We start from the raw sequence: 72,089 nt of genomic DNA on the forward strand, positions 1-72,089 counted from the left end.
ACCAATCTTACCTTATAGGTCTCTATCTTACCATCAGCATCTATTTTTCTTTTGTAGATCCATTTATACCCAATGAGAATAATTTTCTCAGGTAAATCTACTAAGATTTATATCTGGTTCGAGTGCATTGAGTCAATTTCTGACTTTATTGTTTCTAACCATTTCTCAGAATCGATGTCAGATATCATCTCATCAAAAGTACTAGGATCATCACCATAATCTTCATCTCCCATAAGGAACGCTTTCTCTACATCCTCTTTTAGCATACCCATATATCTTTTAGAAGGATGGAAGATTCTACCTGATCTATGAGATGAAGGTAAAACATTAACTACTGGCTCATTATGGATAGATTTTTGAGGATCTATAGCTTGTTGTTCTTTAAAGATATTCTCATCGAGCTCAACAAACCTGCCACTGTCGTCATCCTAGATAAATTATTTTTCTAAGAATATGGCATTATGACTTACAATCATATTGTGATCATGTAGAAAGTAAAAGTAGTATCCCATGAATTCTTTGAGATATCCTGTAAACTGAGCTACAATAAATCTATCCTTTAACTTGTCAGCTTCTATCTCTTGACATAGGCTGAACATCTCCAAATCTTAAGGTAACTTAGACTCAGCTTCTTACCATGCCATATCTCATATGGTATGGTAGAAATAGATTTGGAAAAAGTTTTATTTAAAATATGCATCGTGGTAAGTAAGATGTATCTTTAAATAAATATGGATAAATCAGTGAAGCTCATCATGGATCGAACCATATCTAATAGGATCCTATTTCTTCTTTCAAATATCCTATTGAGTTGAGGTATGCCGAAAGAAGTTTATTAAGAGACTATGCCATTCTTCTTAAGATATCTCAGAAATTCAACACTTAGATATTCCCCTCCTTGATCAGATCGAAGGACTTTGATTGGTTTATCTGTTTGCTTCTTTACCTCATGCCTGAATTCTCTGAACCTTTCAAAGACTTTAGATTTGTATTTCATGAGAAACACATACCCATACCATAATAGATCATCAATAAAAGTGATGAAGTAGTTATAACCATCTTTGGCCTGTACATCAAATAGACCACACATGTCGGTGTGTATCAGGGCTAATAACTCAGTGGTCTTTTCTCCTTGTCCTATAAAGGGTAACCTAGTCATTTTTTCTCGAAGGCATGATTCACAAGCCAAAATTGACTCAGATTTAACCAAATCTAGGATCCTATCCTTTTTCAGTTTGTTTATCCTATCCTTTCTAATATGGCCAAACCTATGATGCCACAAGTACTTATGATTAAACTCATCTCTGAATCTCTTTTGGCTTAGGATACTTATTACTTGCTTATTTAGGTTCACATTAGCATCAACATGCAAGTGATAAAGACTGTCAACCAAAAGACCAGATGCAATCAATTTATTTCATAAATAAATAGAATAATAGTCTTTATTAAATTAAAAAATAAATCCATCCTGTGCTGGTATAGAAACTGAAATCAATTTTTGACTAGCTATAAGAATAAAATAATAATCTTTTAAATCTAATTTAAAGTCTGACAGTAATCAAAGAGGGTAGGTTCCAATGATTTTTGCAGCAATCTTTGCTCCATTGTCAATCTGAAGGATCATATCACCTTGCCTCAACCTCTTACTTCCTATTAGATGCTACATTGAAGTACATATATGAGCACTAGAACTAGAGTCTAATATCCAACTAGAAGTAGAAGAAATTATTAGGTTAGATTCTATTATGAGCATACCTTCAGAAGGTTGTTCACTCTTTTTCATCTTCAGGCTCTCCAGGTAAGATAGATAGTTTCTATTCTAATGGCCATTGGAGTTACAGTGGAAACACTTTCCCTCTCCATAGATTTTTTCGGAGTGTTCTTCTTAGATTTTCTTTCTTTCTTTTATTTCTTTACAGGTTTATTCTTTTTTTTCTCTTGAGACTTTCTTTTGGAAGGTGCCCGCTCAAAAGTAAGAACAGTATCCCTTGAACTTTTTAAGATACCTTCAGCAGTGACCATCATATTGATCAACTCGGATAAGTTGCAGTCTAATTTGTTCATATGGTAGTTCATGATAAATTATCCAAACAAACTAGTCAGAGATTGGAGGATCAAATCCATCTTTAACTCCCTCGCATTGTTAGCCCGAGATTCTCAAGCTCTTTAAGGTCCTTGATCATTATTATACAGTGATCGTGGACTGACTGCCCCTCGTGCATCTCATATTGAACAATCGCTTAGATAATTGAAAACATGTGGTCTGACTCTGCTCACCGTATAACTCTTGTAGGTGAGTAATCATGGCACGGATAGTGGGCATGTGCTCATACTGGCTTTACAACTTATTTAACATAGAAGCTAGTACATAACACTTCACTCTAAGGTCATCATCCATCCACTTGTCCAGAGCAGCTCTTTGCTCTATCGTAGGATGGATTGATAAAGCTGGAATGTCCTAGTTGAGTACATATCCAATCTTCTAAGATGTTAGAACTATCCTAAGGTTTCTGAGCTAGTCCTTAAAATTTGTACCAGTCAGACGGTTGGTTTCAAGGATGCGGGCTAGTGGGTTAGAGGTCGATATTGTTTATCTGCAAGAATAGAGATTTTAGTTAGATATTTATATTTAAATTTATATTTACTCTAAAAATTTTTAGATGCAAATAGACTCCCACTATTTTTTTTGGATTCCGACACTTTTCGGATGGAAAGCAAAAATCCGATACAACCAATATAAAGTTTTTAATGGGTGCTGTGATTTCACTGATGCCGTGTACTTCACCTAACAGTTATTGATGATACGCACATCGATGCAAGGTAACTCTTTACCCAAATGCTTCTTTAAGTCTATTGCAATGATTTGATCTCTAAGTCATGAGAGCTCAGATAACACATATTGTCATACTTCTTAGTTAAGCCGGACCTCTCATTCACAAGCAAGTGTGAAGCCATCATTGAGTCTCTCAGATAAAACATATTGGGTCCAACCTTATCTTCATCTTAGAGCAACTCTTTGTTAGTAGAGTGGTTGCGTGTTTCTGATGCAACTGAACCACTATAACCAGCCGAGTGCAGTCAAGCGAGTATCACGCCCGTACTTCTACAACTGTAGAAGACCATAAGGCTTAATATTGATTAGGAAGGTTTAGGTCAGATCTCATCTAATCAGTTATCATATGATCGATTTAACTGGCATGGGCTAAACCAGAGCACCTTAGCAACTAATGAACCCAATCATCTAATTGATCAGATAAGTGAGATCGATAGAAAGGTACGTCATTAACTCATCATAGATATAATTATCTAGGTGAGTAGCCTCTCAATTAAAACCATTGATCGAGACTTGTCTTAGATACCAAATGATTTATTAGTTTCAATTAGTCAGCTTAGGTGAATCAGGTTCAAGCCATAAAGTCGAATTAGGCCCTTAGGTTGACTTGATTTTATATATGGGGTTTGATCTACTCAATTTACAATACTTATAGAATTATAAGCTCAATTGATCTAATCTAAATCAACACTTGATTTGGTTTAATCAATAGCTACATCAATTTCGATCCAATATAATTTAATCATAACCTAAGATGCAATTCAATTACATGACCTAATGCAAAACTATCCATGCCTAATGATTCATGCATATACTAATTTTAGATCATAAAAATAATTTTTAGATCTAAATTTATTGCATAAAAAGTAAGTTTTTAGTTCTTAAAATAATTTTAGAATATGCATGCAATCATATATTATATATATAAAAAATTTTAAATTTTTAAAAATTAATTTCAGATCTAAATATATCATTATATATCGTATATCCAAAAAATTCGGATCGTTGAAATTTAATTTCTAACCTACGCATGCTTTCATATATTGCATATATGAATAAAAATTAGAATTAAAATACTTTTTAGATCTAAACATAAATACATACATCGTATGTACGAACTAAAATCAAAATTTTAAAAATAGTTTTCAAAACTTTTATGCTACTTTCATACAAATGAACATGTAGCTCTGATACCACTATTGGATTTTCTACAAGTGCTAGTGCATATAGATTTCAAAATTTTTTTAAATAAAAAATATAGCAAAAAAATTAGATTAAAGTACTTTTAATCTAAACATGTGTTTATCATATGAAAGCATCTATGGATAGTTCATATACTGAAATTATCATAAACTGATGTTAGGATGAATGAATAAAACCTGTAATCAATTCACATACTTGAATCACTTTTTCTTTTGCCTCAAACCTATAACTGGGGTTGAATCCAATTTAATTTTTGGATCTGGGGTTGATTAGGCTTTGAATCAGTAGCACAAGCATCCTGCCTCTATGGATATCCACAGGACCGACTTAGAATAGATCCTCTTGACTCTTGCTTGCTTAAATCGAAAGCCTGAATAGGCTTAAACCAAGCCTAGATAGGGATTAACTCATGAATCTTTTTGATCTTTCTTTCTTAATTCTTGAAGAAGCCAAGAATCTTTTTTAATCTCTCAACTAATCAAGAAGAACAACAAACAAGAAGTGGTTGTAACAACTCTCAACAACTAGAGAGGAAGAGGAAGAAACCAAGATCAACTTAGTGCCAACCCTTGACACTAAGAAAGAATGCTGCCCATTTCTCTCTAAGATCAAAAAAGAGGGATGCCTAGAGAGAGAGGAAATGGGCTAGAGAGAGAGAGGAGAGGAGGTGTGGGCACAGTAATAGGTGGCAGTAAGGATGGAAGATCATGAGATAATCAGAGAGGTAAGGCTAGGGTCTTTTAAATAGATATCATAAGGGTATCCTAATCAGATTAAGATCCCTCCTAATCATATTAAAAATTCTAGTCATAATATATTTGGATCAAGTAAATGGGGCACCACCCATTATTGACCCACGCCCACACCTAGTGTTAGGCATCCCATCATATGGGATCCAATTAAATATTTATAAATCAGTCCACATGATTTCATAAATTTACTTCAAGGATTCTTAATCAAATCAAGATGAATAAAATCAAAAAAAAAAATTTGATTTAATCCAAGCTATAAATTAAGCATCCAACCATTGGAGGCCATTGAATTAAATTCAATTAGGTTTAAATCAAGTGTAAGAATTGGTTAATGCTTATCATATAAGTAAACCAACAACAAGAGAAATTAGGTTCACTTAAGTGCTGGCAAAGTTAACATGAATTCAATAAGATTTTTTTAAATCCATATAAATTGGTACTTCATAAGTCTAATTATAACTAATCTATATTTTCTTTCTTTATATGTGACCCCATAAGTTCAATTCTATCTGGTAGTGAGACATATCATGATCTCTATCATAGGTATCACTGAAATTTTTTTCAATAGATCGAAACAGTTTCACTCTAACTCGATAAGGATCATTGATCTAAAATGATCCTATTGAGCTCTCACAATCCACCAGTAATATCTAGTAATATATAGTGGTAACCTAGTAGAATTGAAATAGAACCTCTAAGTGTAGTTAATGTATGATATAGTCCATCTATCGTGAGTCCTAACTAGATGGCAGGTCATGGATAAATCATCAAATCTCATCATCAATCATATGATAGATCTGATTAGCTCAAATTCAATAATGATTTTAAATAAAAAATTTTTTCATCAATCAACTACTATGGCCATAGACTTATAGACTCAACTTTTCATATCTCATAAGACTACTCTCTATCAAGATTGATAGATCTCATCTAAATGTACATATTGCTCCCATAACTCAACCGACTGAAGTCAATATCTATTATAAAAACTCATAATTGAGTCAATACTTATGTGTAGTCAAACTATAGTAGTCTTATTGTGAGCAACTGTGACACCGCAGATCAAAGAACCAGTCACATAACTATAGCATCGAGATGATCACTGACGATTGGATAGAAATTTATGTGATTTCTCATATGGCCACACTCAGCACTAATTGTTCTCTAATAACTATCCATACTTATCGCTCAATGTCTCTACATCATAGACTAGAGACTCATCTATCTTGAAGGAAGTAAATCATATGTCGGTCTATCTGGATCGATCCCTATCCCCATGACTATCCTATGATCGAGAGTAATTTAGAAATCGATCATGCATAGCTCTAATTCTCAACACTTAAGAATATATATCATAACATCAATTTCAAGGATGATTCAAGGATACATAACACTTGAATGGAAAAAGAAAACTTATCCTTTGATTAAATCAATAGTTTAAGTATAAATTTATGTCATAAAATAATAAATATGTCAGTCGATAATTGACTTCTAGGACATACATCTAACACAGTAGACCATGGATAAGGTGCAAGTGATTAGAGAATGATTTCACACAACTTAGAGTAAGTACAAAAGTTATACTAACAATAGAAGAAGAGAGCTAGAACTTCAAGTGGGTGATCATATTTTTTTGAGAATATTTCCTACTAAGGGTGTAATGAGGTCCAGGGTTTGTGGCAAATTGAGCTCTAAATAGTCAGTCCATTTGCAATTCTATACTGCATCATAGAGAATTGTGTATCGCTTAGCTTTACCACCAACTCTATCTAGTATGTATAATGTATTTCATTTGTCGATGTTAAGAAAATATAGTCCAGATTTGAGTCATATTGTGTGCTATGAGCCATTAAATCTTTATGAGGATTTGACCTATGAGGAGTTTTCGATACGGATTGTTGATAGGAAGGATCAAGTATTACGGCATGAACCATACTTAATGTAAAGATATAGTAATCATAGTGACAAAGATGCTATTTGGAAACTCAAAGTAGATATGGTAGTCAAATATCCACAGTTCTTCAAAACTTCAGGTATATTAATTTCAAGAATGAAATTATTTAAAGAGGGAAGAATATAATGGCCCAGCCCTTTGGGCTTTTGGGCTGGTTTGAATTGAACCAGGCCCAATCCTAAACAAACCACACCCTTGGCACGTGAGAGGAGGGGAGGAAAAGAACTCCACTTAGGAGTCTTCTTCTCTCCCGATTCCATCAAAGATCAGGACTATGCCAACCAGTTTTGGATTAGGAAAAGCCCTAAGAAATGTCTACAAGTAGTGATCTCCTCTTCTTTGGATTTTCACCACAAATTTTTTGAAAAATCACCGCCAATTTTGAGCCTTTATTCAAGTCCTTTCCTTGGGTTTTCACCAAAGCAATTGCCAATTTCCCTTGTTTAGCCTCACCAGACCTAGGTAAGATATTAAGCCTTTAATTTTTGTTCTTTCCTAGGCCAATTGCTATTGATTGGGGTCAGTGAACCACCAATTTTAGGCAAAAATAGAGTTTTTCTTGTTTTGAGCCTTCTTTGTTTTACTGACCACTGATGCTATGGTTGCTGTTGAGGTCTGTTAGATGTATGCCCTAGAAGCCAATATGGCTGACATATTGTAATAAATCTAGGACATAATTTTGTACTAAATATATTGATATGATCAATAAAAGGATAAGTTCTTTTTCATTCAAATATAATGTATCCTTGAATCGTCCATAAAATTAGTTTCGATACATATTCTCAAGATATTGAGAATTAGAGATATTATTTAATTTTTAAATACTTTCGATCATAGAATTATTATGAGGATAGTGATAGATCTGGATAGACTGGTGCACAAATTACTTCCTTCGGGATAGATAAGTTTCTGATCTACTGTGTAGAGACACAGAGCAACGAGTGCAGATAGTTGTTAAAGAATAACTAGTATTGAGCGTGGCCAAATGAGAGATCACTTGGATTTCTATTCGATCGTCAGTGATTATCTCGATGCTATAGTTGTGTGATTGATCTTTTGACTTAATATGGTACTGCTACTCGCAATGAGACTGCTGGAGTTTGACTAACATATAAATATAGGTCTCAATGAGCCCTTGTAGTAAATATTGGCGATAGTTGGTCCACTGTAGGGGTAGGGTGCGCATCAAGATAGGATATATCGATCTTGATAGAGAAGAGTAGTCCTATGAGATTTGAGAGGTTAAGTTCAAGAGTCTATGACCACAGTAGTGTGATTGATGGAAAAGAGTTTCTATAGAAGTCACAATTAGACTTGAGCTAATCGAATCTATCATATAACTGATGATGAGATTTGACGATTTATCCATGACCTACCATCTAGTCGGGACTCATGATAGAGGGATTAAATCACACGTTAACTACATTTAAAGTTTTATTTCAGTTCTACTGAATTGCCACTACATATTGTTAGGTGTCACTAGTGGATTGTGAGAGTTCACTAGGATTGTTCTGGATCGACAATCCTTGCTGAGTTAAAGTAAAATTATTCCGATCCATTGAAAAGAATTTCAATGATATAATGATAGAGATCATTGTATATCTCACTACCAAATAGAATTGAATCTATGAGGTCACATAACAAAGAGATTAGGTCTGGAATAAGCAATTGAGCTTATGAAATATCAATTGGATTTAGAAAAATTCATTGGGTTCATGGTAACCTTGCTAGCATATGGTTGGATCCAATTTCTCTTTTCGTTAGGATTACTTATTTAATAAGATAATTCTAACTTAATTATCTGCTAATAACTTACATAAATAAGATTCATGAGACTCCAATTATTGGGTGTCTAAGGTTATGGATCATATAAATTAAGAGTGCAAGTCTCTAATTAATTTTTTTGATAGTTATTCTTGGACGCCACCTTGATTTGATCAAGTTAGGCATGTCCATTGATTAGAGAGCTTTTAGTTCTCCTATGGGGCTTCTTTTGGATATATTTTGGGATGTCTAATTATAGGTACAAAGGCTCCAATTGTTGGCGCCTAAAGGGTCTCCTAAAGTAAATTGGATAACTTAAGTTAATAGAAAATTCTATACAAGTAGGACTTGTATTATGAGATTGAATAAGATTCAATCTTTATGTCTATTTAAAGGAATCTCCCCTAAGATCCCTAGAGCATCAAAACCAGCAATCCCACATGCCAAAGAGAAGTCCCACACCCTCTCTTCCTCTCCCTTTTTCTTCCCTTGGGCATCCCACACCCCCTTTCTCTTGGGATGCGCGTCCCAAGGAGTCTCACGCCCAAAAGCTTTTGGGTGCCTCTTCTTTGTTGATTTCTAGTATCTAGTAGTAGTACATAGCAAGGAGAGAAACTCTAGAGAAGAGAAGAAGAAGAAAATCAAAGAAAAAGTCAAGCATTGATTGCGATCCAGGCTTCGTTCAGATTCAGCAAGTTGAATTTTTGCAGAACAAAATTTAGATTAAAGAGGGCTATTCCAGACTGATCCTGAGTGGATACTCATAGAGATCAGATATTTATGTGGCTAAGAGAGAGAACTTCTTCTCTTTCAGATCCAAATTTAAAGAAAAAGATTGCGAAACAGGTGTAATTTGATCACAATCTGAATTTCAGCATACATCAATTTTAGTATATGAAATAGATCCATGTGGTTTTATATTTTCATACATACATAATTCAGATTAAAAAGATTTTAATCTTGTTCTCTACTATAATATTTAGAAAATAAAATTTTGAAACACATATGCATGCACCAAATCTCAAATTCCAACAATGGTACCAGAGCCATAGATTTTCATATGCTGAATTTTGATATACATATTTTTGAAAAGATTTCTAAATCAAATTTTTTCTTGATACATGAGATGTATAGATGGATATTCTAATCTAAAATTTGATTTTAGATTTAATTTTAGAATATATAGTTGATATGTAATTGCATGCATAGATCTGAATTTTGATCTAGAAAGAGTTCTAGTTCATGTTCATGTGATACATAGATGCATGCATGAAACCTAAAATTTTTATATGATCTGATTTTTGATTCATATATGCGATATATGATTACATATTTAGATCATAAATTTACTTTTAATCCGATCTATGATTAGTATATGAGACATATGATATCATGCTTAGATCTGAAATTTTGTTTAGATCTGATTTTACATGCATATATATGATATATATTTGTATATTAAAATTTAAAAATTATTTTTATATTTAAAAATTTACTTTCATACAATAAATTTTGATCTGAAATAGATTTTAGAATCTAAAATTTATGTTTGTGCATGAGAATTTTAGTCATGGGAAAATCATTAATTAGGTCATATAATAGGTTTGTATTTAAGATTATTGATTTGAGTCATATGGGTCTAATTCGATTAAATAATTGATTAAATCAAATCAAGTATTGATTAAGATCAGATCAATTAAGTTAATGATTATACAATTATTGTTGATCAAATCGATTGAATCTCATATGTAGAATCGATTAACCTAAGGATCTAATTTGGCTCGTTGGTTTGTGCCTGATTTGCTAGAGCTAATCAATTCTGATCAATCGACCTATTAGTGTCTAAGGTAAGTTAATGAGATATGATTATTTAATTGATTCTGTTAGCTGATCTGATCAATTTATTAGTGTTTTAGGAAGGCAACGGGGGGATCCCCACCGATCTTCACTTACCTGATCAATTTGGAAGATTGAGTCTTGAATTAGGTTACTTAGCGGCTTGGTTTAACCCATGCCAATTAGATCGATCATATGATGACTGATTAGATGAAATCTAAACATAAAATCTCTTCATAAATATTAAGTCCATAGGTCTTCCACCATTGTAGATGTGCAGGCGTACTATCGGTGTTGATTGTTCTCGATCGATTACAGTAGTTCAATTACATCAGGAACACGCAACCACTCTATTAGCAAAGAGTTGCTCCAGGATAAGGATAGGGTTGGGCCTAATAACTGTTAGGTAAGAGACCCAATGATGGCCTTGCACCTACTTGCGAATGGTGGGTCAGGTTTAACTAAGAAGTGTAGGCAATAACTGTTAGGTGAGCCCACATGATTTAAAGATCAAATCACTGCAGCATACTTAGAGAAACATCTGGGCAAAGAGTTTCCTACGCACGGTGTGCATGTTACCAATAACTGTTAGGTGAGGTGCATGATATCGGTGGAACCACAGCACCCACTAGGAATCTTTTGTCGCGTTAGGATTTTTGTTTTCTTCTCGGAGAGTAGAGGGATCCGAAAAATTAGTGGGAGTCATTATTTGTATCTTAAAATCTCTAGAAGCAAATTAAATATTAAGTACAAAAATCTAACTTGAATCTCTACTCTCGCAGTTAAACCACAATATCAGCCTCAAACCCTCTAGCCTGTATTTTTGAAACCAATCATTTGACTGGTACCAATTACAAAGACTGGTTCAGAAACCTCAGGATTATTTTGATCTTAGAAAAATTAAGCCATATTCTCAACCAAGATCCCGTAGTGCTACCAAACTATCCTACTGCTGAGCAAAGAGCTGCTTTTGAGAAGTGGATGGATGAAGACAGTCGGGTCAAGTACTATGTACTGGCGTACATGTCAAACGAGTTGTAAAGCCAGCACAAGCATATGCCTACTGCCCGGGCCATAATCACTCACCTACAAGAGTTGTATGGTGAGTAAAGCCATATTGCGTGCTTTGAAATGTCTAAGAGACTCTTCAATCTGAAGATGCGCGAAGGGTAGTCTGTCCATAAGCACTATATGACAGTGATCAAGGACATTGAGGAGCTTGGGAAGCTCAAGCTAGATATGCAAAAAGAATTATAGATGGATCTGATCCTTCAATCTCTTATTAGTTCATATAGTCAATTCATTGTGAATTTTTATATGAACAAATTTGACTGCACTATTTTCGAACTTGTCAACATGTTGGTCATCACGGAGGGTATCTTGAAGAATTCAAGGGGCACTGTTCTTGCTGTGGAGCGGACTTCTTCTTCCAAGAAAAAGTCTACTAGAAAGAAGAAGGTTAAATTTGCAAAGAAGCAAAAGAAAGAGAGCAAGCCGAAGAAGGATGGTCCAAAGATGGGTGACGCAAAGGGAAAGTATTTCCACTGTCATGCTGAAGGCCACTGGAGGAGGAACTATCCAAAATACCTGAGAGCCTAAAGACTAAAAAGGGTGATAAACCTTCTGAAGGTATGCTCGTAATTGAATCTAATCTTATGATTTTTTTTACTTCTAGTTGGGTATTAGACTCTGACTCGAGTGCTCATATATGTACGTTAATGCAGGGTCTGATAGAAAGTAAGAAGTTGAGGAAAGGTGACATGATCCTTCGAATCGATAATGGAGCAAAGGTTGCTACAGAGGCTGTTGGCACTTATCCTCTTCAATTATCGTCTGATGTTAGATTAGATTTAAAGGACTATTATTATGTTTCCGTAGCTAGTTAAAATTTGATTTCCATATCTGTGCTAGCACAAGAAGGTTTCAAAATTAGTTTCAATAAAAATTTTTATTCTATTTATTTATAAAATAAATTGGTTGTAGGAGGTCTTTTAATTGACAGTCTTTATCACTTGCATGTTGATGTGAATATGAACCTAAACGAACAAATAGTGAGTGTCGTAGGCCAAAAGAGACCCAGAGATAAAATTAATCAGAAGTACTTGTGGCATCATAGACTAGGCCATATTAGAGAGGACAAGATAAACAGACTGAAAAAGAATGAGATCTTTGGCTCTGTTAACCCAAAGTCATATCTAGCTTGCGAATCCTACCTTTGAAAAAAAATGGCCAAGTTATTTTTTGTAGAACATGGGGAGAGGGCCACTCAATTACTTGCCCTGATACACACCGACGTGTGTGGGCCATTTGATATACAGGTCAGATGTGGTTATACCTACTTCATTACCTTTATCGATGATCTATCTAGGTACGAGTATGTGTATCTCATGAAACATAAGTTTGAGATCTTTGAAAAGTTCAAAAAATTCAGACATGAAGTAGAAAAGCAGACGGGCAAATCTGTTAAGGTTCTTCGATCTGATCGAGGAAGTGAATACCTTAGCCAAAAAATTTTGAGATATCTTAAGGACAATGGTATAGTCTCTCAATGGATGCCTCTTAAAATACTTCAGCTCAACTGGATATCTGAAAGAAGGAATAGGATCCTATTGGATATGGTCAGGTCCATGATGAGCTTCACTAATCTACCCTTATTTCTTTGGGGACATGCCTTGTTGACTGTCATTCACTTGTTGAATAGGGTTCTATCAAAGTCCATTCCTACCACACCATATGAGATATTATTTGGTAAGAAGTCGAGTCTAGGTTATCTTAAGACTTGGGGATGTCCGACCTATGTCAAGAGACAGATGACGGATAAATTAGAGGATAGATCTATTATAGCTTGCTTTATAAGATATCCAAAAGAATCCATAGGATACTACTTTTACTTTTCACAAGACCACAATGTGATTGTGAGTCGAAATGTTGCATTCTTAAAAAAATAATTTATCCAGGATGGCGACAGTGGGAGGTTAGTGAAGCTCGAAGAGAAAGTCTCTAAGGAGCCAAAAGCTATAGATCCTCAAGAACCCATAGTCCATGAGTCAGTAGTTGATGTTTCTCTACCACCTCGTAGATCTAATAGGGTCTCCTGACCTCCTGAAAGATACATTGGTATACTTACAGAGAAAGTTAAGAAAATATTCTTTATGAGAGATAGGGGTCATAATGATGATCCTACCACCTTTGATGAGGCGATGTCTGACATCGATTTTGAGAAATAGTGAGATGCGATGAAGTCAAAAATTGACTCGATACACTCGAATCAAGTCTGGACCTTAGTGAATCCACCTGAGGGTATTGTATCCATTGAATATAAATGGATCTACAAAAGGAAGATAAGTGTCGATGGTAAGGTAGAGACCTATAAAGCTAGGCTTGTGGCTAAAGATTATAGTCAGCACGAGGATATTGACTATCAGAAAATCTTCTCATCCGTAGCCATGCTGAAATCCATCCGCACTCTGCTTGCTGTTGCAGCTTATCATGATTATTATGAAATCTGACAGATGGATGTGAAAACTGCTTTTCTGAATGGATATCTTAAGGAAGATATCTATATGGAGAAGCCTATGGGTATCATGTCTAGTGATGGTGATGATAGAGTCTGCAAGCTGCAAAAGTTCATATATGGATTAAAGCAAGCTTCTCAGAGTTGGAACCATCATTTTGATGAGGCAATCAAATCGTTTGATTTCATCAAAAATGAAGAAGAACCTTATGTATACAAGAAGATCAGTGAGAGTGCGATAACATTCATCATATTATACGTGGATGATATTCTCCTCATTGAAAATGATATTTCCATGCTGACCACGGTCAAAAGATGGTTGTCTAAAAAATTCTTCATAAAAGATCTAGGGGAAGCATCTTATATTTTCGAAATAAAGGTCTATAGGGATAGACCCAAACGGATGCTTGGCCTGTCACAAAAGCTGTAGATAGAGAAGGTGCTAAAGATGTTTAGCATGAAAAACTCTAAGAAAGGTCTCTTATCTCTTAGGCATGGTATTAGTCTTTTCAAGATGATATGTTCGACCACATCTAAGAAGATTCAGCGCATGAGTATGATTCTTTATGCCTCAGCCATAGGGAGCCTCATGTACGTCATGCTATGTACTCATCTGATATTGTCCTTGCTGTGAGTGTCACGAGTAGGTATCAGTCAAATCCAGGTGAGGAGCACTGGATAACTGTGAAGAATATCCTTAAGTACTTAAGAAGGACTAAGGATTTGTTCTTGATTTTTAGAGATGATTCTGAGTTGCGAGTCAAGGGGTACATTGACTCAGACTTCATGTTTAATCCTAATGATAGAAAGTCTATGTCAGGATATGTATTCGTTTGCAATGGTGACGCGGTCAGCTGAAAAAGTTTCAAGCAACACATCATAGCGGATTTGATCACGGAGGCTGAGTATGTCGCTGCTTCGGATGCTGCAAAGGAAGGCTTCTGGTTCAAGAAGTTTGTCGCAGAACTCAGAGTTATGACATCAGATGCCATACTATTGTACTACGATAATAATGGAGCCATAGCACTTGCTAAGAAGCCGAGATCTCATCAAAAATTTAAGCACATCGAGTGATAGTTTCACATCATATGCGACTACCTCGAAAAAAAATATGTCAAGGTGTGAAGAGTAGACTCCGCAAACAATATGGTAGATCTGCTGACTAAGCAGTTAAGTCAATCGAAAATAAAAGTCCACCTTGAGAAGATGGGACTTAGATTTGTGGCCAATTGACTTTAGTCCAAGTGAGAGATTATTAGACGTATATCCTAGAAGTCAATATAGCCGACACATTGTAATAAATCTAGGGTATAATTTTATACTTAATATATTGATATGATCAATAAAAAGATAAGTTCTTTTTCATTCAAGTGTAATGCATCCTTGATTCATCCATGAAATTAGTTTCAATATATATTCTCAAGATGTTGAGAATTAGAGACATGTATTTAATTTCTAAATGCTTTCGATCATAAGATCATCATGAGGACGGTGATAGATCCGAATAGACTGACGCATAAATCACTTTTTTCGAGATAGATGAGTCTCTGATCTACTGTGTAGAGATACAGAATGACGAGTATGGATAGTTGTTAGAGAATAACTAATACTGAGCAAGACCATACGAGAGATCACTTAAATTTCTATTCGATCATCAGTGATTGTCTCGATGCTGTAGTTGTGTGACTGATATTTTAACTTGAGATGGTACTGCTACTTGCAGTGAGACTGCTGGAGTTTGACTGATACATAAATATAGATCTCAATGAGCCCTTGTAATGGATGTTGGTAACAATTGGTCCACTGTAGGGGTAGGGTGCGCATCGAGATAGGATCTATCGATCTTGATAGAGAGGAGTAGTCCTTTGAGATTTAAGAGATTAAGTCTAAGAGTCTATGGTCATAGCAGTATGATTAATGAAAAAAAGTTTTTATAGAAGTCACAACTGGACTTGAGCTAATCGAATCTATCATATAACGATGATGTGGTTTGACGATTTATCCATGACCTATCAACTAGTCGGGACTCACGATAGAGGGACTGAATCACACGTTAACTACATCTAGAGATTTATTTCAGTTCTACTAAGTTGCCACTACATACTGCTAGGTGTCACTGGTGGATTGTGAGAGCTTACTAGGGTTGTTCTGGATCGACAATCTTTGCTGAGTTAAAATAAAATTATTCCGATCCATTGAAAAGAGTTTTAATGATACAATGATAGAGATCATTGTATATCTCACTATCAAATAGAATTGGACCTATGGGGTCACACAATAAAGAAATTAGGTCTGGAATAAGTAATTAAGCTTATAAAGTGTCAATTGGGTTTAGAGAAACTCATTGGATTCATGGTACCTTGCTAGCACATGGTTGGACCCAATTTCTCTTTCCATTGGAATTACTTATTTGATAAGATTATTCTAACTTAATTACCTACTAATAACCTACATGAATAAGATTCATGAGACTCCAATTATTGGGTGTCTAAGGTTATGAATCATATAAATTAAGGGTGCAAGTCCCTAATTAATTTTCTTGATAATTATTCTTGGGCGCCACCTTGATTTGATCAAGTTGGGCATGTCTATTGATTAAAGAGTTTTTAGTTCTCCTATGGGGCGTCTCTTGGATGTATTTTGGGGTGTCTAATTATGGGTGCAAGGGCTCTAATTATTGGCGCCTAAAGGGTCTCCTAAAGTAAATTGGATAACTTAAGTTAATAGAAAATCCAATGCCAGTAGGACTTGCATTATGAGATTAAATAGGATCAATCTTTGTGCCTATTTAAAGGAACCTCCTCTAAGATCACTAAAGCATCAAAACCAGCAACCCCACACACCAAAAGAGAAGTCCCACGCCCTCTTTTCCTCTCCCTTTCTCTTCCCTTGGGCATCCCACACCTCCTTTCTCTTGGGACGCGCGTCTCAAGGAGTCCCACACCCAAAGACTGTTAGGTGCCTTTTTTTTGCTGGTTTCTAGCATCTGATAGCAGCACATAGCAAGGGGAGAAACTCTAAAGAAGAGGAGTAGAAGAAGATCAAAGAAAAAAATCAAGCGTTGATCGTGATTCAGGCTTCGTTCAGATTCAGCAGGTTGAATTTTTTGAGAACAAAATTCAGATTAAAGAAGGCTGTTCCAGGCTGAGCCCGAGTGGATACTTATAGAGGCCGGATACTTGTATGGCTAAGAGAGAACCTCTTCTCTTTCAGATCCAAATTTGAAGAAAAGAATTGCGAAACAGGTATGTGATTTGATTACAATCTGAATTTCAGCATACATCAATTTCAGCATATGAAATAGATCTATGTGGTTTTATGTTTTCATGCATGCATAATTCAGATTAAAAGGGTTTTAATTTTGTTCTCTGCTACGGTGTTTAGAAAATAAAATTTTGAAATATATATGCATACACCAAATGCCTTTAATTTCTTTTCTTTTCTAGGCCAATTGCTATTGATTGGAGTCGGTGAACTGCTAATTTTAGGCAAAAATAGGGCTTTTCTTGTTCTGAACCTTCTTCCTTTGTTTTACTGACCATTGGTGCTATGGCTGCTATTGAGGTCATCTCTCGATCGACTTTAAATGGCCGCCGGCCTGAGTTCCATGGCCATGGCCAGATGAAGAGGGAAGGGGAAAGGGTTCGGGTGCTCTGTTTTAAAGAAAGAGAAGAAGAAGAGAGGGAAAGGGCTACCTCTCTTCTCTCACTTTCCTCTTTTATTTTAATTTCTCTTCTCTCTCTCACAAACTAGGTTGAGAAAAATTTATGAAAAAAAGAAGAAAAATTCAAGAGACTTGGAGTGGACCCTGATGAGTCATAGAGGATTTAAACTAAATAATGTATACTTTATTATTTTTTATATAAATATCAAGATTGATTCTATAGGAGAACAATCTTTCAGACAAGGGATCTTCGAGCAGGTTCCTTAGCATCTAGTTCATGAAGTGGGTGTAGATTGATATTTAGGGTGTTAAATTCATCGTCAATAGAGGTAAGGATCCTTGTACATGATCATCGATGTATGTGCATTGTATGTTTCTGGTTCTCGTGGCTGGTATATGTTTTGTTTATTTTCTATATTATATGTTGTATTGCATGTTGATGGTTTTTCGGATAATTTGGGTTATGATACTATATATCAAAAATTTTGAAAAAAAATAATATGATATAGTATTTTTATGGTATTATTGAGATTTAATAAATTGATGATCGAGAAAGAAATATTTAGACTAATCGTGTTAAATTAAGAATAACCTACCATGGATAGAATATGGTACTGAGAATAATCCCGCCATAGACAAGAATATGGTACTGAGGATAGTCTACCATGGATAAAAACATGACACTGAGAGTAGCCGCGCCACGAGCAAGAATATGGAATTGAAAATAGTCGTGCCATGGATAAAAATGTGATACTTGAGCATGCCAATTATAGGCTGGATAGTGATCATGATTAATTCAAAATCATAAAGATAATTATCGATTGATCCGAATCTTTTTAATGAGACATAATTTTATGATTATGAATATTGTATATCATATGATTATATAACTGTTGAGTTACAATAGATATATATTACGAGTTTTTATAATTTATGATTTTTTTTGTTATTATTTAATTATTATTTTTAAATTATATTATTATATTAATATTAATGTATTAAGTTTCTTATTAGGCCATTAAGCTCATCTCCCTCGATTCTCTTTTCTTTTAGAGACGTGGAATGCTGGTTGAGTTGGGCGTGAAGTCCTGACTACTGAAGTTAGTTCCACTTCTGATACGAAGAAACACTGAAATAATTATACTTGAACAAGGTTGTTGTTTATCCTTATGAAACTATTTAACAGGTGTATTTGGTTTTTATTTATTAATTTTAAAAATATTTAAATTTTTATCCTCAAAGTCTTGAATGATTCTCAAGACGTTGCTCTGGATTCATGTGGCCGTAGATTAAAGCTGTATTATTTGAAAAGATTATCGTTAATTGACCTCTTTTCACTCTTTCTGCGAAGGAGACGAGGAGGAACGCCAAAGCCCTCTTCCTTGTACCCCGCGTCTGATCAGAGCAAGGAGGCAACTGAGGTTGTGTAATGACGAGCGATTCCCTCTCTTCCATCCTATTAAACACCAGCCAAATATGGAGCTTTGTTCAGAGATGGGCCGTCTCGCCATCTTCATCATCGGATCCACGCGCCAATGTCTTGAAAGATCTGAAGGAGCTGGAGAGAGCACGGAAGAGGATCCAGGCAGTGCTGGATGATGCAGAGGAGAGGGAAATACGAGATGAAGCTGTCAAGCTCTGGCTGAAGGAGCTTAAAGGAGTGGCTTATGATGCAGAAGACGTGCTGGACGAGTACCACTATGAAGAACTACGAGCCGAAGCGGAAGCTCGAGCTTCCCGCAAGAGGAAGCGAGTGGAAGGGGACGATGAGGAAGAGGTAAGTGGTTCTCCTATGACCACAGTAGTTTCACTTCCGAATGCCATGGGGGATAGAATCAGGGCGATCAGGGAGAGGTTCGATGAGATCTTGAAGCATCGAGAACTCCTTCGTTTAAGAGAGGAAGATGGAGAAAGACGGGTCTTCAGACCTACATACCCAGCACCAACCAGCCACATGGTGAATGGGTCAAGTATTTATGGAAGGGCGCATGACAAGCAGGAGGTAATTGATTTGCTGCTGTCTGAGGGTATGGAAAATGGTATCTCTGTCATTCCGATTGTCGGCAAGGGGGGACTGGGCAAGACCACCATCGCCCAGCTGGTCTACAATGACTCCAAGGTAAAAGAATATTTTGATCTGACTGGATGGGTTTGTGTCTCTAATGATTTTGATGTTACCAGGCTAACAAAGGCCATCATAGAGTCTCTTACTCAAACAGAAACACCATGTGTTCTTACACAACTAAGCTCCCTCCAAAATGCTCTCGAGGAAAAGGTGAAGAAGAAGAGAGTGTTGCTCGTGCTGGATGACGTCTGGAATGAGCAACAAAACCTCTGGGAGTCCTTAAGAATCCCCTTTGTTGGCGCAGAAACAGTGCAAATTATCGTGACCTGTAGGAATGATTCGGTTGCCCAGATCATGCAGACAGTGTGTTCTTATTATCCTGACTACCTGTCTGAGGGAGATTCTTGGTTATTATTCAAGCATCATGCATTTGGTGGTCAAATCTCTGAAGAACAATTAGGCTTGGTAGATATCGGCAAGCGGATTGTCGAGAAATGTTCCGGTTTACCATTGGCTGTGAAGACAATAGGGAGCCTTTTAAGACACCTGAGAGATGAGGATAGTTGGATGGAGGTCTTGCAAAGTGCTATATGGGAACTAGACAAGAACAATGAGACTTTGGCATCTCTTAGATTAAGCTATAATCGCATGCCAGCACATCTAAAACCCTGTTTTGTTTACACTTCCATGTTTCCGAAGGATTACGTGTTTGACAAAGATGTTTTAGTCAGATTGTGGATGGCGCAAGGATTCATCACACTTGAAGGTAGAAGAAGAATGGAAGAGATTGGCCATGACTATTTCAATGACTTGCAAAGAAGATCATTCTTTGATTCTTTTTATTTTGGGTTTAAGATGCATGATATGATCCATGATCTTGCAAAATCCATTGCAGGAAATGAGTGCTGCGCAGTTATGGATAAGAAGCTACCTGGTTTCCCTGATCAGGTTCGCCATTTATACATGCATGGTGATGAGGAATTAGTGAAATCACTGTGTTCGCATAATCTTTGGGCCCTACGAACTTTGATACTGGAGGATCGGTGTATAGATGCAAAAGTAACCCAATTTCAACTGCTTCTACCAAGGACAAGATGTTTACGGACTCTAGAATTTGAATGGCAAAGGGAAGATGGGTTACCAGATTCAATCGGGCACCTGAAACACCTACGCTACTTACATGTTCGATCCCGGTATATTCGGAGGCTCCCTAAATCTGTATGCCTCCTTTACCACCTACAGACATTGATACTTGACTGTGGGCATATTTTTAGTGGAGGTCACCTTGCAGAGTTACCAGACGGCCTAGGTAACTTCACTAACCTACAATACTTTAAACTGTGGGCAGGTCGTATTATAAGGCTCCCTGAATCAGAATGTCGCCTTCACCACCTACAGACGTTAGTACTTGAATGTGGTTCTCTTGCAAAGTTACCAGATGGCCTAGGTAACCTGACTAATCTACTATACTTTAAGCTACGGTCAAATGTTATTGAAAGACTGCCGAGATCAATTTGTCAGCTCAGCAACCTGCAGAAGTTGAATATTCAATCATGTAGGAACCTTGTAGAGTTACCCAGTGGCATAGGAAGCCTTACTAACCTCCGCCTCCTAGATACTGCTTTTACTGGAATTCATTACCTGCCAGTAGGGATCAAGAAACTCACAAATCTTCAGAGGTTGTATGGAAGCTTTAAAGTGAGAAGAGGGAAGGAGTATGGTGGGATAGAAGTGCTGAAGGACTTGGTGAACCTCCAAGGAACTCTCCAAATCTCAGGGCTTAGCAACTTGGTCAACACAGAGGATGCTAGGGATGCCTGTCTTGAATACAAGCATAAACTTAAGGAATTGTATCTAGATTGGTATGATGTAGACCGCATTTGTGGTGGCCCACAACTTTTACGTCTACATGCTTGTCCAGAGGAAAATATGGATCTCCCAGCTGATGAAGAAAGGGAGGAAGTGATCCTCCAATATCTCCAACCTCATCCCAACCTTGAAAAGTTGCATATGGATGGGTATGGTGGTTCCAAGTTTCCAAAATGGGTGGGAAATCCTTTCTCATTTGCAGCACTTCAAGAAATCAAGATAACTAATTGTGAAGAAATTAGTTCCCTTCCTCTGTACATTCACAGTGATATTGGAAAATTGGATGCCCTAGAACAACCTCAATCCATGCTTAAGAGGGTTTATATAGACAACTGCTGGCAGCTCACATCCATAGCAGGCCTGCATAAACTCCACTCGCTTAAAGATCTGACAATTTACGATTGTCCTCAACTTCAGCTCTTATCAAAGGAAGGACTGCCATTCAAGCTTGAAAAACTACATATTGAGCATTGCCAGCGCTTGACATTAGTGTCGGGAATGCAAAACCTTACTTCTCTCAAAGCATTAATTATACGACATTGTCCTTGTTGGGGAAACCCGCCGACCGACCACCGGAGGGCCCGACCGACTGCCGTAGGGACAGACATACCACCGGAGGGCCCGACCGACCGGACGGCCCGACCGTCCGACCGCCTGGCGGTCTGACCGCTCCGTTGGACGACTCCGACTGGCCGATCGACCGACCGATCGTCGGTCGGGGCGACCGACTGACGGATGCCATCAGCGGCTAACTACCGACCAGTCTACGGCCCATCGCCGGCCGGGGGTATGTCGGGCGTGACCATCCCGACCGACTGAACCCGGGGGTCTGAGGCCCGACTTACGTGAAGCTCGCCGACCGACCGGAGGAACCCGACGCCGCTCCGCTGGCTGCCGACCTAGGGTCGGCTGACTCCTCCAACCGCCGTACAGCCGCCAGACGTTGTCAGCTCCGACACGGACATGCGGCACAGTTACCTAGGGGCATTGTCCCGCCGAGAGCCGGGTCAACCCTGGTGATTAGACGGCCGCACGGCGACATGACGTTTTCACGGCGGCTCTGACAGCCCACAGTGAGTTGACAGTTCCTCACTTGTCCGCGCCATTAATGACGGCGCCATACCTAGCTCCACTATATATACCGGGGAAGGCAACAGTGCAAGGGGTCGATCCGCCCGTCTCTCCCACATACGCAGGCTCGCTCCTCTCTCTCTCCCTCTCTCTTTCTCAGAGCTCTCTGTCTGCATTTCACTGTTGCCCAGTCACCTCTCTGACTTGACCGTCGGAGGGTCCCCGCCGGAGTCGCCTCCGGTCAGTGCGGACTTCCTTTTGCAGGTGCACGCTCCCCGGCGATCGGGCGACGAGGCAATTGGCCGCAACAGATTGGCGCGCCAGGTAGGGGAACAGCATGACAAAGACAAGAGCTCAACGATCAAGAGTCACTGGGTCGGCCAGGCACTCTTCCCGCCGGGAAGAAGCCTCCCCGCCCCCACCGGCGGCGGAGCCTAGCTCCCCGCGCCCTGCAGTGACCACGGAGGCCCAGATTGCGGCCATCGTGCGGCAGATGACCGTACTGACCGACGCAGTCAAAAGCCTCCAGCAGCAGCCGGCGGCCCGACCTATGCCTTCCAGGAGCAGCCGCCGATGCCCGCGCCGACCCCTGTCGCCTCCATGCGAGCACTCCCAACAGCGCTCCCACGGAGAGGAGGAGGGACGACCACGGCGCGACGACCGACGGTCCCAGCGGCCCTCTCCTTCCCCGTTGGAACGGGCAAGGAAGGAGAAGCGGCCGCGCACACCGTCGGCCTCTCTCTCAGAATCTTCCGGAGGCTCCACCCCTGGGGTCTCCCAGCATCGACGAGCGGACGACTACGAGCGACGGTTCGAAGAGATCGACCGCCGACTCGCCCAACTGCAGATGGACGGCCAGAAGTCTTCGAACGACGTCGACTTCCAGACCGCCCAGCCTCTCTCCCGACTGGTCCTCGACGAGCCGATTCCCAGTCGGTTCAAAATGCTGAACGTGGAGCCATATGACGGCTCCACCGACCCAGTCGACCACCTCGAGAGCTACAAAGCTCTCATGACGATCCAAGGGGCAACCGACGCTCTTTTCTGCATCGGCTTCCCCGCGACGCTCCGCAAGGCTGCCAGGGCTTGGTACTCCGGTCTTCGATCGGGCAGTATCCATTCCTTCGCGCAGCTCGAGCACTCGTTCGTGGCCCATTTCAGTACTAGCCGAAAGCCGCCGCGAACGTCGGACAGCCTTTTCTCCCTCAAGCAGGGGGAAAACGAGATGCTCCGATGCTTCGTGGCGCGATTCAACGCGGCCACGCTCGAGGTCCGGGACCTCAACGAAGACATGGCAGTTTCAGCCATGAAGCGGGGCCTGAGGTCGTCCCGATTCACTTATTCTCTGGACAAGACCCTCCCCCGAACATATGCCGAGCTACTGGAGCGCGCATACAAGTATATGCGCGCGGACGAAGGAGCGTCCGACCGACGCTTGGTCGAGCCCAGAGGTCCGAAGGAGAAGCGGAGAAAAGGCCGGGAGCCCGCCGAACCAAGCAGGCCCCCGGCCAATAGTCGGCTTTCTCCACCCCGACAGATCCAAAAATCGCCCCGCCGACAGACTCCGAGGCCGGTGCGTCCCAGGTATGACTCCTACACTCCTCTCTCCGCTCCCCGTGCGCAGATCCTGATGGAGATCGAGGGGGAAGAGTACCTGCGACGGCCTCCACCTCTGAAGGCGAAGGGCCTCGACCATCGGAAGTACTGCCGGTTCCATCAGAGCCACGGCCACGATACCGAGCGATGCATCCAGTTGAAGGATGAGATCGAAAATCTCATCCACCGGGGGTATCTCGGTAAATTTCGGAAGGGTCCGCCGACCCGACCGATTGCCGATCGACGCCCCCAGCCGACTGAAGAGGCGCCGACTAACCAGCCGACGGTCGGAGTCATCAACATGATCTCCAAGCGACTGGGATCGGGGACGCCTACAGGAGGGGAGCCGACGAAAAAGCCACGCCCGGACGACGTAATCACCTTCTTAGAAGACGACGTTCGGGGCATCCAGACTCCCCACGATGACGCTGTTGTTGTGTCGGCGACAATAGCCAATTATGATGTAAAACAAATTTTTGTTGATAATGGAAGTTCGACAAATGTTTTGTTTTACTCGACCTTCTCCCGAATGCGACTGTCAACTGACCGACTTAGGAGGGTCTCCACGCCCTTGATCGGCTTTGCCAGAGACACCGTCACGACAGAGGGAGAAATCACCCTGCCCATGACGGTCGGTACCGAACCACGGCAAAGCACGGTCTCCCTCATTTTCGCGGTCGTCCAAGTTCCTTCGGCCTACAACGCCATACTCGGGCGACCCGGATTGAACGCCCTCAGGGCGATCATCTCGATGTACCATCTTCTTGTTCGATTCCCGATCAAAAATGGAGTCGGAGAGATGCGCGGAGATCAACAGCTCGCCCGACGATGCTTCCAAATCTCCGCTCAAAACGACGAGACAAAGGATCCCCTGACAATCGACAAACTGGATCAACGGGAGGAGGAAGAACGGGGTTCGCCGGCCGAGCAGCTCGAGGCGATCCCGATAGGAGAAAATCCCGACAGAAAAGTTTGGGTCGGGTCTCAATTGCCCGACACCGAACGTCACTGATTGGCGGAACTGCTGACGGCCAACGCCGACATATTCGCTTGGTCGGCAGCAGATATGTCGGGCATTCCTCCAGAAACAATTACTCACCGACTCAACATCGACCCGACAATGAAGCCGGTGAGGCAGAAGAAAAGGTCCTTCGCCCCAGAAAGGCAGAAGGCCATCGACGAAGAAGTGGACAAGCTGCTCGAAGCAGGCTTCATCCGAGAATCCACATATCCCGACTGGCTCGCCAATGTCGTCATGGTCAAGAAAGCCAACGGGAAATGGAGGATCTGCATCGACTATACCGACCTCAACCGAGCCTACCCGAAGGATAGCTTCCCACTTTCGAAGATCGACCAGCTGGTGGACGCGACGTCCGGATTTCGACTGCTCAGCTTCATGGACGCCTTCGCCGGGTACAACCAGATCCGGATGGTGCCTGAAGACGAGGAGCACACCGTGTTCGTGACTCCCAAGGGCCTCTACTGTTATCGGGTGATGCCCTTCGGATTGAAGAATGCCGGCGCCACCTACCAGCGACTCGTCAATAAGGTCTTCAAAGACCAGATCGGGCGTAACATGGAGGTGTACGTGGACGACATGCTGGTGAAGAGCACGCAGATCCCGGACCATGTTCAGGATCTCGAGGAAACCTTTCGCACCCTTCGACGGCACCGAATGAAGCTCAACCCGACCAAATGTGCCTTCGGGGTGACCTCGGGGAAGTTCCTCGGATTCCTCGTTTCTCAGAGAGGGATCGAGGCCAACCCTGAGAAGATAAAGGCAATCCTCGACATGCGTCATCCGAACACCAAGAAGGAGGTCCAACAGCTGAACGGGAGAATCGTCGCTCTTAGCCGATTCATTTCCCGATCAGCTGAAAGGTGCCTCCCGTTCTTCAAGACCCTGCGCCAGGCGAACGGTTTTTCTTGGTCGGATGAGTGCGAACAGGCCTTTGAAGACCTGAAAAGGTACTTGGCTTCCCCGCCGCTGCTCGTAAAGCCGCAGGTCGGGGAGACCTTGTATCTCTACTTGGCCACATCTTCTGAGGCGATTAGCTCGGTGCTCGTTCGGGAAAATGAGTGTCGGACTCATCAGCCCATCTACTATGCCAGCAAAGTGCTCCACGGCGCCGAAGCCAGATACTCGAAGACAGAAAAGATGGTTTTCGCCCTGACCATCTCCGCGCAATGGCTCCGACCATACTTCCAGGCCCACGCCATCGTGGTACTCACCAACCAGCCCCTGAGGGCCATACTGCGCCGACCCGACACATCCGGACGACTCGCTAAGTGGGCGATGAAGCTTAGCGAGTTTGACATTCAGTACCGGCCAAGGCCTGCCTTGAAGGCCCAGGTCTTGGCCGACTTCATCGCCGAATGCCCGACGACCGACCGAGGGTCGGGAGCTGAAGGCCCGGGATGAGATTCGGTCTCTGAGCCAGACCCGATCTCCACCTGGGTACTCCACATCGACGGAGCCTCGAACGCTCAGGGAAGCGGGGCCGGGCTCCTGCTCACGAATTCGGATGGGGTAGTCACCGAATACGCCCTCCGGTTTGACTTCAAGGCCTCCAACAATCAAGCCGAATACGAGGCACTCCTCGCGGGCTTGAGGATGGCGAAGGAGCTGGGCATCGACAGCCTCCGGGCATTCTCCGACTCTCAGCTGATCGTGGGGCAGGTCAAGGGCGACTTCGAGGCGCGAGATCCGACCATGATCAAGTATCTTCAGAAGGTAAAGGATCTCGTGGCCCGCCTCGAGTATTTCGAGATCTCCCACATCCCCAGGACGGAGAACGCCCGTGCCGATGCTCTCTCCAGGTTGGCAACGTCGGCCTATGATTCTTTGGGTCAGACGTTCGTCGAAAACCTCCAGCAGCCGAGCATCGATCGGGTCGAAGAAGTGCAGCAGCTAACGTCCGAACCGAGTTGGATGGACCCGATCGTCCGGTACCTGTCCGACGGGACCAGTCCCGAAGATCCCGCGGAGGCCAAGCGACTCCGATGGTCGGCGTCGCAATATGTGATCATGGGCGGCCGACTCTATAAGAGGTCGTTCTCCCTCCCTCTGCTCAGATGCTTGGGACCGACCGACGCCGACTACGCTCTCCGAGAGGTTCACGAAGGAATTTGTGGGAATCACTTGGGGGGCAAGTCTTTAGCCTTCAAGGTCTTGCGACAGGGCTACTACTGGCCGACCATGAAGAGGGATGCCGCAGAGTTGGTCCGGAGGTGCGAGCCATGCCAGAAGTATGCCAATATTCAGCGCCAGCCGGCCAGCCAAATCGCTCCCATTGTCGCTCCGTGGCCCTTCGCTCAGTGGGGAGTCGATATTCTCGGCCCCTTCCCGCCGGCGTCGGGCCAGAGGAAGTTCATCGTTGTCGCCATCGACTACTTCACGAAGTGGGTCGAGGCCGAGCCCTTGGCGCAGATCACCGAGCGGAAGATGGAGGACTTCGTCCAAAAGTCCATCATCTTTAGGTTCGGATTGCCGCACACCATCATCACCGACAACGGACGGCAATTCGACAACCAAGACTTCAAAGACTTCTGCGCCAGGTTCCACATCCGTCACCGACTAACTTCAGTCGGGCACCCACAGTCCAACGGTGAGGTTGAGGTGACGAACCGAACCTTGCTCCATGGACTCAAGACCCGACTGAACGAAGCCAAAGGTCTCTGGGTCGACGAGCTGGGCTCCGTCCTGTGGGCTTACCGAACGACCCCCCGCGTCCCGACCGGGGAATCGTCGTTCAGTTTGGCCTACGGGACAGAAGCTATGATCCCGCTCGAGATTGGCCTGCCATCTTCAAGGGTCGAGCAGTACCACGAGCCGGACAACTCCGAAAGCCGGAGAGCCGACCTAGACCTTCTCCCCGAACGGCGAGATGAGGCTCAAATCCGAATGGCCTCATACCGACAGAGGGTCGCCCGGTACTTCAACGCCAAGGTCAGACCAAAGCTCTTCAGGCCTGGCGACCTAGTCTTGAGGAAGGCAGAAGTGTCGAAGCCCTTGGACCAAGGGAAGTTGGCTCCCAACTAGGAAGGACCCTACAAGGTTGCTGACACCTTCGGGCCGAGAGCCTATCGGCTGGAGACCCTTGAGGGGAAGCCCATTCCCCGGACTTGAAACGCCGACAACTTGAAGCTGTATTACCAGTGAATTCTGTAATTCAATTGTCGGAATACATGTTCAGTTTGAAAAATTGGAGTTCTAACTCTTCAACTACCGATCGGCGCTCAGCCCCGACGCATCGACGTGGATCTGGCACCGACGACACATCGGCCCCTTACACGGACCGATGCATCTACAATGACGGGAGTTACACTCCTTCGACTCTCGGCAACACATCCACCCCTGACAAAGGCTGATGCAGCTGTTGCGACGGGAGTTCATACTCCTACAGTCGAATTTTCGGGCAGAATCCATCGGCCGACTGGCCGATTGGGCCCCGACCGAAGAAAGGCTAAAAGCCCACGCGACTATTGCCTCGACTTCCGACCAGGCTACGGCCGGTCGAGGGATATTCGGCTTACCACCGTCTATCACATGACGCGACCTTAGTCGCATTCACTACTCGCCGACCGACCAACGGCCGGCTGAACGACATTCGGCTTACCACCGGACGTCGGAAAACACCGAACCCGACGCAGGGGTATGGGGACCCGACTTACTATCGTTCCCCGACATTGCGACGCAAATGACCGACTAAATGCATCTACGGAAGTCCGACCCCCTAACATTTACCAGGTTCGGTCGGCTCCCGACTCAACAGATGGACCCAACTGGCAACTTTGACTACCCGAAGCCGACCTAAAGTCGGGACGCATTCTACCTTCGGGGCTGCACAAATTGTCGAAGTCCTATCGGCTTACGTAAGTTGGCGACTTGCTTAAGTTAGTGACTAAGGTTCCACGTCGCAGCAATGGTCGGCATTACAAACAAGGAGAGAGAGAAAGAAGTTTCATTCATTGACGAGAAAGAACTACAGAGTCGGGTCGAAGCCCGATTACATGTATTTTCAAGGAGAAACAAAGAGGGAAGATGGTCGGCTGGGCCGATCATTCGCCCTAGTCGATCTCTTCAACCGACGGAGGATCGGGAATGATCGGCGTGTCGACTGAGAGCAGCGCTGGGTCAACGGCAGAAGGATGTCCTTCAGTCGGCGAAGAGTAGGCTTCAGTCGGCAAAGGAGCTTCGGTCGGCCCCTGCTCCGGGACAGCTTCCTCCGCTAGGATGACGCCTCCCGACGGCTGGTCGGCTTCTTCTTCGGCTCCTCCTTCTTCGGCTCCTTCCTCGACGAACGGCGGGACGACGCGGCTGACGTCCACCTCCGGGTACAAGGCATGGACGGCGTCCCGACCATCCTCGAACCCGACCCGGTATGAGGCGAAGCCCGATTCGAGCATCTCCTCCCGGTATCGGTCGGAGGACCGGAAGTCCTCCACCGCCCGTTCGGCCGACTCTCTCGCCGACATCGCCTCGTCCTCGGCTCGGGCGAGCTCCTCCCTCACCGACTCCGCCTCGGCCTTCGCCATTTCGGCGTCGATCTGGGCGATGGACAGCTCCTCTTCGGCTTCCGCGAGCTTCTCCAGGCTGGCCTGGAGTTGCTCGCGTTCCCCTTTGAGTTCGGCAGTTGCACCATCCCGTTCGCGTCGAAGGCGGCGTACGGCCCGACCTTTGTGCTTGGCCTCCTTCTTGGCCGACTGCAGTTCGGACCCAAGCCGGGAGACCTCGTCGACTAACTTGGCCTCCCGGTCGGCCGACTGCAGGAGTTGTTCGGCCAGCATCGCCCTCTCGGCTTCGGCCGCCGCCGACCTCTCCTTGAAGGCTGCCCGAACGTTGCCGAACCTTCGGTATCCGGCCTCAAGTTCGGACATTGTGAAAATCAGCTGCCGATCAAAAAGCTTCGTCAGAATTGCATGATAAGCAAAAATTCCTAAGGAAAATCTCTAAGGAAGGGAGGACCCGAAGCTTACCTCGACCATTGTCGGGTAGAACCGAGACAACATCTCGGACACCTGTCGAGTTCGCAGCAACCCCACATCGGTTGGGAGGAGGATTCCTTGGCACAACCTCCTCGCAAGATCATGGTCGGCCAACGCCGACGCACCCTCGGGGTAGTAGGCGCTTGGTGGCATCGACCGGCCCCCCGACCTATCCTCCTCCGCGGGTTCCATCGGGGCTTTCCCCCGATCAGCTGCCCCGACCGACGGGACTGGCAGCGACGGGACGCTGGAGTTTGATCCGGCGCCCCCTGTTGCGCCGACGGACGCCGCCGGACGATGTTCGATTTCCCGAACGTCATCCGGCTCCACCCGCATAGGCGAAGACACCGATACTCCTTCGGCCGCCTCTTCAGTCGGCCCCTCCTCGACTCGGACCGCCGGAGCCACAAGGGCTATGATCGGCTCCGACTGGTCGGTTGCCGACGACTCGACGATCGGCGGGGCTGGGGTTGGCTTCTTTACAGGACGCGAAGGACCAGCCCCCGATGCAGGCCTCTTCCTCTTGACGAACTGCCGAATCTCGGCATCAGTCGGCCTCATCCTCGGTGGTGTCCCTGCAATACCGACAAAAGAGTTAATGGCTGGACCAAAGGCCGACCAAAAGATGGACAAAAAGAAAAGCCGGAGGATCGGGCGATACCTATTCGGGGGACCAGACTCAAGCCGGCGTCATAGAGAGCTTGTTCGGTAACAAGCTCCCTCTGCTTCGGTACCGACATGTCCTTCAGTCGGTGGAAGTCCTCTCGGTCGTCCGCATCCACCCGACTGTTTTCGTTGGCCTCTGTTCGGGGTGTACCCCAACGAGAAGGAAAGCCCCAAGAAGAGGAAGAGGAAACAAAGAAAAACTGGTTCTTCCATCCATGAATGGACGATGGAAGACCAGTTATGAAAGCAAGACCCTTCCGGGGGTTGAAGAGCCACCACCCTCGGGCTTTAGGGTGGGGTCGGAGCACAAAGAAGGCCCGGAAGAGAGAAACGCGGGGGTTGGTCGGCAAGAGCTGACACAACAGCGCGAAAGAAATGATTAGCCGGACAGAGTTCGGCGCCAGTTGCGCCGGACAGAGTCCGTAGTAATCAAGCAGATTCCGGATGAACTCCGGAATCGGAAGTCGAAGACCCGCGCGAAGGTCCTCAACGTACAGTGCCAGATCGCCAGGCGGAGGGTTGTTGACCCGACCACCGGCCCCTGGAGCGGAGAGCCGAAACTGCTCCGGGATGCGATAGTGCTCCCGAAGCTGATCGACGTTCGGCCCCGAAAGCGAGGAGGCCTCATCTTCCGGAGCCGATCGGGTGTCGTCGGTCGGGTTCCCCGATCGAGCTCCCTGAGTCGGTTTCCTGGTCATTATGCAGGGACCGAAAGAGGAGAAAGAGAAGAAAGAAAGGAAGAAGGAAAAGGGGGGACCACGAACCGAATGGACCCTCCACAGGCGAAGAAGAGCTCTGCCCGCGATGACTGAAAAATCGCCCGGACAGAGTTTCCCCAGCGAAATGTTGCAAATGTGGGTCAGGGTCCGGGAGGTCCTATATATATAGGGCCGACCGACGGCCGAGATTTTTCCGCGCCGACCGAAGACCTGCAGATGCGCGACGCGTGGCGCCCCCCGGTTGGCGGAAGATTCGGCGCGCCCCACCCCGGGACGGCCACACCGCCCGCATTAAATGCCGGAGGGGGCGCCGGCCAACCACCTTGACACGCGGCACGCGGGGCGCGGCCCCGCATTCACGCGCCCGCGCCGGTTCGCGTTCCCGATGGGATGCCTGACAGCAGCCCTCTCTTCCGCGATCGGCGCCGAATATCCGATCGACTGACGTCGTATCGTCCGGCGCCCGATCATCTGACGCCAACGTGACCTCTGACATCGACTGGACGTCCGGATCGCTGAGCATTTATGAGACGTCTGACATCGGATCATCCGACAGTACGGTCGGATCTACACATGCGACAAATCCACCCCCAGTCGTCCGGGACTGCTGCCCGAATGGAAGCCTCGGCCAGTCCGCCACCCGACTTGGGAGTGGAGGGGGGCAACTGTTGGGGAAACCCGCCGACCGACCACCGGAGGGCCCGACCGACTGCCGTAGGGACAGACATACCACCGGAGGGCCCGACCGACCGGACGGCCCGACCGTCCGACCGCCTGGCGGTCTGATCGCTCCGTTGGACGACTCCGACTGGCCGATCGACCGACCGATCGTCGGTCGGGGCGACCGACTGACGGATGCCATCAGTGGCTAACTACCGACCAGTCTACGGCCCATCGCCGGCCGGGGGTATGTCGGGCGTGACCATCCCGACCGACTGAACCCGGGGGTCTGAGGCCCGACTTACGTGAAGCTCGCCGACCGACCGGAGGAACCCGACGCCGCTCCGCTGGCTGCCGACCTAGGGTCGGCTGACTCCTCCAACCGCCGTACAGCCGCCAGACGTTGTCAGCTCCGACACGGACATGCGGCACAGTTACCTAGGGGCATTGTCCCGCCGAGAGCCGGGTCAACCCTGGTGATTAGACGGCCGCACGGCGACATGACGTTTTCACGGCGGCTCTGACAGCCCACAGTGAGTTGACAGTTCCTCACTTGTCCGCGCCATTAATGACGGCGCCATACCTAGCTCCACTATATATACCGGGGAAGGCAACAGTGCAAGGGGTCGATCCGCCCGTCTCTCCCACATACGCAGGCTCGCTCCTCTCTCTCTCCCTCTCTCTTTCTCAGAGCTCTCTGTCTGCATTTCACTGTTGCCCAGTCACCTCTCTGACTTGACCGTCGGAGGGTCCCCGCCGGAGCCGCCTCCGGTCAGTGCGGACTTCCTTTTGCAGGTGCACGCTCCCCGGCGATCGGGCGACGAGGCGATTGGCCGCAACAGTCCTAAATTTGAGATCACAACAGAAGTTCAGCACTCATCTATGCCTAACAAAATTGAAATTGTTAATTGCCCTGGAATGGGTCATTGGTGCCACATATAAAAATTCAGGTATGTTCCATCCTAAACTTGAAGTGCTCCAGTTGATTACTTAGAGACTTGCATAATTGTACATTCTCTGAATGTATGTTTTAAGCTTCCATATGGAACTCATGCACCTATAGTGTTCTCTGATTCTCTTTTGCAAATGTTTCAGATCGCTACCCGCAACAAGCTGATTATATCGAACACATGGAAGAACATCAAGCCTGTTTTTAATCAGTTTCATGCTGCCACCCTAGTTTTCAATAAGTCTTGGACCTTCCTCCAGCAAGAAAACCTAATATCCGAACTTCAACAGCTGACAATATGGAGTTGCATGGACATTCCGCATATAGGGTGCCTGCCTGGGCTCAGTTTTCTTCAAACTCTGGTTATAAAGGACTGTCCTACAATCCAACTTCTTTCAAATGAAATGCTCCCATCCATGCTCAGGTCTTTGGAAGTAGATAGTTGCGAGAACCTAAGGTCTGTACAGTTGGTGGACATTCTCACATCTCTTGAAACTCTGGTTATAAGGGACTGTCCTAGAATCCAACTCCTGCCAAATGAAATGCTCCCCTCCACGCTCAGGTCCTTAGAAGTTGATAGTTGCGAGAACTTAAGGTCTGCACGGTTGGACATTCTCACGTCTCTTGAAACTCGGGTCATCACGGACTGTCCTAGAATCCAACTCCTGCCAAACGAAATGCTCCCATCCACGCTCAGGTCCTTGGTAGTTCTTGGTTGCGAGAACCTAAGGTCTGTACAGTGGGACCTGCAGGAAGGCCCATATGCACTTGATGTGCTGCGGATTATGAATTACCGTACGTCCTCAAGCGTTACTGTTCGGTCTGGCTTCTTCTTTCAGGTAGCTATAATTGCTGATTATTAGTCTGCAATTTTGGTTCTCTTTTAAATGAGCTACACCTGCATTTTGGCTATTTGCCTTATTAATAATTGTACTGGCACCAACTGCTCTATTTTTGTATCTGTCTTTGCAGAGCAAACGGAGAAAACAGAGACAAGTCAGGATGCAAAGAACCAGCGAAAGCAATGACATATCAGCTTTACAAGAAAGTATAAGAAGAATCGACATTTGATGCTTGAGCTTCCTTCTGGTTGTAGCTCACAGTGCCCAGTACAAATCAGTACAGAACCATCGGTATGGATGAGCACAGGCCTATTAAATCCATTTTAATTTTTTCTAAGTCAAAAATATTTAAAGATTTTTATTTTTATTTTTATTTTTTGCTTCAATACAAAATTAAACATGTACTGGCACGGCCTCTGGACATACTGCTCCAGCGGGCATTCGGTATCAGCATGGGCACCAATAATTAAATCCTTGGTCATCATCGTCCAAGTTTGATTGTTGTCATCTTCCTTGTATGTATAATCTGTTAAATAAAAAAATAGTGTCTTGCCCAACTTGAATGTTTATTTGTTGGCTTTATCTTGGCATCAATTCTTCTTCTTCGTTTCTCTTTTATTTTCGAAAATTGATCTTGGCATCAGTTCCTAAATGACCTTACCAGATAGCACTCACAAAGGAAGCGGCTTCGCATATAGTCAACAATAATGCATGGTGCTGTGGTTGTCTTTGTAGAAAACTTAGGTTTCTAAGGAAGACTTAGAGCTTCCGATCGCTGCTTGCTCTGTTTTTCATGTCATGTCACATATATATATGCGCATGCATGCATCTTGATTTTTACATGCTTATATAAAGGATATAATTTTTAAGTGTTCTTTTGAACCATTCATGAGGAACTATTAGTAGTCTAAAGCATCACTGGCACCGAATCCAATTTGCATAGCAAGTTGTCAATAGTAAGTGACATTCTAGGTGTCAACTTGTCATGTGCATGCATTGATTTTTTCTTTTTTCTTTTTTTTTCTTTCCAGCATTAGCATACCAGTATAATTGTTGGGAGAGGTGCATTGTCCTGCATTTATGTCAAAACTTATGCAAGTACCAAGCCACTCTTTGAGATTCTTTAAGAATGGAAAGAACTTAGATTAAAAGAAGAAATCAAGATGGATACCAAGGACTACTACACTCTCCAAAATCCATGAAAAACATGACAGAGACAGATATATGATGCCAACATAGAATTGGAAATGGATGCTGACAATTACATTCTAGGAAGAATGTCATAGACGAATGTTTTCCAATCTTAACACTATCCAGTGTTTCTCGCAAAACATGCTGCTCTTGTGAAGACATAATGTGATTATTCTGTTTCTCTAATGAATATGCAAAATGTATACCTACTGGGTCCTGTTCTGCAGCTAAATGTATATTCTTTCTAGAACATAATGAGTGGCATCCCTCATCCTAATTAACTTAGTTACATAGATGCCATGAAGCTATACTGGCCCAGTTGCATATCAGATGTAAAGTTAATTGGATAGGGCATTCTATTTGCAAGAAGAAGTCATTTTACTTTTCAAACAATTTTCAAAAACAAGATTCCATTTTTTTAAGGATAGTTAGATTTAGCATGACTTGTCCAATGTAGATAGATGGGAGCAAAGAGAAACAACTCATAGCCCTTCTAGCCATTTCATAGTTTTAGGTTCACCTTTACCTTTCGCTAAGTTATGTAATAGGACTTAACGCATCAAGAATACTGCTATCTAATTTTCCTCAGCAAAAGAGTACAGCTAAATTCTTTTTTGCATTTGCTCAAACTACTACATTTTTGGCTATAGAAATCCACCGAAATCTTTTTAAGTAGCTGTAACTCAGGCACAAAGTGTGATCAGAAAAACTTTTTTGATAATATAAGGATCCAACTTTTTATATATTCCACGGTGTTTAACCAGAACAATATACAAGCAATCACAAAAAATAAAGATAATAGGACATACAAGCAACCTAGTCAAATAAAAGGCTGTATAGCCAACGGCTTTAGCTAAGTGGCCATTTATTATAGCATGGTCATAATTTTTGGTTACTCAAATATTAGATATAGTCACTACAAAAAGTAGATCATATTTAATCAGTAGGGTCATAACCAAAATATCACTTGATGCTTCATGTCTTGTACCACATAAAAAAGAAAAAATCCAATGCAAATAAGATGAGTATCTCTATGGGAAAAATGTTGAAATAGATGTATCAAGATACCCCATATGGTGCCACCCTATTATTGTGTCAGTACAGAGTCAGTTAGCATAGTGTTGGTATGCTCCCACTACCATGTGCCAATACCAAACTGGTATGGTACGGTATGCTCTATACTATCTAGTTCGGTAAGGTATGGCATACCTTAGGATGTATGTTAAGTGGTAGAATAACATGACTTGAGTGGTGTGCAGTATTGAGTATATAGATTCATCAATGGAGAAACACTGCTAGAGTATTTGCATAATCAATGCAGATGTGTATAATAAAAATTTAAGGATAGGATGGTAAGAAGAGGAGTTGAAAAAAGTTTGGAGGATCAACTACTAAACAGTCATACCATGGAGCACTTGCTCAGATGGCTACTAAACAGTCATAGCACTAAGCGCTTGCTCTGATGGCATCATCTCTTTCCATCTGGAAAAGAAGTCAGAAGTTCAATTCTTATTGAAGTCAATCCCTAAGGTTTGGGTGGTATAGGGTAGAAAAGGTGGGGAGTTAGCCCCTAATAGTCATGAGAAAAAAAAAAAAAAAACTAAACTGCGTTACCATCAAAGCAAAAATAACTAATGTAGCCTCAGTGATGTAAAACATAAAAATGAATGTCTTCTTCCAAATAAATACACAAATAAATGTGGAGGATACCCTTCAATGTTTGTCAGGCTGTTTTTTCTTTTTCTTGTTTCTTCTCGACAAGTTTGCTAGTTGTTTTCTTATGATCAAGAAGAGAATTCCCTCGCTGCCTATTTTAGTAAAACCATATAACTAGTGAGATACAGAGATAGGCACATAACTAGAAGAGAAACTAATGGAGGGGTCATACCTATGGTTCTAATTCTGCAGTCTTACATTTCCTGTTGGCAGACAAGGAGTTTTAGGCAATGATGAGAAGCTGCTTCTGTCAATCTACGCTTACCTCCTCAAGAATGGATTTGAAGTGAAGAGTTTCTTGGTGCAATGCTGTCCTTATGCAAGGATCGGTTGGCAGATTCCTTGCAGTTGTGTGACTGTTATGTTAGTGGTGCTGGATATTTGCATGGACCATTTTTTTTTTAAATCTAAATCCCTAGGATCTGTATGTACTCTATGATTTTCCAAATGTACCTGCTGCATTTTATAATCTTGTAATATAAAGCATGCCATCTGTGATACATGTGGTCTTAGATATGCAGAGATGTGGAGCTTCGTTAGCGCACTCCAACTGTGGAGTTAGCGGAACTCCGACCTTTTGTATTTTGCTGTGTAAGCTTCATGAACGAAATAGAGATATCTGAGATGGGAATTATCTACCTCATTGCCACCGCCTCCAAGCACAACAAAGGAGCTCGAAAGCCTATATTATCTGCTGCATTCGGTGCATCCCCGAAGGTGTGAGGATAAACCAAACATACTCGGTGAGATCCTTTTATCATTTCATCAAGAGTGGTAGTGTTCTCTTCCCATATTATGGTGACATGTGGAAAGTGAATGCACCTGAAAAATCAAAATCTTCTGCTGGTTGGTGCTCAGAAATTGATTACATGCGGTAGATGTTCCAAGAAGAAAGGAATGGCAGGATTCCTACTTGTGTTCCTCCATGGTGCAGCAGATGAGTTAGGAAGCCATCCGTTCCTGCATTGCTCTTATAGCAAGAGCATTTGGTTCATGGTCAAGATTTGTGGGAAAATTAAATATCATCCTCCATCCCTTCTTTTCTTGTGGACGTCTTGGCGATCAAAGAGCATCAAAAAAAAAAAAAAAAAAAGCTTTAGGAGAGGATGGGATCAGTTATCCTGTGAACAAAATGCTTTAGTCCTGACAATTTATTGGAAATTATGGCGTGAACAAAATGCAAGAATTTTTCTCAAGAGAAGTCATCCTGTGACTCAGGCCCTCAGGAATGCAGTGAACGAATTCATTGATTGGGCCGCCTTATATTCTTCTGGATCTCGGCAGTTGCATGATATGATGTCAAGAAAGCTCTCCTCTCTGCTACAGTGCCCTGTTTAAGTCCCTTTGCTTCCGTGTCTCTCTCTTCTTGTTGGGAAATTCTTTTTTTTTCTTTGGTACAATGTTGGGAAATTCTTTGTACACCACCTGCAATGTAGAAATTCAACATGAAGTATACCACCTCGTCCGATTGGATCACGTAGCTATCAATTTTCAACACACATTTAATGTCTATTTAACGTCCGTAATTCTATTTTTTCGTTTAAAATTTTGAATGACGAAAATATCTTTTTCTTTTTAAAAAAATTATGATATCTTGTGCCGATATTATGATATCCTGCATTGAAATTATGATTTTCTGTACAATATATTATAATTTTTTCACAGGATGTCATAAAGAAAAAAGATATTTTTATCATTAAAAAATTTTAAATCATAATTTTAATGCAGGATGCCATAATATTGGTGCAGGATGTTATAATTTTTTCAAAAGAAAAATAATATTTTCTTCATTCAAAATTTTAAATAAAAAAATAAAATCGTAAACATTAAATACGTGTTGGAAAACAGTGGCTATGTGGCCCAATAAAGCGAAGCAGTGTGCTCCACGTTGGATTTTCTAAACCACGAGCGGTGTTCAAAGAATTTCACTCCTTTCTTGAGCAAAATTCTTTGTACACTACCTGCAGTATAGAAAATCTGACATGAAGCACACCACCTCGCTCGATTGGTCCATATGGCACCTTTGTGGCTCGATGTGATCAGGCATCCGCAGGTGCGAAGAAAATGGAGACGGTGCACTGTTCCATCACCAAATACATTTAATGCTCACCATAATATGTTTTTCAAATTCAATGTGATGAAAATGTCCTTTCTCTCTAAGATTATATTTTTACTATTTTGCCATCTGGTTGGACATTTCGAATGCTGCTCTTCTTTCTCTTCCTTATTTTGTTGAGCTTCTGTCTGTCCAAGAAAAAAATTTTCAACCATAATTGCGCGTTCGAAGTTCTTAAGTAGTATGTAGATAATATTATCCATCCAAGCAATATGTCCCACCCATTAAGAAGTAAAATGACATCTATAGATATTTTTTTATGATTTTGTGGTAGTACAGCTCCTTAGTAGTTAAATAAAGTTAATGCATTAGGTAGGTTTCAAATGGAGTTCTCTTTTCAGTTTTGAATACAGCATGTCATAAAAATATTATCTGAAAGTATAATAAGTCAAAATATCATGACATTCCAGGTTGATATTATGACATCAGCTTGGAAGTATACTTTTAGATATTTTTATAACATCCTGGATCAAGATGATGACATTCGACATTAAAATTATGACATCCTATACCTAAAATATCTATCGAAGATAGTTTTGATGATATCATGACGTCTCAAGTCCAAATGATGATACTATATGTTAATATTATGGCATCCTGTAAGTAATCAAAATCGAATAATTTTTTTTGATATTTTTATGATATCTTGGATCAAAATTATAATATTCTATATTAAAATTATGATATCCTATAACTAAAATGCCTACCGAAGGCAGTTTCAATAATATTATGATATTCTAAATCCAAATGATGACATCATATATCAATGTTATGACATCCTATAGGTGAAACAAAATCAAAATTTTTTTTTGATATTTTTATGACATCTTGTGTCAAAATTATGACATTCGATGTTAAAATTATGACATCCTGTACGTAAAACGTCTATCGAAGGTATGTTTTGATGTTTTTATGATATCTCAGATCAATATTATGATGTATCTAAGTTAATATTATGATATCTTATAGGTAAAATAAAATTAAATTTTTTTTTTGATATTTTTATAACATCTTAGATCGAAAGTATGACATTTGACATTAAAACATGACATCTTGTATATAAAACACCTCTCGAAAATATGTTTTGACAATATTAGGGCATCTTAGATCTAAATTATGATATTATATATTAATATTATGCTATCCTATATGTAAAACAAAATAGAAAAACTTTTTTGATATTTTTATGACATTCTAGGTTGAAATTATGACATTTGACGTTAAATTATGACATCGTGTATATAAAATGCCTACTGAATATATATTTTATCAGTATTATGATATTTCATATCTAAATTATGATATTATATATTAATATTATGATATTTTATAGATAAAATAAAATTAATTTTTTTTTAATATTTTTATGATATCTTGGATCAAAATTATGATATTCGAAATTAAAATTATGACATCCTATATGTAAAACACCTACTGAAGGCAGTTTTGATGATATTATGACATTCTAGGAAGGAGTGATGATATTATATGTTAATATTATGACATTCTATAGGTGAAACAAAATCAATTTTTTTTTTAATATTTTTATGACATCTTGAGTCAAAATTATGATATTCTATATTAAAATTATAAAATGCTATATATAAAATATCTACCAGGTATAGATTTTTGATATTTTTTTGACATCGTGGGTCAAAAATATGATATTATAGATTAATATTATGATATCCTATAGATAAAATATCTTCGAAGTATACTCTTTAATATTTTTATGACATGTTGCTACAAAATTATGACATTCGATGTTAAGATTATGATATCGTATAGTTAAAATACCTCTGAAATATGATTTTGATAATATTATGACATCCTATAGGTAAAATTATGATATGCTAGGTTAATATTATGACATCTTATAAGTAAAATAACTTCGAGATATATCTTTTTGATATTTTTATGATATCCTGAGATAAAATTATTATATTTTAGTATAATATAATGACATCGTACAGGTAAAACATCTTTCAAACATAGTTTTGATAATATTATGATATAATTAATCAAATTTATTATCTTTTTTTTAAAATTATGATATTCTGTTGGTAAAACTTATCTCATATATAGTTTTTGACAATATCATTACATCTTATATCAAAATTATGATATTAAAGGTTAATATTATGATATGTTGTACGTATAACTCTTCTGAAGTATACTTTATTATATTTCTATGATATTCTAGATCAAAATTATGACATTCTATAGATAGAGCGTCTATCAAAAATATTTTTTTGATAATTTTATGATATAATAGATCAAATTTATAATATTTTATTTAAAAATTATGACATTTTATAGGTAATTAAATACATCTCATATATGATTTTGACAATATTATTACATCATATATCAAAATTATGATATTATATATTAATATTATGATATCTCGTTCCTTTAACATCTCTAAAATATATCCTTTTTATATTTTTATGACATCTTGATATTGATATTCTATAGATAAAATGCCTCCCAATGATTGTTTTGACAATCTTATGATAGCATGTGGTGGTTCTCTTGAGAATCCACCTTCTCCTATTGCACCATATTTAGATAATGATAATATTGATCCTTATATTGGAATAAAGTTTAATTCAGTAATCGATGTTTACAATTTCTACAATGCTTATGTGAAAAGAGTCGATTTTGAAATCACAACTGTATATAGTAGGTCCAATAAAAAAAATTATGCTTCAAACATCTAGCATGCCAGAGAGAAGGAAAATCTGGGAAAATGAACAATTCCATGAATCCCATGGACACCGACAAAATTGATTGTAAGACCTCAATAAAAGCCAAACTTAATAACAAGATTAGTAAGTAGAGATTAGAGAATGCTGTTCTAAAACACAACCATGAGCTGTCCATATCAACCATCGCTTATCTATAGTCTCACAGAAATAATAGCACACCAGAAAAAGTAGAGATTATAAACATGCATGTCATGAATATACTAACAACTCAAATATACTCTGCCATAGCAAGAAGGAAAGGATAAAGAAGGCAATTAGAATTCATAGAGAAGGATGCTTATAATTACATTTGTTAGGAACGTCAAAGTCAGCTGAAAAAAAAATGCACAGTTAATGATATCCGAGAGCAGCACCCCATCTACAACAAAGGATTCCATTTCAATGATAAGTAGTGTATATTTATATTTATTGAAGGTGTTTTTGATAATTTTTGATGTTAACATCTTCTTAAAAACTTAATTTCATGAATTTATTAAATTTTTTTAAAAAATAAATTATTTTAAAAAAAATATGAAATTAGATATATTTATGAAAATAAGATATTAATTTAATTGAGTAATTTAAGCACCAAAATAATATAAAATTTTTAAAAAATTTAATACATATTTTTTTCAAATTTTTAGATAAAAATCATATCAAAAATGGAGCCAAAATATCTTTAAAAAATCTAAAAATAGCCTCTGGTGCATGGTGGACCGGCCGCTCGATCCACAGAGCCAGGGCGCGGTCCACAGGAATAGTTTTACGATCCACAGATATGGCTCACAGTGAGAAAAAGATTTTGGATGCGATCCAATGGCTGACATCCATCCCGACACAGATCTGACGGTCCACGTTTGCTGCCAGTTTATAAGAGAAGGTTTTGCACGATCCGATGACCCAGAAGCGATCCATCACACGATCGAACGGCTGAGGATGCTCCCGACTGTGTTAAGGAGATATATGGTGCGATCTGACGGCCTAGAACCAATCTGAACCCAGATCGAATGGCTATGGTTTGATCCAACTTTGATAAGGATTAAAACATTGATTTTTGATCAAATCTGGGTGGTCGAAGCCTGATCCGATGGCCAGAAAAATTTCTTGGAGATCAATACATTTTCTAAGGATTTTAAGACTCCTTTTGTGATCAGAAAAATATGAAAAATTCATCTATAAATAGGAGGTCCAGAAATAAGCTTAGGGAGGAGAAAAAATCAGAGAAAAAAAAGAAAAAAAATAAAAAAAAATTTAAGGAGCTTTAGGGATCAAATATTAGGAGATTATGGAGTTAGAGAGCTTGATGCGTGGCTAAATCCCTTCAATCCAGGAATATGATGAAGCCTGTAAATGAGTTTTTATTTTTTTTTTCTTGTATTTAATTTTTATACAATAAAATTATATTTTTATTTCATATCTTTTATTTTTTTTTTGAGGTATTGATCCAGCCTACACGACCTATACCCTCTATTGATGTGCCGTGATCCCTAGATACGGTACGTACTTTGAAGAGATAGATCGTAGTATGTGAGATTAAATCTTAGATCTTATAATTAAATTTAGATAGTTTATACTCCAATAGGACGAGCTGTGATCTACTGATACAGTCCGTACCCCTTAGAGATAAGCTATGCTAATATCTTAATCACAAGAATTAATATTGCAACATAAGAAAAAATAAATAAATTTAATTTATATGGTGGATTCAAAATTCTTGAATTATTTTTTTCATAAATTAATTTATACTTTTAATTTAATTCTTACTATTCTATTTCTTTTTAATCCTTCTACAATCAATTCTCTTTTTATTTCTTCTTAAAAGAAAAAGATAATCGCCCTAGATCTCTGTGAAAATAATTCCTACTCATCCTATCTGTATAGTTTGAGTTGATTTTTATTCTTGACTGCCTACGACAGCGATCAAATTTTGGAGTCATTGCTGAAGATCTAGGCATAATTATTTTTTTTTTAATTTTTTTTCTTAGTTTCTTTCTAACTTGCTTAGTTTATTAGTCAAACTTACTTTCTTTAAAAAAAAATCTCTACATTGACACCTCATAATCTACTTAGAAAATTAGATACTTAATCACAAAACTTAAAAAGTGAAACAAATCAATTTACTCTTGACCAACTACCAAATCTGATCATCTTTTCTTCTTGCATTGCATAATTTCATAAAACATGTTAAGGACACAAACCCTAAACAAGATAAGGTGAGAATTTCATCATCCTTCCTTAGCCCACAAACCACCATTCTACATATTGCATTGACCTAAATCTTAACTTAAAATCAATTAGACGTTAACCACTAAGGACTTTCGAGCTCAATAGGATAAGGGATCCTAGGAGTAAGATTGGATTAGGATTAGTCAGTTTGACTGGTGTCTAAGAAAGTGGTTCAAGAACTACGTTCTGAAGGAAGGTGGTTATTTAATTGATTCCGTTCACTTATCTGACCAACTCAGTTGGTGTCTAAGGAAAGCAATGGGAGGACCCCCACCAACCTTACACTTATCTGACCAGTTGAGTGGCTAGTTTTTTACCTGGAGTGCTCAAAGACGACCTTGGTAGTTAAGAACTATCTAGATCTAGGGTTATCTTTAGCTAGGATTGATTGTATAATATAATTACTAACCTACAAACTTTAACCCTAATTAAAACACTCTTCTCTAACGTCTCTAGATTTTGGACTCCTTAAGACTCTCATCTCTAGAACTCTTCTTCTTCTCCTCTTTTTCTCTCATATATTAAAATTAAAAAAAAATTAAAAATTAAAAAAAAATTAAAAAAAAAATTCTACTGGGACAAAACAAAAATTGTCAGACACAATCTAAAACCTACAAGCCTATAAGGTTACTGAGGAAGAAATACATTCTAATTGACAACTTAGAACTCTGCTGGACCTGTGTTATTCGATTAGCTCTATCCAACCATTTAGAATTAGATCCTCGACTAACAATTTTACAATTGATTCTCAAATAATTAACATGCATCTTACATTCACTGAAATTGAAAATACATATATTTATTCAAGGAAGTTTGAAGATACTAGAGTTGCAACTTTGACCAATAGAATTGAAGCCTTAGAATTCAAAAGACATATCCAATTTAATCAAATGCTAGCACCCATGTGCATTGGATGTGATACATTAGATCATGTTGTGGAAGAGTACCCTTATTTGATGAACCCAACCCAAACTGAGTTCATACAGGAGAGTGCATTCAATGAAAGCTACATAAATGAACCTTATGCACTAATCTATAACCCAGGGTCCGAAAGTCATTCCAATTTTATATGGTCACAAGATACAACATTAGGAGCCCATAATTTTTATCAACCCTATCTATGGTCCAACCAAACACTGAATGATCAATCAGGTTTAGATCCTGAGGAAGGAGTCAACACATTAGAAAAGAGTCTAGAACCTACTTGGATACAATTATCGTATAATTCATCCCTTTGATCCTTAATGCAAGGATGACTTAGAGTTTAAACTACCAACTCTTAACAGTGCATCCATTATGTGTCTCAACCTAATAAATCCTGTGACTTCTCATAAGGACTGCTTTGGCCAAGGTCCTACTAAATTGAAATATAAAGCATTCTTTCCAATCCCTTGGAGTTGTCAATTTTATCTTGACTCACGCACTGACTTCATAAGTACTTGACTGTGCCTAGAAATCTTTCAATCCTGAATTAAAAATTCAGGTAGTCTGACATCAAAGCACAGTGGGTTGCTTGTAAGTCACCGTAGTGATCTCAGATCGGAGGGACACTTATACCTATATCCCTTTAGAGTAACTCTTGACAGTAGAGTACTCCAGAGTTGGTCATGTTCAGTGAAATATACTCTTACATTTCACCTGCATGCTATACGAGCATCTCCATGCTCCTTGGTCAAGAGGACAACCAACTTATATGGCATACAACGACCTATACTTAATATATCTATCATTCCAGTAATAGCATATCATTTGGTCACTAACTCATTTAAGGACTAAATGATAAATCTTCTTTTATCGATTTAAAATAGTCCTAAGGACTTTCATCATAACCTAGAAGTTTGATATATAAGATGTACGAGCTTATGATGAAAATTATCAAATAAATATTTTATTAATAATTAATTCATATATAATTACATCAATGAGCACAACCATCAATAGGCTGATGATTTACTTTGGAATATAATTTTTAATAATAAAAATATCAAAAAAAATTTTGATTTTGTTTTACCTACATGATATCATAATATTAATATATGATATCATCATTTGGATCTAGAATGTCATAATATTATCAAAGCTAGCTTTGGTAGGCATTTTACCTACTGGATGTCATAATTTTAATATAGAATATCATAATTTTGATCTAAGATATCATAAAAATATTAAAAAAAAAATTTGATTTTGTTTTAACTATAGGATGTCATAATATTGACATGTAAAGTCATCATTTGAATTTGAGATATTATAGTATTATCAAAATTACCTTCGATAGGTATTTTATTTATAATATGTCATAATTTTAACATCAAATATCATAAATTCAATCTAAAATATCATAAAAATATCAAAAAAAAAAATTTGATTTTATTTTACCTACAAGATATCAGAATATTAAAATATAATATCATAATATTGATCTATGATATCATAAAAATATCAAAATATATGTTTGAAAGATATTTTACATACAAGATATCATAATTTTAGTATCAAATGTTATAATTTCGACACAAGATGTCATAAAAATATCAAAAAAAAATTTAATTTTATTTTACCTATAAGATATCATAATATTAACATATGATGTTATTATTTGGATTTAGAATGTTATAATATTGTCGAAGCTGCCTTCAATAGTTTAACCTACAAGATGTCATAATTTTATCATAAAATATTATAATTTTGATCTATAATATTATAAAAATATTAAAAAAAATAAATTTTATTTTATCTATAGGATGTTATAATATTAACATATAATATCATTATTTAGATCTGAAATATCATAATATCATCAAAATTGCCTTAGATAGATATTTTAGGTATAAAATATCATAATTTTAACATCGAATGTCATAAATTTGACCCAAGATATCATAAAAATATTAAAAAAAAATTAATTTTATTTTATCTATAAGATATTAGAATATTGATATATAATATCATAATTTAAATTTAGGATGTCATAAAAATATCAAAGCATCTTTCGACAGACATTTTATATTGTTGCCCAGAAAGGTAGCAATTCAAGAGGAGAGGTGAATTTGGTTGTTTAAAAATTTTAACAAAATCTAAAATCTAAAATAATTTATGCTTCAAATTAACTTATCTAAAATACTAGTAAAGTTCTTAATATATATAGTAATAAAATCAATATATAAGAGAAGCTATGAAAGTATTAAAATAATATAAAATAAAATTAAAAGTAAGTAAAGTAAATATGAAAAGGCACAATACAAATATACAGAAATTTATAGTGATTCGGTGCAAACTTGCACCTACGTCTACTTCTCAAGCTCTCCTTAAAAATTTTACTATAATCTTTCTGATTATAGTGTATTTGTTCTATTCGAGCTTACAAATAAATCTAGTTGATTTTCTAAGATCACCAACCAAAATCTTATATCGATTATTTTTTAGACTCACAATCAATCCAGTTAATTTTATGGGTCCACCAATTAAAATTGTACATCAATTATTTTTCAAATTTATAATCAATCAAGTTGATTTTATAAGATCACCAACTAAAATCTAACAAGTACAATTTCAGACTTGGATGAGCCTAATCCTCTAATTTATTTCTCCAAAAAAACTTGTAAAAAAATAAAATAAAATGAATATAATTTTAGCACAAATGAAAATAGAAAATTAGAACTCTTTGAAGCCCAAAAAAGTTGCTGTTGGATTGCTTAAATTATGCTTCAACTTCTCTTCTTGATGCTTGAGATGATGTAGAAGATGATGGAGATAATTGCTCTTGAAAGCCCTCTAAATTCTATGCTCCAATCCCTCTCTTTTCTTCTTTTCCAAAGATATTCAATGATCCTCATTTATTTTGATGAATTTTTCTTTTCAATCCTCTTGACTACCTTCCTAATTGATTCTCTAGTCTTAATTATGCTTGGAATTGACTGAAGAAGGAGTTTTGACCGTTGAAAAGGCTGAATTAGCTATTAGAGACAAAAAGTAGCTATTAAAATCAAATCTACGTACTTCTGAAAATTCTGTAGAACTAGCTGTTGGACTTTGAGTCAACTCGGATAGAATTTGGATCAACTCAAGCAGTCTGTGAGTCCGCTCGAGCCTTTTTTCAAAAACCATAGCTTTTTATCTTTTCCTATAATTTTAGCTCGGATATTCGAGCTGACCTGAGCTGTCACTCGAATTTTTGTGAGTTTACTCGAATTTTTTGGCTTTAAAAAATTATTTTCTACTCTTTTTTCTTTAAGTCGACTTGAATGATACTCAAGTCGACTCGAGTATGTACCTACTGAAACTCTAGTATGCTAAAACCTTCTTTCTTCTATTTTTCAACTTGAGTCACCTCGGATGAAATTTGAGTCAACTCGGATGATAGCCAACTGAAAAATGCTGAATATTTTTTTGCATGAGTGATTTTTTGACTTCAACTTTTAAGGACTTCTTTCATCTTGATTTTTATTCCCATCATGAAAGCTTTCAAAAATTTTTTGTTTGAGGTTTATTTGAACATTTAAAATTATTCTTTTTCTTAACTTAGCTTCTTTTAAGAGGATTTCTTCTATAGATAATTTTTTTATTTTCAGTACTTGAAAAATTCTATATTTACTGATAAATATATAATTAGTAACATAATCACTCAAAATTTTGAAATCATCAAAATTAATCATAGGATCAACATACGTACAGGATGTCATAATTTTAACATCGAATATTATAATTTCGATACAAGATGTCATAAAATATCAAAAAAAAGTTCTTCAATTTTATTTTACCTATAAAATATTATAATATTGATATATGATGTCATCATTTGAACATAAAATATCATAATATTATCGAAGCTGCCTTCGATAGGTGTATTACTTATAGGATGTCATAATTTTAACATAAAATATCATATTTTCGATCTAGGATGTCATAAAAATATCAAAAAATTAATTAATTTTATTTTACCTACAGGATGCCATAATATTGACATATAGTATCATCGTTTGGATTTGGAACATCATAATATCATCAAAACTGCCTTCGGTAGTCATTTTAGGTATAGAATGTTATAATTTTAACGTCGAATATCATGATCTTGATCCAGGATGTTATAAAAATATCCAAAAATATACTTTCGAGCTGATGTCATAATATCAACTTAGAATATCATGACATCCTAACTTATTATACTTTCAAATAATATTTTTATGATATGCTGTATTCAAATCTGAAAAGAGAACTCCATTTAAAACCTACCTAATACATTAACTTCGCTTAACTATCAAAAAGCTGCTATAATAAAAGAACTATCATAAAATCATAAAAAAGCATCTATAGATAAGTGGGATATATTACTTGGATGGATAATATTAGCTATATGCTACTCAAGAACCTTGGATGCACAATTGTGGCTAAAAAAATTTTTTTTTGGATGGGCAAAAGCTCAACAAAATAAGGAAGAAGAGAGAGTAGAGCAGCATTCAAAATGTCCAACCAGATGGTAAAATAGTAAAAAAATCATCTTGAAGGAAAAGGGCACTTTCATCATGTTAAATTTGAAAAATAGATTATGACATGCATTAAATGTATTCGGTGATGGAACAGCGCACCGCCTCCATTTTTTTCGTACTTGTGGATGCCCGATCACATCGAACCACAAGGGCACCATGTGGACCAATCGAGTGAGGCAGTGTGCTCCACGTCAAATTTTCTACACCCAAGACGATGGACAAAGAATTTTGCGCCATGTGGACCAATAGGGCGAGGCAGTGCGCTCCATGTTAGATTTTGTACACCATAGGTGGTGTACAAAGAATTTCGCTCTTGTTTATTCCTTCTTGCTTCCACTCTCTTATTTCTCTCTATAAAATATGGTGTCATGGGCCTTCCTTAGACCCTCATTCTTCATTCTCCGAAAAAAAAAAAAAAAAAAGAAAAAGAAGCAGCCTACTTGTTCTTGGTTGATCTCTGCTCAAAAGCTGCAGCTGAAGCCATTATATTGAAGAGAAAGTCTTTGTCCATCATGTGCGGTGCAATAAAATTAATATAGAGTACACCATCCAATTACGTTGGAGTACGTAGCCACCGCTTTCTAATACGCATTTAATAGTACATTAATGCTCGCAGTTCTATTTTTTTATTTAAAATTTTAAATAACAAAAATATTCCTCCTATTCTGAAAAAATTATGATATCCCGTGACTATATAATGATATCATACAATCAAATTATAACTTTCTACATATAAAAAATCATAATTTTTTCAGAAGCCATAAAGAGAGAAGAACATTTTCATCATTAAAAATTTATAAAATTTTTAAATAATAAAAATATCTTTTCCTTCTTTATGACATCCTGTAGTCAAATTATAAATAAAAAGTCATAATTTGACTGTAGATTTTCATAATATGCCATAAGATGTCATAATATTTTCAGAAGAGGAAGAATATTTTTATCGTTCAAAATTTCATACGAAAAAATAAAATTATAGATATTATATTAAAAAATAATAACTACATAATTTAATTAAATAAAATAATATATTTTTTTTTACGCTACATGCAATGTTCAAAGAATTACTCTTCAACTTATATTGAATTGAGTGACCTTCCTGTTCGAAAAATCCGGAGTGATGAAAGTTTCTTATCAACAGATGCGACACGACTGCTATCCGCTGCGAAATTTATTCCAGAATGTATTCAATCGATGCAGATCTCTATAGCTTCTATTTGGCAGACCGAGGGTGCATTTGATTGGTCATTAAAAAAAAATATTTTTTTATTTTTTAATTTTAAAAAATAAAAATTAAAAAATAATATTTGATAATATCATAAAAAAATAAAAAATTAAAATTAAAATAATTATTTTATATATAAAATAATTTTTTATTTTTTAAAATTTATTTTTTTATTTTTTTCTTTCATTCATCTAAAACGGCAAACTAAAAAGTAAAAATTTCGACTCTTCGTTGTCACCAAGCCCTTCACCATCTCATTTTCTTCTCCCTCTCTCTGAATCTTTGTTCTTTTGCGAGCTCTTCACTTATCATCTTCAAATATTATTTTTTATTTTATAATAATATAATTATAAAATATATTTTTTATTCAATAATAAAAATAAAAAATAAAAAATATTTTTTTAAAATTAAAAAACAAAAGGTATATCCAAACGCATCCTCAAATAATTGTGACACCATAAAAATCAGGTTTTTTTTTTTGCACGCATTTTAAAGAAGATGGAAGAAAAGTTTCTGAGCCCATCTTCCCTCTCCGAGTCCAATCGGGATCGGGAATCTTGGGCTCGCCGGAGCTCTAGATCCTAGCTATAAATCCCTCCGCTCTTCCTCCAAGCATCCCACGGTAGAAGCCCCTTCCAACGCCACCGATCTACATCGGATTTCCCTTGGTTTTCCGTCGGAAATCTTCACCGGACTGCGATGAAACCTCGCCGGAAATTGAGGTAAGGAACATTAAATTCCTCTCTGTACTTTGTTCCGATTCTTTGGCCACCGTTGCAGCGGTTGGGACCGGCCAAGTGCCGGATTTGGGTTGGAACAGGGAACTCTCCTGTTTCTTTCTTCCTTTTGTTCCTCCGTCGAGCTGGCTGCCGCCGTTGGACGACACCGTGCTCAGGTTGCCAGAGGTTGGAGCTGCCGGAGTCCATTGCCACCGTGGGTCGCCACCATGGGAGGTGGCCGACATAAAGTCCCCCATCCCCTGTTTTCCTTTTCTTCTTCTCTCTGTTCGGCCGACAACCATCACCATGGACGTTGCCGCAGCCATCGCTGGACATCACCGTGCTTGGGCTGCCGAGGGCCAGAGCCACCGGGGGTCGCCGCCTTCGACTGCTTCGGGCTTCCTCCATTGATATCATACCCCACCCTTTCCCCGTTTTCCATAAAAAACTAAAAAAGAGAACGAGAGAAAGAGAGCGGAGAAAAGAAAAAATAAATAAATAAATAAATCTTTTCTTTTCTCTCTCTCTCTCTCTCTCTTTTTCTCCCTCTCTCTCTTTTTCTTCACTATTTCTTTTTGAAAAAAGCCAGGAGAAAAGAGTGTCCCCAGTTACCGATGGAAGAGCAACTTTTGGCACATGTACAGATGAATAGAAATTGAGTATCAGGTAACCAAATGGTGCTTTGGAAATGAGTTGTTGATCATCAGAAGCCTTGGAACAGCAGCAATTAACAGTTTGGAGAGACACAGTAGGCAAATGTTCCAGGTAGACAGAAACCTATCGCCAGCTGAATAAATAATGCATTGAAAACCAACTGGAAATTCCTGATTGTATAATGTTATTAGATACTTTCAAGAATCAACATTCCTCAGGTCCAAACTATTGGAATGAAAGGCCGGTGAACTTCCACTGTATTTGAGATTCAAGAAGTTAAAGGCAAATTGCAGCGTAATAAGAACACCGAGTAACCAAGCAACTTTGGAGAGAAGCCATTAAACTGCAACTCCTTCATAGCATACAATCTAAAGATGAATGCATGGCACTCCATAGCTGTCAAAATAGAGATATATTTGATAAAAGATAATGAGAAAGCCACCACAATTACATAGAGTAGCATTTCAAGTGTAACAGCATAGATTAAATAACCAGAATCAGAATGACCGAGAAGTATGAAAACTTGACTGAATTGAAGTCTTCTCTTAAGTATGCTGCAGAAGAATACATGATGGCACAAATCCTTTGAGAACAGAGCATCACAAATAGACAAGAGGGGCGCTCTGGAATTGTGTATTGTACCACCCTGTGAGTATAATTAAAAGTAGTAGAATCAATTGGAGGGCAATAAAGAATAGTTACACTCTTAAATGTAGCCATAACATTCATGTCTAGGGAATACAATGGAATAAGCATCTGCCCTCAAAATCAGGAAACTGATACAAGAGATTAGAGTTAAATGAAAAGTCTCCTGACAAAGCATGCAAAGCAGCCCAATCTGCCGCCTGGTTTCCTTCCCAACAAATATGAGATATTCTAACAGAAGGAAATTGGGCAAGCCATTCTTTGATGTCTGGCATCTAGGGGGAGCGGTTCATCCGATTATGATGTAGGTTCTTAAGCCATGAGATGACGATGGAAGGATCACCCTGAGTGATAAGGTATTTAACAGCTAACCAAGCTCCAACGAGTTCAGCAAATGGTACTGAAGAACAATGAAGACTTTTCCCTCTACAACCAACATAGAACCCTCATGGTCTCGGATGATAAAACTACCTGCAGCTTTGTCTCTGATGACCGCTCCATCAAAATTAAAGGTAAGTGTCTCAAAGGGAGGGGGTATACAAGAGATTAGATTTGATGATGGACAATGCTGTGTGAACAGCTGAGGATTACCCCAGTACCGTGTGTGGGAAGCCATTACCTGCATAGGAGCTGTAGGAATAGAGAATTGATCTTTCTGGAAACAAACACACACTTGTACTAGGTGCCATGGTGAAGTATAATGTGTATGGAAAATTCTTTGGTTCCTTGCGTGCACAGGGATGCCATATAGATTACGAGAGCTTTCTCTCAATTACCAATTTGGGTGTTTGTCATATGAGCAAAGAACTCCTGTAAGGTATAAGGAATAGAAGCATCAAAGAGCTGCCCCAAAAGGTTCCAGCAATGTTGAGCAAACGCAGATGAAATGATGACATGTTGGCAATCTTCAACATGGCTTGGACATAGATCAGATGCAGCTGAATCCATAAGCAAAATATTCATGAACAGTAACAATTCCTTTGTTGGCACACGCTGCCAAAATAACTTCCAACAAAAGCATTTCACACGTTTGGGAACGGATAGATGCCATATCCATCCAAAATAAGCAATTGGTGGTAGATGCTGAGAATAAAGAATGGCATCAGCTATATCTTTAGAAGTGGCCGATAAGGATCTTGATTTAGCCCAGCCCAACTAATCAGACCAATTTGATTGTGCAAGTGGCAAAGAGGCAATCATGGTCATCATATTAGTGTTAAATATAGAAGTCAAGAGTGGAATATTCCAAATATTATTGGGCAAACTAAAGTTTGCTACTGTATAAGCCTCTAGATCAAAATTCATGTTCATAAAAGATGGCCAGCAGCACAATGGGATATTGGACAGCCATGGATCCTTCCATGCATTTATAGTGGACCCGTTACCAATCAACCACATAAATTGAAATTGGATATGGTGATCAATATATACAATTTTATGCCAAATGGTGGAACAATGGGCTGGTGGATGATAATCAACCCAAGGATGCTGAAATGTATATTTAGAGTACACCAATTGAGCCCGAAAAGAGTGGTGTTCCAAAATTAATTTGGCAGCTAATTTTCCCAAGAGGATGGCTTGCCTTTATCGAAGAGAATGGAATCCTAAACCTCCCACATTCTTTGAAGAGCAAGTAGTCTCCCAGGAAATAAGATAAACTCCACGATGAGATGAGGAGTGCCCCCATAAGAAAGCACAAAATTCATGTTCAAGATAGTCTAAAACTGAATGTGGGATTGGAAGAGATACCATCACATATACAGTGACGAAGGACAAGACAAATTATATGAGGGGAGCCCTTCCTGCAAAAAAAAAAAAAAAAAACTTTTCATTTCCAAGATTGAATTTTGGCTAGAACCTTATTGTTGGTGCAAAAATCCGCCTGCGCTGGAGAAGCTGGAGTCGAGGGAGTCGCGGTCGCCGCCGGGACCTGCAAAAGAAGTCTAAACCGGAGGTGGGGTTGCTCCGGCAAGACCCTCCGACGCTCAAGTCAGTTCTCTGCCTCAACAAAAATGGAGTGCTCGAATTGAAATTTTAGCAGAATTTTAGGATAGAATTTTGAGCTTAGAGAATAACATATCTGGGGTCCCCCTTTTATAGACGGGGGAGCAAAGGATTGATAGCGACTATTTATGATCGCTTCGTCGTGGGCCGTACGGGACCAGGAGGAATTTATCATGAAGAGTAATGGGGTGGAGTCGTGGCTATCACCATGGCTCGCCACGTGAAATCAGTTGCAGGGAGTGGAGCGACATCCATTGTCGCGACTCGTCAGGGAATGGTGGAACAGCACAGGATCCGTCGCAGGAAGTGGAGCAGAATCGTGGCCGTTACTGCGGCCTGCCAGGGAGTGATGGAGCCGCGTAGGATCCGCCGCAGGGAGTGGAGCAGAGTCGTGGCCGTTACTGCGGCCTGCCAGGGAGTGATGGAGCCGCATAGGATCCGCCGCAGGGAGTGGAGCAGAGTCGTGGCTGTTACTGCGGCCTGCCAGAGGGTCCAGACTTGTCGGTCAAAGTTCGGTTGGAGTCTGATTTTCGCAGAAGCCCGGATGGAGATCGTTTGTCGAGGAATCTCGGCCGAGACCTTCAGCAGGAGTTCAGGGCGGAAGTCCGGCTCCCGTAGGAGCCCGGACAAAGCCTACCTGTGATTGAAGTTGTGGGCGGAGTCCGGCTCCTGTAGGAGTCCGGACGAGGCCTACCTGTGATTGAAGTTGTGGGTGGAGTCCGGCTCCCGTAGGAGTCCGGACGAGATCTGCCAGTAGTTGGAGTCGGAGATGAAGTCCGGCTCCCGTAGGAGTCCGGACGAAGTCTTCCTGCTGCTGAAGTCGGGGACGGAGTCCGGCTCCCGTAGGAGTCCGGACGAAGCCTTCCTGTAGTTGGAGTCGGAGATGAAGTCCGGCTCCCGTAGGAGTCCGGACGTCTTCCTGCTGTTGAAGTCGGGGACGGAGTCCGGCTCCCGTAGGAGTCCGGACGAAGCCTTCCTGTAGTTGGAGTCGGAGACGGAGTCCGGCTCCCGTAGGAGTCCGGACGAAGCCTTCCTGTAGTTGGAGTCGGAGACGAAGTCCAGCTCCCGTAGGAGTCCGGACGAAGTCTTCCTGCTGCTGAAGTCGGGGACGGAGTCCGGCTCCCGTAGGAGTCCGGACGAAGCCTTCCTGTAGTTGGAGTTGGAGACGAAGTCCGGCTCCCGTAGGAGTCCGGACGAAGTCTTCCTACTACTGAAGTCGGGGACGGAGTCCGGCTCCCGTAGGAGTCCGGACGAAGCCTTCCTGTAGTTGGAGTCAGAGATGAAGTCCGGCTCCCGTAGGAGTCCGGACGAAGTCTTCCTGCTGCTGAAGTCGGGGACGGAGTCCGACTCCCGTAGGAGTCCGGACGAAGCCTTCCTGTAGTTGGAGTCGGAGACGAAGTCCGGCTCCCGTAGGAGTCCGGACGAAGTCTTCCTGCTGCTGAAGTCGGGGATTGAGTCCGGCTCCCGTAGGAGTCCGGACGAAGTCTTCCTGCTGCTGAAGTCGAGGACGGAGTCCGGCTCCCGTAGGAGTCCGGACGAAGCCTTCCTGCCATCGTAGGCCGGACGTCGGTAGAATCCCCGAGGGATCACTCCTGACACGAACTTCGGCTGGGGGGTTTTACACCCAACACCAGTCTCCCTACTTCTGAGTTCGAGATTCGATCGAAGGAAGTACAGAAAATTTTTACAGCCGAAGTCGTTTCCTTGAATTCTGCATACGACCGTCCTCGAAAATCTTGGTATTTAATACGCGCGTGCTGGAGCCTTTTTTCGATTAGGGCGATCCGAAGAGTCCTTTCGGAACTCCCACCAGGGCGTAATCCTAAGCGTCACGCCATAATGGTCCGCGAACGGTCAGCCCTATGCCGCGATGAGTGGGACACGTGGCGGGCACTGGTTGACCTAGAGATATCTGCCACCATAATTGCGTCAGGCTCCGTTGCTTATTTAAGCCCCCACCTTTCCTCCAGGGGTTTCACTTCGCCTGAGGGTCGACACCTTTCTTCTGCCTGAGAGTTTAGCCACTCAGCCACTCCATCGGTGCCCTTTTCGACTCCGAGTGCCCTTCGCACCAATCCCTGCCATCCCCGTCGGCTCCCTGCCGTCTTCAGTCCCCCGAGCCTCTCCGAGGGGTTCTCCCACCAGGGCCCCCGCCCCGGAGGCCAACCTCGAGAGGATGCCATGGACCAAGAGGAGTGTGTGGAGGAAAACAGCGGCCTGCGAGTTCTCCGACTGTCAAACTGTCACTGAGGGTTCCCGTCACCTTAAAGGGGGCTCGAGGGAGAATTCCGTCAACAACAGGGGTTTAATAACGGGGACAACTGGTGAGGGTGTTCCGTTCGAGAATTTTGGAGTAGCTGAATGGGGCGACATCGGTCAAGGGGGCAGAGTTGTCGTCACAAGCTGTGACGGAATTCTTGACGTCGTCGGGGCCGAGGGATCAGAAGCGGTCGGCGCCGACGATGGGGCAGTAGAACTTACTGCGGGGACGGTGGAAGTAGTGCATGCCGACCTTGCCGGAGTACCTAGGACGGTGGCTGTCGTGGAGCACACGGTGGTGGCGCATGCCTCCGACGCCATCGCGGCCTCTGGGGTACCTCCGGTTCTTCTTGATGCAGGTCGTCGTCGCCGCTGCCGTTGCCTTCGCTGCCCCCTGAATTCTATCCCATTTTTTCCCCCTAGGGTTGGGGTTTCGGTGATGGAGCGGAACGAGGCAGGGGGCGAGAGCCGAGAGGTTTATCACACGCACTGAAAAATACTGCTGAGAAGGACGGAACCGGAAAAAGAAGTCGACATCTTGAAGTGGTCTCCGGTGTATTCCTTTCGAGTCTTGTAGTAACGTCTTCTTTTTCTGGCCCTCCGGGTCTTGTAACGTTCATCTTGTTAATCGAAAAAAGAGAAGGAGATTTTGTTACTTCGTCCGCACTTTGCGTCGAATTGCTGCCTGCCGAATTTCTTTTCTTTACCATTGTTATTGTTGTATTCCCTTCTCTCTCTTTCTCTTTCTCTTTCTTTTTTTTTTTCGACGTCGTCTGGAGGTTACTGGTTGTTTCCACGTCGGCTCGCCTTTCCAGTTATCCTTTTTCTTCAGTCTTGATGGCTCTATAATGCATATTTAATAAATAATATGAGAAGAAAATTTTTTGCTACCTCTTTTACTCATGTGTTGAATTGTCGCTCGCCGAGCTTCTTTCGGCCTTGGCGTCGTTCGGAGGTACCCGATTGCCATTGCATTGACCCGTCCTTTCATCCATGGCCGTAGATTTGTCTGGGGCCGCTAGGGTTTGGCGCCCCCCATCAGGGCTCGAGCTCGGAGGTCTGAGCTTCTCGTTACCCTGAGGAAGTCGTCTTATCTTGGACTTGCGTTGAGAGAAAGCTGGGGTTCTTGATAAGAACCCCAATCCCTGCTAAGACGAGGTTCTCTGCATCTTTGATGCTGTTTGTTTTCCATTCGTCGCTGACGTAGTCCATCGCTTTCCTTTGTAACTCCTCTCCCCTTTTTCCTTTTTCTTTTTCGAGTGGGATTTTTCCCTCTGCTCTTGGTAGGGTTGCGGGAGTCCGGCTCCCGTAGGAGTCCGAGCAGAATCTTCCTGCAACCAGAGTTGGGGACGAGGTCCGGCTCCCATAGGAGTCCGGATGAAGTTTACCAGCGGTCGAAGTCGGGGACGAAGCCCGGCTCCCGTAGGAGTCCGGGCGGAGTCTCCCCGTAGCCGGAGTTGGAGACGAGATCTGGCTCCCGTAGGAGTCCGGATGAAGTCTTCCTGCAGTTAAAGTCAGGGGCGAGGTCTGGCTCCCGTAGGAGTCCGGACGAAATCTTCCTGCAGTTAAAGTCGAGGGCGAAGTCCGGCTCCCGTAGGAGTCCGGACGAAGTCTTCTTGCAAAGGGGCCGCTGGGAAGGTCCCCTTTTTTCCATTTGATCTTGAATAACCAGACCTTAATTGGTGTCGGGGTGAGGTTCTTCCCCTATTTCTGTTGTAACAGATTTCAGCTCTGGTTAGGACGAGGTTCTCCTCCTGTCCCTAACGCGGCTGTAGGGACACATATGGGCGCTGTTGGGCCCTTCCCCCCATCCGGTCTAGGTGTAATCGGGCCTTCGACTTTGCTCTTGTTAGGACGAGGTTCTCTTCCTGTTCCTGACATGGCTGTGGGGGCACATATAGGCGTTGCAGGGCCTCTCCCCCCATCCGGTCTAAAGAGAATCGGACCTTCGACTTTGCCCAAGTTAGGGCAAGGTTCTCCTTCTATCCCTAACAGGGCTGTGGGGGCACATATAGGCGTTGTAGGGCCTCTCCCCCCATCCGGTCTAAAGAGAATCGGGCCTTCGACTTTGCTCGAGTTAGGGCGAGGTTCTCCTCCTGTCCCTAACAGGGCTGTGGGGGCACATATGGGCGTTGCAGGGCCTCTCCCCCCATTCGATCTAGGTGTAACCGGGCCTTCGACTTTACTCAAGTTAGGGCGAGGTTCTCTTGCTGTCCCTAATAGGGCTGTGGGGGCACATATGGGCGTTGCAGGACCTCTCCCCCCATTCGGTCTAAAGAGAACCGGGCCTTCGACTTTGCTCAAGTTAGGGTGAGGTTCTCCTCTTGTCCCTAACAGGGCTGTGGGGGCACATATGGGCGTTGCAGGGCCTCTCCCCCCATCCGATCTAAAGAGAACCGGGCCTTCGACTTTCTCGAGACGAAGTTCTCCTCCCGCTTCCGACACGGTTTGTTTTGATTGTCCTGTCGATATAGGCTTGTGTCAAGAGAGGAGACATGTAGATATGCAACTTTTATTTAAAATAAAGTTATCGGTAATACATTTGTAGGTTTTTCGAGCTCCATGGTCGCGGGAGGTCTGCTACTCCGAGCTCTTTGAGGTAATAAGTTTCGGGCCAGACTACTTCTTTGACTTCATATGGGCTTTCCCAGTTTGGGGCGAGCTTCCCTCGATCCTGAGGTTGCGAGATAGCGGTCTGTCGAAGCACTAGATCTCTTGCTCTAAAGACTTTATTCTTGACCCGAAAATTATAATAGCGAGCGACTTTCTGTCTGTAGGATGCCATCCGAACTTGAGCTATCTCCCGCTTTTCTTTCAGTAAGTCGAGGTTGGCTTTAAGACCTTACGAATTGTGATATTCGTTGAATGCCATGACTCGCGCCGACGGGAGCTTAAGCTCAATTGGGATAACAGCCTCCGTTCCGAAGGCTAAAGCAAAGGGGGTCTCCCCTGTGGGCAATCTTTGGGTAGTTCGATATGCCCACAGCACATGATAAAGTTTGTCTGCCCAAGTTTCCTTCGCCTTTTCGAGCCTTGTCTTGATCCCTTGCAGCAGGGTTCTGTTGGTCACTTCAGCTTCGCCGTTCGCCTGAGGATGGGCTACTGATGTGAAGTTATGGGAGATATTTAGATCTTCACAGAATTCGGCGAATCTTGCTCCCGCGAACTGCTGCCCGTTATCAGTGATTAGGGTTCTTGGTAGACTGAACCTGCAAACGATTGACTTCCAGATGAAATCTTGCACTTTAGCTTCTGTGATTTTCGCCAGTGGTTCGACTTCGATCCACTTGGTGAAGTAGTCAATCGCTACCAGGAGGAACTTCCTCTGCCCCGACGCCACGGGAAAGGGTCCAAGGATGTCCATCCCCCATTGCGCAAAAGGCCATGGGGTACTCAAGGGTGTAAGCTCGGTGGCGGGCTGTCTCTGGATGTTGGCATATCTCTGACATCGGTCACACTTTCTGACGTATTCAATCGAGTCATGATGCATCGTCGGCCAGTAATATCCTTGACGGAGTAATTTGTGGGATAAAGATCTAGCTCCCAGATGGCTTCCGCAGATTCCTTCATGCACCTTCCACAAGGCGTAGTCAGCTTCCGAAGGTCGGAGACATTTTAAAAGGGGCAAAGAGTATGATCTCTTGTACAACTTGCCCTCATAAAGGACGTATCAGGAGGCTTGATTTCTAAGCTTCTGAGCTTCTTTTGCATCCTGTGGGAGAACCCCGTCTCTGAGATATGTTATCAGTGGGTCGATCCAGCTGGGCTCGTGGTCAATTTCCATCACGGGCCGTGATTCTTCCATACTCGGGCACTTTAGAACTTTAAAGAGAACACCCTTGGGTAATTCGGCCGGAGCCAGCATTGCCAACTTGGAGAGAATGTCGGCCCTGGTATTTTCCATCCTCAAAATCTGCCTAATGTTGAAGCTACTGAAGGCGGGGACGAGCTCCTTTACCTTTTCAAGATACTTAGCCATGCAGTCCTCCCACATTTCGTAGTTTTCGTTGACTTGCCCCACTACTAATTGGGAGTCACTGTGGATCTGGAGCCGATCTACTCCCAGCTCTTTGGCGATCTTCAGTCCTGCGATCAGAGCTTCATATTCTGCTCCATTGTTTGTTGCGGGGAACTCGAAGCGCAGAGCGTACTCCGCGATGATTCCCTCTGGACTGATCAAGATCAGGCCCGTGCCTGCACCTGACATGTTGGAAGACCCGTCCACGTAGAGGGCCCAAAAGCAACCAGAGGGATCTGCTTCCTCTTTGGGGGAGTTCGGTCGGGACTCCAGGCCGTCAATTTCACCTTGTTCAGGTTCGGCCTCCTCTGGGATAGTACACTCCACTATGAAATCTGCTAATATCTGGGCCTTCACTGCTGGCCTGGGTCGATAGTTGATGTCGAATTCTGTGAGCTCGATCGTCCATTTTGCCATCCTCCTGGAGGCATCTGTCTGGTGTAGAATCGCCTTGATCGGTTGGCCGTTGAGCAGCGTTACGGTGTGCCCTTGAAAGTAGGGTCGGAGCCTCCGGGCTGCAATCAACAGGACGTAAGTCAGTTTTTCTAATTTAGTATACCTGATCTCGGCATCTCTCAACGCGCGACTGACGTAGTAGATCGACCATTGGACTTTTGCTTCTTCCTTGACAAGGACTGCCGCGAGAGCCACGGAAGAGACCGCCAGGTATAAAAATAGTTCCTCTCCAGGCTCTGGCTTCGCCAACAGCGGAGGTGAGCCGAGGTAGTTCCTTAGTTCTTCGAATGCCTATTGGCACTCAGGGGTCTAACAGAAGTTCTTCGGCCGCTTGAGGGTTTGGAAGAAGGGTAAGCACTGTTCGGCCGACCTCGCGACGAAGCGATTCAGGGCTGCTACCCTCCCTGTAAGGTGCTGAACCTCTTTTATCGACTTCGGGACGGCTATCTCCTGGATGGCGCAAATTTTCTCTAGGTTGGCTTCGATTCTGCGTCCCGATACCATAAAGCCCAGGAACTTCTCCGAGATCACTCCGAAAGCACATTTAGTCAGGTTCAGCTTTATCTTATATTTTCGGAGGATGCCGAAGGCCTCCTCGAGGTCGGCGACGTGGTTCATGAAAGATTTGCTTTTCACGAGCATGTCATCCACGTAGACCTCCATATTGCGGTCGATCTGTTCCTTGAAGATTTTGTTCACCAGCCGTTGGTAGGTTGCGCCTGTATTTTTGAGGCCGAAAGGCATGACCCTGTAACAGTAAAGGCCACGGTTAGTAATGAAAGCAGTCTTTTCTTCATCTTTCGGCGTCATCCTGATTTGATTATAGCCAGAGAATGCATCCATAAAGGTGAGGAGCTCATGGCCCGAGGTCGCGTCCACCAGTTGATCAATTCTGGACAGAGGGTAGCTGTCCTTTGGGCAGGCTTTATTCAGCTTTTTGAAGTCTATGCACATCCTCCACTTACCCTTTGCCTTTTTGACTAGGACAACGTTGGAAATTCAGTCAGGATAATTGACTTCCCTAATGAATCCGGCTTTCAGGAGTTTGTCCACTTCCTCGGCTATCGCTTTCTGCCTCTCTGGTGCATGACCTCGGATTTTCTCTTTCGTCGGCCGATGCTTGGGATCGACGGTCAGGCGGTGCTCCATGACTTCCGCGTCAATCCCCGACATGTCTGCTAGAACCCAAGCGAAAACGTCCGCATTCTTTCATAGAAAATCAATGAGATGCGTCCTCACCTCTTCTCCTAGGTTGGAGCCGATCTTCACCACATGCTCCGCATTCCCGTCGTTCAAAGGGATCGAAATCAGATCTTCGATTGGGCCGCCCCTCTCCTCAGTGAGGTCGTCGCGGGCATCCAGCCCATCAACTGGACAGGGGTCGGATTGGTCGCTTCTTTGCAAGGCTATGTTGTAGCAGTGTCTGGCCAGGGCTTGGTCTCCTCTGATCTCTCCGATCTCCTGATTGGTAGGAAATTTCAACTTCAAATGGTAGGTTGACACGATGGCTCGGAGAGCATTGAGGCCAGGTCGGCCGAGGATCGCGTTGTAGGCGGATGGTGCCTTCACCACCAGAAAATTCACCAGAGCCCTGGATTGTCTTGGATATCAACCCGCAGCTACAGTCAAAGTTATCACTCCCTCCATCGGGACGGCGTCGCCGGTAAACCCTACTAGAGGGGAGCTAATCGGCCTCAAACGGTCGTCAAGGATGGACATTCTTGAGAAGGCATCGTAGAACAAAATGTCGGCCGAACTTTCATTGTCGACAAGAATGCGACAGACGTCGTAATTAGCTATATTCAAAGAAACTACAACCGCGTCGTTATGAGAAAATTGAACTCCCTGAGCATTTTCTTCGGTGAAAGTTATGGGTTCCTCGATCTTTTGCCGCTTGAGAAGTCCGGCCAATACGCCGGTCACTCCCCGTCGGGATTCTTCTGAGATGGTGTTGGCGAAATCCGTCGGAGGTCGATTGTCCGACCGCTCCGTGCCGGCGGCCGTTGGCAGAGGATGTGGGGCCTGGAAAACTGGAGGTGAGGTCGGAGCCTGAGATCTGGCCGCGAAGGCCGTGGGTCGCCGTGTGGATGCTTCACGAGAAGGCATCGGGCGAGGATCTAGTGGGGGAAGGGGGAGAAGACGTCAGAAAAGATGACCGGAGGCGGTCCCGTTGAGCGCTTCTTTAAAAATAAGGGTACTGCGAAGACACACCCCTTCCTCTAGCGCCAATCTTGTTGGTGCAAAAGTCCATCTGCATCGGAGAAGCTGGAGTCGAGGGAGTCGCGGTCACCATCGGGACCTGCAAAAGAAGTCTAAACCAGAGGTGGGGTTGTTCTGGCAAGACCCTCCGACGCTCAAGTCAGTTCTCTGTCTCAACAAGAATGGAGTGCTCAAACGGAAATTTGAGCAGAGTTTTAGGATATAATTTTGAGCTTAGAGAATAACGTATCTGGGGTCCCCCTTTTATAGACGGAGGGAGCAAAGGATTGATAGCGACTGTTTATGATCGCCTCGTCGTGGGCCGTACGGGGTCAGGAGGAATTTATCATGAAGAGTAATGGGGTGGAGTCATGGCTGTCACCATGGCTCGCCACATGGAATCAGTTGCAGGGAGTGGAGCGGCGTCCGTTGTCGCGACTCGTCAGGGAGTGGTGGAACTGCACAGGTTCGTCGTAGGAAGTGGAGCAGAATCATGACTGTTACTGTGGCCTGCCAGGGAGTGATGGAGCCACATAGGATCCGTCGTAGGGAGTGGAGCAGAGTCATGGTCGTTACTGCGGCCTGCCAGGGAGTGATGGAGCCGCATAGGATCCGCCGCAGGGAGTGGAGCAGAGTCGTGGCTGTTATTGCGGCCTGCCAGAGGGTCCAGACTTGTCGGCCGAAGTTCGGTTGGAGTCTGATTTTCGCAGAAGCCCAGATGGAGATCGTTTGTCGAGGAATCTCGGCCGAGACCTTCAGCAGGAGTTCAGGGCGGAAGTCCAGCTCCCGTGGGAGCCCGGACAAAGCCTACCTGTGATTGAAGTTGTGGGCGGAGTCCGGCTCCCGTAGGAGTCCGGACGAGGCCTACCTGTGATTGAAGTTGTGGGCGGAGTCCGACTCCCGTAGGAGTCCGGACGAGGTCTGCCAGTAGTTGGAGTCGGAGATGAAGTCCGGCTCCCGTAGGAGTCCGGACGAAGTCTTCCTGCTGCTGAAGTCGGGGACAGAGTCCGGCTCCCGTAGGAGTCCGAACGAAGCCTTCCTGTAGTTGGAGTCGGAGATGAAGTCCGGCTCCCGTAGGAGTCCGGACGTCTTCCTGCTGCTGAAGTCGGGGACGGAGTCCGGCTCCCGTAGGAGTCCGGACGAAGCCTTCCTGTAGTTGGAGTCAGAGACGAAGTCCGGCTCCCGTAGGAGTCCGGACGAAGTCTTCCTGCTGCTGAAGTCGGGGACGGAGTCCAGCTCCCGTAGGAGTCTGGACGAAGCCTTCCTGTAGTTGGAGTCAGAGACGAAGTCCGGCTCCTGTAGGAGTTCGGATGAAGCTTTCCTGTAGTTGGAGTCGGAGACAAAGTCCGGCTCCCGTAGGAGTCCGGACGAAGTCTTCCTGCTGCTGAAGTCGGGGACGGAGTCCGGCTCCCGTAGGAGTCCGGACGAAGCCTTCCTGTAGTTGGAGTCGGAGACGAAGTCCAGCTCCCGTAGGAGTCCGGATGAAGTCTTCCTGCTGCTGAAGTCGGGGACGGAGTCCGGCTCCCGTAGGAGTCCGGATGAAGCCTTCCTGTAGTTGGAGTCGGAGACGAAGTCCGGCTCCCGTAGGAGTCCAGACGAAGTCTTCCTGCTGCTGAAGTCGGGGACGGAGTCCGGCTCCCGTAGGAGTCCGGACGAAGCCTTCCTGCCGCCGTAGGGGTCACTCCTGATATGAACTTCGGCTGGGGGGGTTTTACACCCAACACTTATCAATAATAAAATTGAAATCGGCTGGAAGTAATTTAGAATTGGTGATAGGAACTCCCAAACCCCTTGTTTGCAAGGCATAGCCAAGATGGAGGAAATGGTTCGCTTTATAGAGGGATCAGTTGATGGACTTATAATAACAAATGATTTGGTCGTATTAATTGATTGATCTGAATAATGGCAATAAGCATCCATTAATATTTTTAATATAAGAGAATCACGAATGGTGGCTCTGGTGAGAAGGAGACAATCATTTACAAAGAAAAGATGTGAAATACGAGGTCCATACCGTCCAGGGATGTAAGGATGAAGGAGTTTGGAATGAACCGTAGCTCGCAGCATAAGAGAAAATATTTCTGGACAAAGTAAAAATAGAAAAGGGGATAATGGACAGCTTGCCTGATACCACACATGGTCTAGAACTAGTCGTAGCAGAACCATTTATGGTACAAGCATACTAGGGGTTGAACAAAGTAGCAACTATCCAAGCAATGAATTGGTCAGAAAAATGGAACTGCTTGAGTACCCTTGATACAAAACTCCATTGCATTCAGTCATATGCTTTTTCTAGGTCTGCTTTAATCAATAAAATTCTATGAAAAGGAGCAGCCCTGACCAGTGGATGCATGATTTCTTGGGTGATGAGGATATTTTCCATCACTGATCTTCCCCCTATAAAAGCACTCTGCTTAGATAAAATGAGATCTGGCATCAACGATTTCATGTGATTGAGCATAGTATTCACCACAAGTTTATAAACTATGTTATAAAGGCTGATAGGCCGAAAGTCAGAAGGTTTGGTAGAATGTTGGACAATAGGAATCAAAGTAAGATGAGTACCTTTCGACGATGGAGACATAATGGAGGTTTGGAAAAAGTAGAGAACAGCATTTATGACATCCTTGCCAACAATATGTTAGAAATCTTGAAAAAGGAGGCTGAAAATCCATTGGGACCGGGAGCTTTGTTAGGATTCATAGATTGTAAGGCCATAACTATCTCTTCTTTGGAGATTAGAGAACTCAACTTTTGTTGTTGCTCAGTTAAAACGGCTGACGTAACCTGAGGAAGCCAAACCTTGTCAAAGTTGTGTAGAAAGTGTATCATGATGGAAAATGTCTCAATAATAGTGATGTTATATCAGATTCCTTATATAACCACTACCCAGAGTCCATCTAAAGAGTAGATATATGATTACGTCTATTACGAACAGTAGGACTTTGGTGAAAGAATTTAGTATTCAAATCCCCTTCCTTCAGCCAATGGACACGTGATTTCTGCCTCCAATATGATTCTTCCATGGATAGTACGCAGTTATATTCTTGGAGAAGATGAAGAAGAAGATGATGATTAGAATGAGATAAAGCACCCATTTGGGCTTCGAGTGTCTGAAGGTAAAGAATGTGGTCATACAACTCTTCACCTTTTTTTGAAAAGATGTCGCACTTTAAATTTACACCATTACATGATCTTCCATCGAACTTTCAATAGAATTGAAGATAGACAATCTGCGGGAGGAAGATCATCTTCACCGCTCCAAATTTTTCGGATTAGATTATGAAAATTAGGAAAGTGCCACCAATTCATTGAACCTGGCTTCGAAGGCAGAGATGCCATCCTCCGATGGATGCAACGTCTCCCACCAGAAGCATCGACGGCCTTGAACCACCTGATACCACAAAGGTCCCAAATTCGAATTATTTTTCAGGATAGTACCTAGACATGAACTAGAGGATGGTGGAGCCACGCCCTTTCCTTTTGACAAAGCACCATTGATCGGCCGATCGAAAACCCCAACAGAGGAAACTCTCAGATGTTGGGCCTTTTGGGCCTTCTTCAGCGATGGAGACCCCCCTAGAAGAGGGGGATGTCGAAACCCTAGCTCTAGAATCTTCTTTTTTCATCAAAACATTCATAACACTCTCTCCTAAGAACATTTCTTTAAGAAAAGATAGTACCTACATGGTCTTGTAGGTTACGCTAAGGAGAGGAAGAGTTTTGCTTGAAGGGTCCATGTTACTCATGGCATGGGAGGACAGGGTGAGGTATAGTATCATGATGAAGTGTGAGTATAGTGTGCCTGGCATTACAAAAAGGGTGATGAAGCAGGCAAGAAGTCTACTATTCCAACTTGATTGCAGATTTGATTCATATCTACCAAAATTATAAGATATGCCAATATGACTCTCGTTTCTAATGCATTTGATATTTGAATTTTAAATTTTAAACAATAGCCATTAATAACAGATTTGATACATGCAATCACAAGATATACCAATATGATTATCATTTTCAGTGTATTTCAAATTTGAATTTGAATTTTAAATATCAGCTATTAGTAGCAGGCTTGATTCATGCAATCATGAAATATGCCAATATAATTATCATTTATACTATAATTTAAATTTAAATTTGAATTTTTAATTTTATAATCTAAATCCAAATTAATTAGGTCAAACTTTCTATTGATATTCTTATGTAATCTTGAGGCTATAAATATAATATAATACAATAGTGGCAAGCAGTGTCCACTATTATTATTCTCTAAAAAATCTTTTTTTTCTTTCTTGATATCAGAGCCATAAAGGACTCATCGCCATTTCTGCTTGAAATCAAATACCTCAAGATCATAAAAGGATCATCTTCTTTAGCCATGATGTCAGAAACATCATCAACTCTAGTAATCACTAACATTGCCAGTCTAATTCCAATTAAGCTTGATTCCAACAATTATCTTATGTGAAGTTTTGTTTTTCGTCCAATCCTAAGAGGTCATAAATTGATGGTTATCATAAATGGGAGCACTCTTGCTCCTCCAGAAACCATCTTAGAAGGTGATAAAAGAATAGTGAATATTGCCCTTGATAAGTGGTATGAGAAAGATTAAATGGTATTATCTTGGATCAATGCTACCCTCTCAGAAATCACTATCCTATACACTATAGGTGTCAAATCTGCTAGAGATATATGAGAAACACTTGAGAGATGCTTTGGGACCATCACCCAATCCTACATCATTCATCTGAAGTAATAGTTAGGTAAAATCAAAAAAGGTTCAGTCTTAATATGAGAATATTTACATAAAATTAAACAAATCAAGGATCAACTAGCTGCTAGTGGAGAACCTGTAAGTGATATGGATATTCTTATTTACACTCTAAAAGATCTTCTAGAATGTTATAGACCTTTCAAACTACTATTAGAACACGTACAAAATATGCACCAATTACTGCAGAAGAACTCCATAGTCTTCTTTTGGTAGAAAAGTTTAGTCTTAGTAAGCCATCCAATCCTACATAATTCAATGCTAATGCATTTGTTGCAAACCACAATGGATCTATTAGATAGAATAATGACCGTTGTCTTTTCAATAATATACAATAGCAACACTCCAACAACCATCAACAGCAATAGCATACATTTGGCATCCCAAATCAATTTAGCCAGTATCGCAAAAGGCTTAATAATCAGGTCAACAATCATGGAGCACCACTTCAACAAAGCACTATGCAGCCTACTTGTCAAATATGTAATAAAGCTAGACATACAGCTTTGAATTGCTATCATTATTTTGATCTTGCTTTCCAAGGTCGACTTTATCTTCAATGCCTAGCTACAATGATGGCCACACTACATCCAACAAATGACTTTACATGATACATGGATATTGGAGCTACTCATGACATCATTGGCGATCTCAGAAATTTGACCATCAACTCTCTATATCAAGGCTTAGATAGTGTGTAAGTTAGGAATGGTTAAGATTTGGTAATCAAACACATTTGATCTTCTCATTTCACCACTACATCCCACTTATTTGTGTTAAATAATATCCTTCATTGTCCATATGTATCAGCCAATCTACTTTCAGCATAAAAATTTGCTCATAATAAGAATTGCTCTTTCACATTTGATGCTAATAGCTTTGTAGTATAGGATAAGACTACAAGGAGGATGCTCTACTGTGAGTCACTTGAGAATGGACTCTACATCTTTTGCTCAATCCAACTGTCAAATAAGGTGATCTTCCCAATATCCTTCATCGAGCATCGGATCTCAGATGAGGTATGGCACCATCAGCTAGGGCATCTATTTTTTTCTCTACAATAGTTAGTCTTATCCTAAGTTTATCCTTCAATAAAGTCTTCGGAGAGCATTTACCCATCTTGTCAATTAAGAAAAAGTCATAAAATTATCTTTTCTCTTTCAAGTTCCCTATCTTTAAAACCTTTTGAACTAATACATTGTGATATATGGGGCTCTAATTCTATTGCTTCAATTTCAAATTGTAATATTCGGTCCAAATAAACTAGCCCAATAAAAATTGGCCCATCAAGCCCATAGGAAAAAAAAGAAGAAAAAGAAAAAAAAAAGAGAGAGGATTTTCTCTTTCCTCTCTCTCCCTCTTTCTCTCTCTCTCCCTCTTTTTCTCTCTCTAAAATTTTTCTCTCTCTCTCTAAAATTCTCTCTCATCCTTTCTCTCTCTAAAAAAGATCTATAGATCTTGTATCGGATCATCTTTTCTTCTTTTAGGGATCCATGTTAACCTCAGCGAGGTGATCCCGAATCGATTTAGTGCTCGGATGGTCTATCGAACTAGTCACTCAATCAATCATTTTTTTTAATTATTTATTTTATTGAATATATAAAAAAATTGATCATGATTTAATATTTTAAATAGAGTTATCTGATTCATTTAAGGAAGACTAAAGATTTAAGACGATCGAGGTAAATAGATCTTATGCTCTTTATTTATTTTTAAATAATCATATTTTTCATACAAAGAATTATTCTTGATGAAATCATATTTTTCATAAAATAAGGATCAGTATATGTGATATGAAAAAATATATTTTATTATGAGCATTGATTCCATGAATGTCTTATGAAAACAGCATGGTCATGAAGTATGAATTTTATTATTTTTTCACCTATGTGTATGTATGTTTTAAGAAAAAGATGTAAAGATTTCAAAGATTCTCAAATAGCTATGAACAAAATTTTTCGAAAAGATCGACATATGGAGCTAGCATCCATAAGAACACAAGTCCTGCCAGCGAATATAAAGTTGGCATATGAACTATGAACTTGTCCATTAAGAACACTGGCCCTGTCACGGGTATAAAGTGACCATAGCACGAATATTTGTAAGTAAGATTTAGAAATATGATATAGACACGTGACAAGAATGATTTACGAAATATATTTATGAGATATTCATGATTTATGCATGCATGATGGATTTATAACTTATTTTATTATATGCTCTATAAAATATTATTTTTATAATATCTATTATATCCTAAATGCTACATTATCATAAAAAATAAAACTTATGCTTGACTTGGTAAGAAAACACAGGTTCTACTTACTGGACTAGTATAACTCATATTTTTTTTATTTTTTTTTATAAAGGAATAAAGTTAGGACCGATGAAGGATTTCGGCTTGAGGATCTTTATAGCAAGCTTGAAAATTTTATAGCTAAAGTTTAATTATTTGATGATCACGGACTTATAGTAAATAATTATGAATTTTGAGATATGAGTTTGTATTTGATTTTGAATTTAGAGGCTCTGAACCAATTTTGGTTTAATTAAGAATTTGAATTGAATCTTCTATTTGATGAATTTTAGCTGATTATGATTGATTGGCTTCGTATTATTGTGGGCTCCATCCCTCGATAGTATGATCGTATTATGTCCTGAATTTGAGGTGTGACACAAATTTCAAGTATTATCTCATTTTTGTTGATAATTATAGTCATTATATATGGTTGTTTCCACTAAAATGCAAGTCTGATATATTCATCATATTTGTTCACTTCAAACAACAAGTTGAAAACCTCTTTGAAATAAAAATCAAAATTCTACATTTGGATGGTGGGGACAAATTCAAAGGACATGCATTTACTAATTTCTTTAAATCTCATGGTATTATCCCTCAGTTGATCTGTTCATACACATCTGATCAAAATGATATTTCTAAATGAAAACATCGCCATATTACTGAAATTGCCTCAACTTATTGGCCCACTCCAATGTACTCTCAAAGTATTGGTTTGAAGCATTTTTAACTGCTACATATCTTATTAATAGACTATTATTTCTCCTATACCCCGCATATCACTTTATGAAGTTTTATTTCAAAAATCACCACTACACCCATCTCAAAGCCTTTGGATGTGTATGTTATCCCTGTCTTCGCCCTTATTGATCTCATAAGCTAGAATAAAATCTTGTTGCTATATTTTTCTTGGCTACAGTACCAATCAAAAGGGATGTTGGTGTCTTGACATTAAATCAGATCATATTTTTGTATCCAAACATGTCATCTTTGAGGAGTCATTCTTTTCATATCGCAATGCAACCCCTCTTCCCTCCACCTCATCCTCATCACTTTTAGACTTGCAAATATGGTGGGTTACATTCAACTCTCAGTCACCTCAGCCACTAATGCTACACCAAAATACTATCCAACGTCCAAGCACCACTTCAAATCTCTAGCTTATTTTGAGCATGTTATTAATCGCAAGAAGTCTCTTACCCCATTGGGCCCCTCCTTAAGTCCACTTGTACAACAACAGCAACACACTCAGCTACCTACCCACATTGCTCTTTATACCCAACTACTAATTATTAACCAACCTTTCCAACCACTCCATTCCACCCACCTAGGTCAATCCCAATCTGGTCCATCCCAACCTACCTCAAATCCAAGCTGCACATCCAATGGTGACGAGATTCCAAAATGAAATTG

General features: G+C 41.4%; 1 protein-coding gene across 1 annotated transcript; it reads left to right on the forward strand.

Moving 5' to 3' along the window:
* The first annotated feature begins 18,856 nt into the window (after nucleotides 1–18,856).
* On the forward strand, nucleotides 18,857–37,352 carry LOC109505079 (disease resistance protein RGA2-like). The gene is made up of 4 exons (XM_073248694.1): nucleotides 18,857–21,978; nucleotides 33,462–33,942; nucleotides 34,076–34,236; nucleotides 37,066–37,352. Exons 1-3 carry the CDS (start codon nucleotides 18,950–18,952, stop codon nucleotides 34,172–34,174), a joined length of 3,609 nt encoding a protein of 1,202 aa, XP_073104795.1. The 5' UTR covers nucleotides 18,857–18,949; the 3' UTR covers nucleotides 34,175–34,236; nucleotides 37,066–37,352.
* Nucleotides 37,353–72,089: the final 34,737 nt, after the last annotated feature.

The sequence above is a fragment of the Elaeis guineensis genome, chromosome 14, assembly GCF_000442705.2.
Source record: "Elaeis guineensis isolate ETL-2024a chromosome 14, EG11, whole genome shotgun sequence".
Lineage (NCBI taxonomy): Eukaryota > Viridiplantae > Streptophyta > Magnoliopsida > Arecales > Arecaceae > Elaeis > Elaeis guineensis.

Bases quoted from the DNA above. Each gene is read 5' to 3' on its own strand.
- LOC109505079 (XM_073248694.1), top strand. From the start codon at position 18,950: ATGACGAGCGATTCCCTCTCTTCCATCCTATTAAACACCAGCCAAATA. The intron at 21,979-33,461 runs ATTAATTATACG...TTTTCTTCAAAC, and splicing joins AACCTTACTTCTCTCAAAGC to TCTGGTTATAAAGGACTGTC. The intron at 33,943-34,075 runs GTAGCTATAATT...CTGTCTTTGCAG, and splicing joins GGTCTGGCTTCTTCTTTCAG to AGCAAACGGAGAAAACAGAG.